The following is a 72089-nucleotide window of genomic DNA, read 5'->3' on the forward strand; positions in this document are numbered from 1 at the left end:
TTTACGTCACTTGCCTAGTGCTACAAAGCTTGGTAATAACTGTTACCAGCACTCGCCTTTTGCCTATACAATGTAGCTATTTGCCACTTGTAACAAACTACAAAATGTCCCCTAGTCACCCTGCCTCTCTAGTATAAAGTACAACTTTATGCAGTCTCTTACCAACTACACTACGGTCTCCATAACTTTACCTTATAATAACGCATTAATTGTCAAACATGACACCATAGTTCACACTGTGTATATTCTGTTCAATTGGATATTTTGCTACATTAATAATCTTCATGTGAATCTTATATATTGCTTTATAGACAAGAATCCAATTTTGAGCATGCTTTGCTATTTAAACAAAACAAATTTTTATTTAATTTTGTTTCTATATAATATTCTTTTTTGTACTTTCAATCAATCAAATAACCTGTTAATTTAATAATATACAAGGATGTCTTAATACAATTACACAAAGGGGAGTAAATCTCATTCACTTCACATATTACAATGTTGTCTGCCAAATAGATACCCAGGAGCATTGATTGATTGATTGTATGTTGTTTTACCGTCCTATTCTCATATTGAGACGTCGCCATATACCGGTGAAGGGCTTCAATTTAGACCTTTGCTCGGCACTGAGGGCCATTGAGCAGTGAGGGATCATTATCGTGCCAGTGCCTGTTGTGACACGGGACCTCGGTTTTTAAGGGCTCATTCAAAGGACCCGCAACTTTCATTTTAAAGTGCTGAGTGCTTGACAAAGGAACGGTTCCTACATATTTTCTGTCGACTTAGGTCAGTCGCCGCCGTGGATCGAACCAACAGCCTTCCGATCACGGGGAAGGAGCGCTTTACCTATGAGCTACCCAGGAGCATAGAAAAGCCATATTTCTTTATAATTATACAATTATATTTATATAACTGCATCTATAATTTGTTTGCTTAATACTCAGGGTAAGAGGAGAAGATTTTCAAAGCATTAATGTATTTCCACTATATAATCATTAGAGCCCTACCCTAACACAAGAACCCCTTACCCAGGTGCCATGAAATTTACAGTTTTAGAAGGAGTACCCTTGCTCACCAACACTGTGCATTTAGATTGTTTGCTTAATACCAAGGTGAAGATTTTCAAAGCATTAATTCATTTACAGAATATAATAAATAAGTTCCCCTCCCCCTGAAACCCCTCACCCTGGGGCCACATCTTTCACAATTTTGGAAGAGGCACTCTTGCTCATCATAACCATGCACTTTGTTCATCGGCTTTATACCCAGGAACAGAGATTTTCAAAGAATTACTTCATTTTCATTATAATCATCACAGCCCCGCTTTAACACCAGGGCCCGTTACACAGGGGCCATGAAATTCACAATTTTCGCAGCTATGGTAAGGCTTCCCGAAGCTTTAGAATGTGCTCAAAACATAATATGTCATGGCGAGGTCGGTTTTGGTTTTAATTTATAAGTAGTGAACTTTAGTACTTCCAATTTATATAGAGAGTTTCCTCGGCTATATATTAACATATTTGTTATGATATCACATGACTCTGTTGATCACGTGACGGTCATTTATAATTTTTTGAAGTGTTTCATATAAATCGCTTCGGCGCAGCTGATAAATACAATAATTTTTAACATTTTGTTATATAAATAAACTCATCGTATCCTTGTGTATCCGAAATGTGCTTGGGAAAAGTCATAGTATTACTTGGGTACAAAATATTTGGTGAGAAATTCAAATTCCCTACAAATTTGAGGGTATTTTCCACACAATATCGCAATCTGTATGAAAACAAAGCCAACACACATTTTTCCCAAGCAAGATTCAGTTAGAGAACAATCTCTTCTTACAGATTTCCACAAAAATTCTAAGATTAATCCTCATTAATCACCTGCGCCAGACACTTTAATACACACAAAATAAATTCTACCTCCAACCACGGGTATACAACAGAGTACATTTCAAAAGTATATTTTTCATAAGCATTTTGAAGATGCGGAATTTCAATTAAGGGTAGATAAGTGATGGTGTATTTTTAAAATAATCGGACATATAAGACTTAAAAAACCTTTAACGACCTGTGAATTTTGTAATAGCTATCTAGCATTTTACATGTAGTTTGAAATAAAGTGTGAAGTTCATGACACTCTCCCTGTCATAACACCTCAAGTTTGCAGTGGCTTGACGTCATTTTCCATTATGACGTCATATTTTGGTAGTTCAGAGATGTGAAGGCACAGAGTGCACCGTGATATTTGTTCGGGAAGCCTTAACCTTCCTGCGTTGGAAGAAGCACCCTTGCTCACCATAACAATGCAATTAGTTTGTTTGCTAAATATGTTGGAGCAGAGGAGAAGATTTTCAAAGAATTAATGCATTTTTACCATATATTTCTAAAGAGCCCCACCTTAGCACCAGAACTCCTCATCCTATGGCCATGAATTTCACAATTTTGGTAGAGGGCCCAATGCTTATTACATTCATGCTATGTTGGACTACCTGATGTCCAGTAGTAAAAAATATTTTTAAAGATTGCATCAATTTTGGTGGTTTAAGCCCCACCCCCTAAGGCCCCAGGGGGACAGGCACCATGAATTTCATAATTTTTGTTCTCCTTCAACCAAATTAAAGATGCCATATACCAAAATAAGTTTAATCATTGAATTCTTAATTTTGGACATGTCGTGGTCCTATAACAGCACCTGGCCGTGTCGACATATTGAATAGCGAGCTAAATAATCGTAAACGTAGTCGTGCGTTTACGATCTGCAGTTTGTTAGAAAAACGATCGCCTGCACTGAATCTATGCCCATCGTGGTGTTGCATTTAGCTGCACCCTGTCAATATAGAGTTATTGTGACGTCGAATATTTCTACGCCGTCGATGTAATGCATCATTGGGACATCGTATTTAGTTTTTTACCATGGTTAACGGCAACGGCTCAAAAAAAACCCCAGATTTAGCTCAAATTGTGTTGACCAATCATAGGTAAGGATTTGACTGAACTCGACTTGCCTCTCCCGCCTTTGCCAGAATGAACCAGGGAACAGGTTAGGCTCTTCGTATGTCTCGAGTGGTAGGCATTTCCGGAGGTCAGTAAGCATAGAGCATTTATGAAATTGACGTCACTGACGGCAAAGTATGGAAATTTACGAATAATGGTGGATTCCCTTCCGAAGTAGCAGCCATTTTGGCAATAGTAAATCCGCGTAGACTTCAATACAATATGGGTGAACTCGAGGGTTCGTTTAAATGAAGGATTACTGTAGGTCACCAACTTTTCGCGACACTTTATTTTCGCAAGATAGCCATAAGGTATTTATAAGCGGGACATAATTTTCAGGAACTCTTGTTATTGTTTTATATTACATTTTTAACAACAAATATATTCAAGAATTTTATTTTTGTGAGCAGGAAGTCTCGCGAAATTACGCGAAAATATAGTACTCGCGAATAAAAAAGTGATCTGCAGTAGTTCGAAGGCTAAGGTATCTATATGTTTCGAGATATGATGCAAAAAGTGGCGATAATACGTGGAACAATATATAGAACTTCCCTTGGTTTTATATACATGTCACGCCAGTGAAGTAGAGTATTTTCAAAAGTTAAACTACGGACAACAGATGACAAAAGGGAGGAAGCACATACAAAATGTACAATATGAATACTGAGATGATTTAAATAGACCATAAATCTTCATATTATACGGATATGGAATAGAATTGTCAAAGTTTCACCATGATAGAAAGCTTAGTTTAATAACAGGTTCAAAGGTGTGGCCTCTGATAGATAGAATTTGTTCAATAAGGTTGGTGGAATTTAGAGATTTTCGTCTGTACATCCATTGTTGGTTTAATTATAAGTTTGCATTACACATCTATAGCAATTTAGATACAAAGGGAGTGGTTAATAACGATAGAATTTTGGTTTCTGTGTAAAACTTATTTTGAGTAGAGTTTGGGGTTGGGATGTTAATTTTTGCACCATATGTTGCAATCGGTCAGGTGAGGGGCTCGGTTTGTATTTCTTTTGATTATGGGATTAATTAATGGGCTTATATTCTAGCATATGTTGATAGAACAACGTTTGGTTTCAGTATGTAATGAATTTAAATGGAGTTTGCAATTGAGTGTTCATATCTGCACAACATGAAGATTTAAAATAAGGCTACATCAGAATTTTAATCAACCCTATGTTTATTCAATTCAGATTGTGTGTGTGTGTAAATATAATGTTTAATATAAAATTCAGCATTTTATTCCTGTTTATCAGAATTATCCAGCAATGGAAAAAAAACGTGAAAACGTGAAAAATACAATAAACACCAAAATATATTTTTAAAGGTACATTATTGAAACACCTTTCTATCACAAAATATTGTTTGCATAAAAAAAATCTGAATAATTCTGACTTATAAACTGCACGAAGTTTTTTGGTTGGTTTGTTTGTTTTTTTTTTAAATAAATATGATATGCATCAACCATAAAAAAGTATTTCCCTAGAAGTAGCAGATGCTTATTAAAGGAGAAGAACAACCAATCATTGTTCGACTGCATCAAGGCTGGTATAAAGTTGGACGGGGAATTTTATATCAGTCTTTGACAGCCTAAGGCGTGTATGCAGTAGTCATAACATTGGGACGTAAGAATGTAAACTGCGAGGTATGTAATACACTTGTATCCATAATTTTTGTTCAAAATATATTTAAAATAAATTGAATAACATTTTCATTTAAGTGTTTAAAGTAGGTATCTTTATGCAAGGCATCCGTTAGTATAGAGTTAAAACAAGTAGAAAAATATATACTGATATAAAGAAAAAGAATTCATGCCGTTGGATGCATACAACTAACACATTTTTTTCTAATAAAAATGAATAATGACTTCATTCGGGTAAATTCGTAATAAGTCCATCTGTTCTATCAATGAGAAAGATAAACTTTGTAAGGAACATAAAACAAGAAAATGTACATTGACAATTATTTGACAATTGTTATTTATTGTTACTTATTATTGCATTGTATTTCGTTATATCTAGAATGAGAAAAATGTAAAAACTTGAAAAGGTTTAGACATAACAAAAGAAGTACATTATGAATACCAGCCGGCAGTGTCTCTTTATTTATATAAATGTCGAATTCTTTGGCAATAAATCGTAACTTTCTATGTCAAAAGAAGAGAAACAAGCTATAAAACTTTCGTAAGAGCAGAGCGAATGAGTTCACCTACGTTTAGCAGTTTCACGTCTAAGTGAGAAACGGCGCTTTCGAGGTTTGGCAGTGAGGCTGTTTAATAATTATTTGGGGAACTTGTTCTAACTTTCACGAATCTCCTTTGATCATTAATTAAGATGGCTTTTTTAGAGTTTGCACTATCTTTACGTCAAGTAGAATCGTCTTTTCCTAAGCTTCTCTACTAATTAAAAGAAACCTTTACATAAGCCGCCATACTTTGATATTCTTTGAAAAAAAATATGGTTAAAAAGTATAGCTATTAGAACAAGAATTGATAATGTACAGATACAAATATTACATGATAAACCTCAGAAATGCTAACGTTTAATTTTACATACTTCACATATAATCTTACATGATTTGATCTGAAAGCTGATGAAAGTGCTGTAACAGGCGCCTTTTTCTAAATTGGGTTTCGAAATTAATCATAGTCATCTCGGTGTTCTGACCTTAATATTCAGTGTACATAGAACAATAATTTTAGTGTGTGTTTTAGTTTCTATACTTGGTATAATGTATGTCGCCATTGCAATCAAAAGTGTTAATAGAGCAACCGCATATTCCGAAATTCTATCCAGTCTGTAACCTAATGATCTGGTAATCGCAACCTTCATGATTATATTTGGAAGCTAGAACCTGCTAAGATAGCAATCACATGCAGCTCATAGCCTCGGTGTGTTGTATTATTTCTTACAAATATTAATTAAATGTAAGTGAAAGTGATCGTAAACATGTATTATACGCGTCACAAACAGACCATTTATTCATTATTTTAGCTGTGCAGTGAGTCCAAGTCTGTATTTATTAGTCAAATTGCTAAACTGTCATAAAACAGAAACAAACTTAGATGTTGCACATCTCAAAGCATAATTATTTCCCAAGTTTCTATCCCTTTTTCATATCAATATAGAAGCCTAGATTCCATTAGCAAACAATTGATTGTACAAGAAAGTTATAATTCATTGACACATACCATATTGACTAGTAAGATAAATATTCTAATAGGAATGGATTTTCTTTGTTTTCAGCTTAGCGATGGATGATAAATCATATTGTAGAGATGGACCCATCTCTACGCTATCTAAACTTGATTTTTTTTCTGACGAAGTGGTTTTAAATCCTTGGCTTTTTTTTATTGCAGTGACCAGTTCTTTCAATACAAATCCTACGGAGGTGTTTGAGTATATAACAGTGAAATTCTTTGTTCTTGTTGGGATATCTTTCAAATCAGCTTCTTAATTATCAGAGGTAAGTACAATGTACTCATTTAGAATAATAAAGCTTGGAAATGAATACATGTATATGCAGTGATGTTATAGAAATAGTAAGTAAATATTTTTTCTTTGATTACTCTTGTATGTTTCTCTTGAGAAAAAAATATAGATATTGAATGTCTCGTTTTATGATGTTAAATTTTTAAAGCATCAATGGTTATACTTTTTGTGATGTTAACATCTTTTTAAGAAAATTAATTCTATAAATTACATTGTATTCAGCGATACTTTGTTCTAGTATATTTTAATTTAATGCATTTTAAAATTCTATTGCTGTTGTTATTTGGTTTTTGTTTTGTTTTTCTTATGATTTTGGGACTCTGCTTTGTGTGTGTTTTGGGAGAAGTACTTTCATTAAATGCAAATTCAAGGTGAAATAATGAAACATAGTTACTTGAATGGAAACACTGCAACGAAAGTGACTTCGATCTTTCCTACTTATACTGGATTACTAGACTTGATGAAAATCCTTACAAAGATACAATGCCGAGTTCAACAACTGATCTACCAAGACCCTATCTTTTCTCCTTGCAAAAATAATTGCTGTAAAGGAGAAACTTCAGGATGTACTGTGCTACAGCATATTCGAGAAATTGTGTAACAAAATTTGATTTTTAAAAACTCTAACGATCTATTATGAAATTTAAAATTACGATTTTTTTTTCAAAACTCATTGCCATAAATAGTAAATAGTTCGAGGGTGCCCCCTTTTTATACCTTTTTGCTTTTAAATGACTCTGAAAATTGCTATTAAAAGGCTAGATATAGTCCCTCACCGTCTTTGGAGTATGGTGGAATTCTCACAATAGTATGTAAAATAATTGTCGCAAAGTTGGAACTTAACCAAATCCACAATCGCGAAATAGGTTTTCGGGTTTCAGCAATGTTTTTGGTTTGTCAAAGTTTTCTCAGGCACCTTGTAATTTTTTTCTGGCTGGACTTCCACTTTCAAAAATGATACTACGAGCCTGAAATGTATGAGTTTTCTACACTTAATATATCCATATCCTATATAAAAAAAAAATTGCATTTTTGATGACACAGACAACTTCTTTTTCAATAAATATGGAAGTATCTTGTGTCTGTTCATCTTTAAGATTACTTTGATAACTTTGATAAAAAAAATTGTTTCTACACAAAAGTACTCGGAGGTCGATATTAAAAGGATGCTGGAGTTCCTCATTAACAATATTATACCTGCATATAATCTTTGGAGACCAGGTCTTCCAACAGTCTGTAAGAATTTCGATGGGCACTAATTGTGCTCCTTTATTAGCCGACCTCTTTTCATATTCCTATGAAGCAGGATTTATTCATTAGAAGAAAACACTTGCTGTGGCCCCTATCTCAACATATAGATGTATCGACGACGTTGTATTGTTGATAGATTTATTGAGATCAATCACCGTTTTCTTCACCTATTTCACTCTGAAGTAAATACCATATTATATGATTTATTGTAAAAAAAAAATACATTTAATATGATTTATTATAAACTATTAAGATTCCTTATAAACGTACATGTAAATTTGTTAAGTTTTGTATTGTAGACTTGGGGGGGGGGGGGGTCTCTTGTTTTGTTAGAAATAAGGGTCTACCCTAAAGCTTAAATCGTATATAAAGTTCGTAACCAAAAAATAAATGAGCAAATGTAGTGAACAGATTATACTCCAAATGGACACAGTGTGAATATAGTGGAGGATTTAATACATTTTGAAATACAAGTAATGGATGCATAAATTTGAATGTGAAGCTGTGTCTTTATGAATATTAATATAGTACTGTGGCACTTAAATTAATTTCCCTCATGGAGTGTTAAAGTAACACAAAGTGCCTAATAGAATGCTTCGTTATATTAGCAGTAATTTGAAACCAACTTGTATTTCAATTATTTCTCTTGAGCGATTGAAAGCAAATGGGTTTGTCGATAACTCACGATTAAACACAACCCATGAATAATACAGAAATTACATCCAATAGTCAAAAGGATTTGATTCAAAATGTGATGGTTCTTAGGAAAACGGATATTGTTGACGGGGGCTGAGTTATGTTGACTCTTTAATGTAAAATTAACGTTTACCGTGTATTCACGCAAAGAGAAACTTGATTTCATTTTAACTTTGATTTTTTGATCTGTGTCAGAGTCGTACTGTCTATCGACTGCCAATAGTGGCAAACACAAATTTTTATTTTATTCAAGTTATTAATTGGGACCTGACTTCCCCAAATTGGCAAATGCTCAATGTCAGGAATCAAAGAGAAAACTTCATCCATAATTTACCCAGTGTCTCATATAAATATTAGCTCGATAAAATTTGTTTTTTTTCCGGATCTGCAAGCACAAAACATGAATGAAAACGATAAATTATTACACGTACTGCACTTAAAATGCTTTTAAGGGCCTGCATCTTTTGATAAATATATACATAGGAATAAATCCCAATTTCGTGTATTCAGACAGTGCAAATGTCGTTATTTTTTCCATTACCGTTTACTTCAGAAAATTAGGTAGAAGAATTATCGCCAGTGATTTGTTTCAGTTAAGTTCATAATCACAGTACCCTGCTTCTACATCATGTCTGTTGAAATTATTTTTGGAACGAATGGTCGATAAAGGTGAATTTTTAATATCCGATAGTGTTTTCCATATGTTGTTATCTGACAAGATCATTTGTCGATTACTATTAAATAATACTGTTTAGCAGAATAAGATATACTAGTATATCAAATTATTGTTTAATGTTTTACAACACAGTTTAACTTACAAATCGACAGTTGTTTTAAAATTTGACTCCAGAGACGAAATAGAAATTATGAAAAAAAAAAGCTTTATGATAATTTAATATCATATTTATCGGGAGGGCTAGTACGTTTCCGTATGAACGTCAACTTTATTGTAATTTTTTTCATGGTGTGTTAAAATATCTCCTTAGTTCACCGCCTCTGTTGACGTCTTTCCTATACTGTGAAAGGTATTTTATTTACACTAAGAAGTCTGTGAGCCAATGCTCACTACTAATACCCCCGCTCTGATGTAAATACACAAGTTCATTTATGGACAGACACGGGGATAAACAGGAAAATTAACATCAAATTCGTACAAAAATAAATTCCACCATATAACATGCCTAAACAAAGAGTGTGCTAAACTTTCAAGCATCTGCGAAAAGTACTTGCTGAGAAAACTTCGACCAGAATTTGTTATGTATGGTACGGACAGACGCACAGATAAACAGGAATTTGACATCGGGTTCACACAAAAATGAATCCCACCATATGGCATGCCTAAGCAAAGAGTGTGCTAAAATTTCAATCATCTGTGATGAGTAGTTGCTGAGAAAACTCCGACGAAAATTTGTTACGGACAAACACACAGACAGACACATAAGGGTAAAACAGTATACCCCCTCTCCTCCGGAGCGGGGGTATAATAAATTGCAGTACATATCAAAACACGGACGAAGTTGATTATAAGAAATGAATGAAACTTAACTCTCAGAATAGGTAACTGATGTTGAACAAATGAGGGTGACGAACTCTCCTCGTTTTTTTCAGGCTGATACGCGATAGCGTGACATATGACGAGTAAACAAGATTAATAAATATTGAATTTATTTTCAAGGAGCCTCTCAAATTTCAAAATGATATATCAAAACACTTCACCAGTGATACGAATGTTATTGTCATCAAATCCAATATTAAAAAAAAAAAAAACAATCTGCGCTAGACAGATTATCCATATTTTGGTAACACATCTAAAGTCAATAACCACCAAATACTAAGAACTAACAATAATTTGAGATATTATTTATAAACAAATATTAACTCTTGAATTTTATTGAAATAATAATAAATATATACCTCTCACGTTCACCTCTCTTGGTCTTTGAAAAACATTTAATAAGTTATTTTTGTCTCATTTTTATTTATCTCTTACTTACAGGTATACCTGGTCATTGAAACTAAGAAAGTACTTTTTGTATTATACAATAAAAATTCTTGCATAATTATCTTATTCTACTTACCTTTCAAATACATTATTTACAGCGATTACAAATTAAATGTGAATGGAAAAGGGAACTAACTTCTCTCAGTAGAATAAAAATTAATACAACCCTGCCCAGGACTAGAATGACCAAATGGTCGAGATGATCAAAAATCTGGTAAAAATACCCTTGCTTATTCAAACTTTTACTCAGTTTGCCTCCGATATGCCAAGAAGCAGAGAAGAATTTCACAGGTACAATGCATTTTTACAACAGATTCAACACAGCCCTACCCAACACCAGAAGCACTGACCCAGGGTCAAGAAATTTACAAATTTGGAAGAGCTACCCTCATCATCATATCTATGCACTTCAAAGAATTAACACATTTCCACTATATTATCAATACCCCCGACCCCCGTAATGCCGAACTCCTGACCCTGGGACCACAAGTTTTAAAAATACTGTTAGAAACATTTTTGGTCATTACAACTATGCACTTTGTTTATCTGCTCAACACTAAGGAGCAGACATGATTAATTGATGGAATTAATGCATTTTCACTATATTATCAATAGAGCCCCACCCTTACACCAGAACATCTGACCCAGGGGCCATGAAACTCATAATTTTGGAAGAAACACTCTTGCTCATCATCACTATACACTTAGTTTCTTCGCTTTATAACCAGAAGCAGAAAATAATATTTTCAAAAAGATGTTATGCTTTTTCACTAACTAATCAATACAGTCCCCCCTTCCACCAGAACCCCAAAACCTGGGGCCATATATTTCACAATTTTGGAAGAGGCACCCTTGCCAGTCATAATCATGCACTAAGTTTGTTTAAATAATCTCCAGGGGCAGAGAAGATTTTCAAATATTAATACATTTTCACTATATAATCAATAGAGCCCCACCCTAACCTCGGAACCCCTGACCCAGGGGCCATGGAACTCACAATTTTGGAAGAGGCATCCTTATCATCATAACTATGTACTCAGTTATTTTATTTAATACCTAGACACAGAGAAGATTTTCATTTTAAATTATTAATGCATTTCACTATATAATAATCAATAGAGTCCCGCCCTACCCAGGGGCCATGAAATACACAATTTCGGAAGAGGCAAACTTGCTCATCATAACTATGCATTTAGTTTGTTTGCTGAATACCCAGGAGCAGAGGAGATTTTCTTAAAAAATCTATTTCCACCATATAGTCAACAGAGCCCCGCCCTAGCACCAGAACCCCTTACCCAGGGGCCATAAAATTCACAATTTTGAAAAAGGCATCCTTGTTCATCATAACTATGTACTCAGGTAGTTTAATACCCAGGTGCAGAGGAGAAGATTTTCTAAGAATTAATGCACTTTCACTATATAATGAATTGAAGTCCCGCCCCAGTTCAAGAACCCTTGACTCAGGGGCCAAGAAATTCACAATTTTGGAAGAGACACACTTGCTCATCATAACTATGCATTTAGCTTATTAAATACCCAGAAGCAGAGGAGGAGATTTTTAAGGAATAATGCATTTTTACTATATCGTCAACAGAGCCCCGCCCTAGTACCAGAACCATTGATCCTGGGGCCATGAAATTCACAATTTAGGTAGAGTGCTCAATGCTTATCACAATCATGCCAACAGTTTGACTGCTTGATGTCCCGGAGTAAAGGAGAAGATTTTTAAAGATTGCATTAAGTTTGATGGTTTTGGCCCCTCCCCTCAGGCGGGGGGGGGGGGATGGGCCACAAATTTCACAGTTTTTGTTCCGCTTCACCCATAGATGCTATATGTCGAAATTGGTTGAAATTGGTTCACTGGTTCCAGAGAAGCTGAAAATGTACTAAAGTTTACGAACGACGACGGACGAAAAGATAGCAATAGGTCACCTGAGTCACTCAGGTGTCCTAAAAAGGGGGAAATTCCTAAGTGTGCATGAACACAATATTCATGCATGTCTTTGATATAGATCAGTTTGGCCATGTTTACAGGCACGTAGTATCAGGAGGGCCTGGCTCCCACTTTTAGTGGGTACTGTATTGAAAATTTTTTCTTAAAGATTTGAAGTTAATTTTTTGTCAAATTATCTGTATAATATCATGGCTTATATGTTGCTATAGCATATCACACGGAAATATAATAAAAAAATTATTTCATCTGGAAATTATTGAAACTACGAATTTCGGGACGCGCTTGATTGACACATCCTTGCACTTTCACAAAGTAAACTTTATCCTTAATACTTAAGAAAAGTAGAAATTTTGTTGTGTATTAATGAAAAATATTAAAGTTATCATCCAGAAAAACAGAGTATAAATGTGAGAAAGCTAAACCAACTCACCATTATTGTCAGTCCGTGCTCAGTGATGTGTGCAGAGTTTAACAAATTGAACACAACCGATGTAACGTAAACAGGGCACGAACTTTGTTATAATTATTAATGTTTGCGTTTGACCGGGTGTGCTCAATTTGTAAAATTATACCTCTATGGTTTTTATTTATATAAAAATATGACAAATAAACCAAATTTTTCTAAATAGCAAATACCAATGAGTAGTTTTTGTGCTATTTGCCCATGACGAAATACTCAGTAGTCATTGAACTATTTACCGGCAGCATTTCATTACCCTCGTGTTTCATCTCGGTACTCTTCTTTTATCTGGATTATGACATGACACAAGTGCATGAAGTCCGTAAAATAAAACATTTAATGGCTATGATGAAAATATTTAGTTTTTGTCCCCCAAGACAGCAACAATTTCTCGTGGCGCAGTATACAAGTGAAGGGTCGGGCTTCAAATTTAGACCTATACGTGGGACTCAGGGCCATTGAAGAGGATTGTTTTATCGTACCAACGCCTATCTGCACCTCGATTTTTAAGTTTTTATCTGAAAGATTCGTAACTTTCACCTTTAGTGCCAGGCGCTTGGCGAAGAAACAGTCACTACCTCTGTTTTTTTTCGTCTTGGGTTCGTCTTCGCGAATGCGAATCGAACCCGGGCCTCCCGATCGCGAAGCAGAGGTCCTAGCATTATCATATCCGTTTCTAGTCAAAAATAGATGATGATGAACATTAAAAAGGCGAACTGTTTACATGATTATAATGAATTCCTCTACCAGAATTGTGAAAATCATAGCCCCCGGGCCCATGGTTCAGCCCGCAGGGTGGGACTTGGTTGGTCATACAATTTGCCTTTATTTCTTTACTCCAGAACGTCTAAGAAACAAACTGCATAAATATTATAATTGTAGAGTACTCGACAAATAGATAGACTGTTGTCACACAAGTGCAAACCACATTCACATGGTCCCATCGTGCTCAAAGCCCAAGAAACCCACACTACTCAGGTAAATATCAGTGCCATGGGCCTTTCGTTGCACAAATGGGCCAAAGAATCTTTGGACGCAACACGTTGACCATATGTTGAGAAATTTTTGATACTCACTTGCCTCGTATTTATGCAATCACAATTCGACTATTTTAGAACAAAAGTAAAGTCTTTTTAGCGCAGAAACGAAATCTTGTTCCATCGATTCATTAACACAACGCGAATCTTTAAACTCGTTCAATGCAATTGTCACATATTTATTAACAATATACCTCAACAAATGAGATTTGTTCAATTTAAGATTTTTTGTTATCATACCTTTAAAAATTTGTTCCTGTAAATAACTATACTTTAAAAAGTATAACATATCCAACGTTTTACTTAGCGTTCATAAAAAATCGATGTTTGACCACCGAGTTAGATATTGGACCTGTCGATGAGATATTGGACAACTTTCGTCACACTATGGGCGGGATCAGCTAAATCTGACAAAGACAAAATTCGACAAAGACAGAATTGACAGAGTTTTAAAGCAGTGCTGATAAAGGAAATTTACATCATGAAGCCAGTACAAGATACATATATGTCAACAAGTATAACAAAACATTTATTTACTGTGTTTTCGGGCAAAAAGCGTTTTTGTCGACCCCTCTAACCAAACTGCATGTTTGGTTCTTGGATCCGACAATAAGCATGTTGCTCTCAACCCTAGTCAGTAAGTGTATACTTCTGCACAAATTTATTCTTAAATCCTGCATTGAATTCAAAATTTTACTTTGATTTGTAGCAAAACTTCAAAACATTTCAGAAAATGTTATAATGGTCCCATTAAACAATATTTTCGACCAATGGATAATCCCTACTGATTGCATAAGTTAAGGAGTAGTATTTTTGGTATCAAACTTTTTCAATCTTTAGCCAGTGATAAAGGTCATTTGAGTTGCTTTGCAAAAAGAGAATTTTTTCCAACATTTAAAGAAATTTCAAACTTTAATTAAAAAAAATTGCGATGAATCATTATATTAAAAAACACAACCAAAACATACAGGAGCATAAAGTGATAAGTTCAATTTTTTTTAAAAAGTAATTTAAAAATATCAGCAGACTCAGAATTTTCATGCCGTGACGGTATTTGGTAAGACCGTTTTGTCCTTGCTATAGCTTCTTTCGAACACTGATCCCAGGTCAAGGGAAGGCAGGAGTGATTAATCGTAAATCAGATACCAATGCAATTTGAAATCTGATCAACTATGCTTTGCTACGGTGAAATCTTGACTCCCTCGACTTATGTCTGCCCTAAAATAAAAGGACATGTAAACTAAAATATGTTCAACAGTTTTTAAGACTTAGAGTTCTAGAGAAAAAACATATCAAATGCAAAAACACATTCAAAAGTTTTCCTATTCCCATATAATCTATTGCAAAGTTTTTGTTGTGGATTCTAAAATAAACCAAACAGGTGCAACAAGTTATCGTAATGGTATGCCTGCATTTCATGCAGCGACAGAGCACCTACAAACCTCTTAGAAAGATAATCCCTAATGAAAAACTTGACACTGCACGGCTTGGTGGAATCACAGGGAGATGATTGTAAATGTAGTGTTGAAATGTCCTTTACAAAGCAATATACAGCACAATGTGAACCAGAAATATAAAAGTACATCAAGAGAGGACGCAGCTTGAAGCTTGTGTAAAAAAACATTACAAGCACCTTGTACTTCCTCCAATTTAACGAAATTACACAAAGTATGTGAATGTATGCTTAAACACTCCATTGGCCCCAAGATATAAAAGTTTAAGTACAATCAAGAATCACAGGGCGCAGCTGTTCTTGCATTACTTAAATGAAATATGGAGATAACGAACAGTAATCAAGCAATAAAATAATATTGCAAACATTTCAAATTAAAATATAGGGTGAAGAAGGCTTCAACTGAATGTCACACTTCGCCAACATTTTGAAGTCAGTTATGGAAGCAAAGGAAATGAGAGTTTGTTTTAGAATACATGTGAATATTTAGTTATTATCGAATTGGAGATTAATATTCATTAATAACAGATTCTTTTTAAAGCTACAATACATGTACATGTATATTAATTCATATTAAGGTGTTTAACCGAGGTGTTTCTGACACTGATTAAAGACGACCAATCAATAGCGTTGGTGAAATCCAGAAACCAATCAATAGACCCAGAACAATATAGATCGAGTGTAAGAAGAGAAAAGTCGCATTGTTTTTTCGGAAGATCAGCTGCCGGTACGATATTGGATTTACATACATCGCTCATTTGTTATTCCCCGTTAAGTGCGGCGGGAGATTTCTCTCATTAAGGTATGCATTCTCCTGCGATTATAATCATAGTTTAATATGTTTATTGTATTCAAGAAACATGCATTAGATTTACAGAATACAAACAGAAGAATCGTCTTTATTCTTTTAACCAATATATATGTACCTGCTCCATAGTGTACGTTTGTAATAGAATGATAAAATTCATATCGCAAGCAATAGATGTACCAAATTAAAACTATGATCGACGAATATATAATGAGAGAGAGAAGAATTCTGCAATTAAATGCTATAGAAAACTTCTGCAATATATTTTAAAAACCCGAAGAATAGTCAATGAGGCATGATATATATAAAGTTTTCGTTATGTTCAGTAAATTAATTTCCTGAAAGTAAAATAAAAACTTTTCTGAAATATCCTTATTGATTTTTATTCCTTGTTTTCAACCCTTACATGTACTATGTATCACTAAATGACCAAAATGAAGCGTTCATTCTAACCGTGACTTTAAGTTATTTTTCAAAAGTTTCCTTTCATTAAGTTTATTCATACAATTCAGACATCATTTTCGTTCGGAAAATAAATCCTCAAATCTTGTCAATAAGTTTCAGAGAGCCCTTCTTTATAGAATTTTTTTTTTCTATTTTGCAGAAAATGTCTGCGCTATTATAACTTTGATATAAAACTCTACTTGATAGAAATAAAATATTGATTTGCAGGCAAACAAAGCCAACATCTTCTAGGATAAATAAATTTAAAAAGTTACAAATTAAAAAAAAAAATGAAAGCGATCGTGTATTTCCGTACATGTAGCTTACCTACGATATCCCCACCCCCACTTTTTTCTCTCTCTCTGTATGAAAAATGAACCTCTAAAACGTTTTAATGATATGCATATTATTGTTGAACAAAAGTGAATTTTGCAATTATATCTGGTAAGCTTGCAGATAAAAGGGGACAATAATTAAACTAAGACTTCATGATGTGGAATAAAAATGACGAAATATTCAACAACTATTTCCCTTCTAGGAGAGGGTGTGGGGGTATATAATTATTTGTTTGTTGTTATAACCTGCAACAAATTTGTTAAGAGGTAAACTGGAATTTCCGTTCGTTCATTTATCTGGCTGTCTGTAGACATAAAGATTCGCAAACACGATTCTAATCGGCACGATGACTTTCTAGTTTATCTTAAGGGTATCCAAACCAAACTTGCCAATATGGTGCATTTGTAGATAAATTATGTACTTAATGAGATGCAGGCATTTATTGTGCTCCCGCGAGGATATCGTCCCAGGTAGGATAACTAGTTTATTTTCAGTTTAGTGACCGGAAGTGCCGACGAGAACAAGAAGAGGCCTAGTCTAAAGCTTATAACATATCATTCCTGATAGTTTCACGGTCCTAGCTAAATTCGTTTATGTGGAGATTCTGAACAGGGTATCAATTAAATCAAAAGCGAAATCGACCAAAATTGTCGGCGATAAAAATTTAATACATGAAGATTGACATTTTTCAGAATTCCTGGAAATTTTATGAAAATTGTTCATTTGTGAGATATAACGTGCACAATATCACTAAGATAAATAACACGAAGAATAGAAGGCCTTCCACTGAACAATCACAAGATTCTAAATAAGAATTCCTACACACAAAATGATGTATGTATTTGGAACTTGAAGTCAAAACTTAAATGTACATACAAAAAAAAAAAAAAAGAACAGTTGTAGCTTTTATATTTGTTTCATAACGCCACAAGGGGACTGTATTGTATTTCTCTCGAATTATGTCTTCGGAATAGCTCACATTGAAAACCTCGGTATTGAGAAATATTGTTGTTATTACCGTCGACGGGGCTGTTCCCTGCTACAGTTGTTGCGTCAGTATTGTCGAGAATACCGTCGAGGGAATGTTTCCTGCTTCAGTTGTCTTTTACGACGGATCCTCATTGTGAAAATTTTCACGTGCTTGTGGTTTCAATGAAATTTTCTTAGCAGAACTTCGTGGGTCATTGATAATCGAAAATTTGTAACTAGGTAGTAATAAGGACGATATGTTGTGTCCGGTGTCGGCTGGTGAAGCGGCCTTGACTTTACTCCAAGTCGAGTCTGGACTTTCAGTTATTTGATTCAGTACAGGTCAAGAAGTTGCTGAAACGAGTTTTGTCGTTTCCTTTATTCAGTCTTTGATATAATGAATAACTCTATTGCTTAAGTAACCTTACTTCCAGCCATTTAATTAACTATCCGATTTCAATCTCGCTTCCATGCGATGTTTAGTTTCTACGGATTAAATTGTTTTGTGGCACACAGTCCTTAAATTTGAATGGTTCTCATTCAAAATGTCTTAACGTTTTTAGAGCCATAATAGCTTGCTCAGCAATATACCAAAAAATAACCTTTCATAACCAACATAACCAAACTACCAACAGATTTATCAAGTTTCATTAAAGTAGGGTTAAATTAATTATACATTAATTTATCTGGATAAAGCAGGTAAATGGACTTTAGCATGTAAAAGTTACTATGACAATTGTGTAAAAACCGAAATTGTCCCTAGAGGAGTATAGTATAGATGTCGTTTACTTTCATGGGGAAATCTTGTTCGCACCGATTCATCTAAAATGTAAAGGTCTACATATGTGTATTGAAATTTGAGTCTTGCGTAATTAATTAACTCTGTGATCCGCGGGGACCACAAAAAGGAATTCTAAGATTTGCATGGAAATATACAGGACAAATCTTTGAGAGTTTTGTTTTCTAACGACGGGGCAACAATGAGCCTAATTGATACACAAGAATCTCGATACACTGTGTGTATTGAGTTTAATCAAATCATGGTCTCTATGTCTAAGGAAATCCAATAAGGTACACCAACGTTTACATAGGAATATAGAGACTTCTAGATCAGCAAGGGTTTCATTTATAATCATATGTCAGAATTGCAAATGTGACTCGGGTGAGGGTTTTGGTCCGTGGGCCCCTCTCTCTCTCTATATATATATACGAGAAGAGTCCCAGTGTTTTCAATAAGAGCCGGCAACCGGCAAAATTAACCGCCTGTACGAGAAATTTTGCCGGCTGTGAGATTTCCGTAATTGGGATTTTGCCGGGGTTGGTACGCGAAGTCCGTAGATTTTATCGCAACTATCTACACGATATAGATTAACTTCCCTAGAGTGCGCTCTTTTTCATGGAAGTTTGATTAGATCCAATACGTACTACAACTACTGAACAAGGCTATAACTTGCGAGAGTAAAGTTTAAAAAAGAATAAATTTTTAATGAATAATTCCAACCTCATATAAGATTCACAACTCAACGATCGCGATTTAACTTTAGCTATACAGGATATGATCAAGATTATTGAGAATTTGGGGCTTCATTGACGCAAGCGTCAGGTATCTACGGCCTAAAATGTCGAACAGAAAAATAAATGTTTTTTTTAACATTCACTGTCACTCCACAAGCTAGGTCAAGATTATCACACCAGAAACTATTTATATCTAGACCGATATAATTTTAAGACCTTACAAATAAAAGTCTTAATTTTTTAATCGTGACTAAGACGCGGAACATAGGAATTAATTCTTACAGAATTTCCTCAAATTGAAAATGTAAATTTGTATTCTCGTTTATTTGTGTTAGCTCTCTTAAAATACAGGAACAGTGTAACATTTCACATTTATGAGGTTTTTATGTACTAGTAGTTTGTATTTGTATCCATTTTCTTAATTATTTCGTTCTGACAATCTGTACAAAATAGTAAATAAATTGAAAGGTTTATGATATTTTAGTCTTAGATTGCAGAATATTTCAATTTTTGGGAGTATTGTACGTCACTACGTGTTAAAAAGTTCTTAAATTTTTAAATAAATTATTTCCTTAATTTTGAATAATTTTCCTGACCACTTAATGTGAAAGGGACAAATTATGTAGCATTTTCATTATGAAATTCTAGCACAAACAATTGTCTGTGCTAGAATTTTCATACTTAAGTTGTCTTAATGTTTTTACAGACACCTAGTTTTCAGGGGGGAAAAATCAGTCCGTCAAAAGTCCATATAACAAATCAGTGAAAGGGTACAAATTGTTTTCTAAATGGCTTTATTAGGTAAAATTTGGTAATTGATAGTGACAGAAATGTGAAAAATTTATTGGCCTGATAGGTAAGAAAAATGAGTCAAAAATGCCAATTTTCGTTTTCGGCCGGGGGGCTTCGCCCCCCTGGGCACCCTACCAAGGCTCTGCTCTGGACCCGCTGGGGGCCTGAGGCGGCCCTCAGACCCCTCGCCGAGGTTGGTTTCCTGCTGTTCCTAATATATTTCCTTCTATTGAAAATCTTATTGAAAACACTGGAAGACATCTCTTCTTTCCGTTCAGCAGTGGATTGATATACATCCTCACTCTTGATAAGCTAAACATGTAGGTAAATGGTAACGGTGTTTCCTCGCAACGTTCTATGCACTTGGCACAGCGTTAGTGGAGACTAATGCTAAAATGTCTAAGAAATTACATAAATTTTAAAATTTTATTGTTGCTATTGATAAAACCAATTTAAATTTTGGTTGTCTTTATATCAATCAATTACACATATATTGATTTGCATTATATAAGTGGTCTTACAATTTTGTCATCTTTATTGCAATGTATTCCATTAACAAATTTCGTGTATTTTGCATCATATGAGTAACCTGTGTCTCATTAAGGCTTACGACAAGAACAAAACAGGTTCTTATCTTAATTCAAAATGGAGTGTATAAATTGAGAAAGTTTTAATATTAAATTAATTATTAATGTATGGATGTTTCTTATAAGTCTCGAACAAACTGAACAGAGTTTGTCTTGTCGAAAATATCACTGGGAGAGATGTCATCAAGAACATTAAGGGAGGAAACATATTAAGTGGGGAAAATAGATAAGCCTCCACGAGAGTAACAAATTCTTTCATATCAACTTTGTGCATGCACCTTTGATCTTGAATTCAAAGCAGCTGTCGAGCATAAATGTTCCTTTTCTTGTTAATTAGTTAATAATAATAAAGTGTCTGTAAGAAATATATAAATTCACATCATTGGATTGCATTGGTGTTTTCGGATGTATGCATGGAACTGCATTCGCACAATAAATGTGTCCTAAAGTGAAATCAGGGAATATTTCAGATAACCTTAAGAAAACAAGAAATGTAATTCAAATACCTTATGATAACACATTTCATACTTGATGAATTCCAAAAAAAATATTTCTAAAACCTATAAAAAGAAATACACATATAAATGAGAAATAAATATTCATATTTATTACATTTTCAACAGTGAAATATTGTGTTTATTTATTGAATAAAAGTGATATTCTGTCACAGTGTAAAAGGATACCAAAGTGCTTCGCACTTGTGAAAATATCAAAAAATCCTGTCCCACTTGTGAAATAAATTCCACATCCAACTATCCTCTATTTAAATTCAAGCACTTGTGTATATTTATTTCTTTTAAAAATAATCAAGAAATAAATGTTTATCACATAATCATTTTAGTGCGATTCTAATGCTTTTATACATTAGTTTATAATTAAGTACAACAGGAAACATATTGATGCGACAAATATCCTACACATAATATTACGCACTATTTAATTTTAACTTAGAGCTGAAATTGGAGTTAAAATTGACAACGCTACGGGTATAACTAGCATCATGCCGGCTTATTTTTTAGGGTGTCTTTTAATGGCAATAGAAAAAAGTTAGTATTACAAAATATAAGTGCAATATTAAATTTAGAACCCCACATTTAGGAAAATTGTATGATTGTCTTGTATTGTCTTGCACTTGTACATTGCTCTAGCTAAATTACACTTCAGTGTATAAATGTATAAAGTGCATAAAGAAATTATAACTGTTACCCAACATGGACATCCGTGATTGCTTCTTGTCCATTATCAATCGAAAAAGTGACAAATTTAAAATGAATAGAGTATCCGTCAATATCGAATAAATAATTGAATAACCAAATTCGGATATATATTTGATTTTAAAAAATTGAAATTTGCTTAAAGCATTAAGAGTTTTAATTTATGACATATCTAGATGTGTTCGTGTAAGTAGAAGTACTAAGGAAAAGGCAAGTTTTCATCAATTTAACTTCTCTATCCCCAAACTACAATTAAGATACTGCTAAACGTTCTTTGTACAATTTAAGAATAATCTTTAAGAAGATACATAATTCTGTATACTTGGAAATAACAAATGTTCGTGGGGGACCAACCTTTATGAATTTTATCGGTCACCCTTTGAATTTTCTTTATGTACGAGCAGGCGCGGATCCAGGAATTATTTCCAATAAAGGGGGGGGGGGGTTCAATCCCAGTCAAAAAAAATTTCCCACCCAAAAATTTCTTGACAAGAAAAAAAAACGTATTAAACCCAGAAAATTTCTTGACAAGCTAAATTAAAAAAAAAAATAAATAAATCCATTTCCCATACGTGAAATACACCTATTCCGTGAGGGTGATTGTGGGGTCCACGTTTTCTAGGGTGGGACCAAAGTCATTCTTTATTTGCTTCAGAATGTATTTTTAATTACTCTGCAAATTCCAGGGGGAAGGGGGTCCGGACCCATTGAGCAGTGTGGATTCATTTCGTGCCAGCACATACTGCGACATGGGATCTCGGTTTGTACGGTCTCATCCACAGTGCGATTCGAACCCTCGACGTAAGGATCAACTCCTTACGACTCAAGAGCAAACGCTTTAACCACTGCGCCACGCAGTCGACAGTAAAGAAGAGAAAAAAAGAAGGTAGCAGAAAGGAGAAAGAGATAGAGGCGAAAAGAGAGGAAAATAATAATAAAACCTGTTTAAGGACAAACGCAACGTAGTTTGAACTTTAGTGTCTTTTTCCCTGGAGTTGAAGAGTTCCGATACTTAAAAGAAGTGTTTTACATTTTAATGTCTTTATATGCTGTTATACACTTCTTCTAAAACAAGTTTGGATGAACAAAAGATTTAGAATATATGTTGAGTAATTTTCGTATATTTTTCTTTGAATTATACAAGAATCTTCATCAATAGGTATCTTTTCAAACTCCCTGGTAATGCATGCTGATTTTTTGTATACAAAAATCTGATGGCACTATAATCTTAAATTAAGAACATCTTGAAAAATTATCAGTAGGTAAGGTACGTTGTGTATGTCCTTAAATATTATAGGCTAACAGTATTTGTAACTGTTAAGCTTGTAAAAGCTTGTAAGCTTATAAATTGCTTATAAAATGGTCAAAGACGGTGTTTCTTTGACCTTTTGCTATCATTTTTCGTTTGTCGTCATGCGTTAACATTTGTACATTTTCAGCAACGGCTGAACCAGTTTTTGCATATAGCATCTATGGGTGAAGGAGAACAAAAATTGTGAAATTCATGTCCCCTGCCCTCCTGTGGCTTGAGGGGTGGGGCTAAAACTGTCAAAATCAATGCAATCTTTAAAAATCTTCTTCTTTACTCCTGGACATCAAGCAGTCAAACTGTTAGCATGATTGTAATAAGCATCGAGTTCTCTACCTAAATTGTGAATAAATTGCCCCAGGGTAAGGTGTTCTGGTGTTAGGGCGGGGCTCTAATGATTATATAGTGAAATGCATGGATTGTTTTGAAAATCTTCTCCTCTGCTCCTGGGTATTAAACCAATGAACTATGTACATAGTTTTGATGAAGAAGGATGCTTCTTCCAAAATTATGAAGTTTATGGCCCCTGGTTCAGGGGTTCTGGTGTTATGGCGGGGCTCTAATGATTATATAGTGAAAATGCATGAATTCTTTGAAAATTTTCTCCTCTGCTCCTTTTGCTTATAAAATGCTTATAAAATGGTCAAAGACGGTGTTTCTTTGTTAAATATGAAATAAAACAAATTAAACAAATGAACTTTGCACATAGTTGTGATAAGGAAGGGTGCCTCTTCCAAAATTGTGAATATCATGACCCTGTGTCAGGGGTTCTGGTGTTAGCTGTTAGGTCGGGGCTATTGTTTGAAAATCTTCTCTGCTCCTGGGTATTAAACAAATGAACTTTGTACATAGTTATGATGAGGAAGGATGCCTTTTCCAAAATTATGAATTTCATTGCCCCTGGGTCCCTGGTGTTAGAGTGGGGCTGAAATGTTTATATAGTAAAAATGCATGAATTCTTTGAAAATCTTCTCCTCTGCTCCTGGGTATTATGCTGATGATCTAAGTATATAGTTATGATGAACAAGGATCCTTCTTCCAGAATTGTGAATTTCAAGGCCCCTTGGTCAGTTTTACCGGGGGGGGGGGGGGGGCTCTATGAATTTTTTTTTTACATGTTTCAAGAAGATATCCATACTTGACAACGAGATTTTTGACTTCTATTGAAAGAAATTCTGTAATAAAACGTTTCACCAAAATCAGAAAAAAAAAATTAAAAACGGATTAAAATATTTGAGTATCATAATTGTCATTTGGATATTCGAAATCTACATAACAAGTGATGGTCTAATGAAATAATAAACGTTGGGTTTAATGAATCTCCTTAAAATTTGGTACACTTTTTGAGTTGTTTATGTAATATAATCGTAATTTTTCGTTATTTTACTGAACGATGTTGTCATAATAATTACAGAAAATGGAATGTGTGAAATACGTAAAATGGAATGGTCTGTAAAAGTTCTTTAACAAGAGGCGCAGGGGACTTGATATTCACCTGATTATAAAGAGGTTCTCTTATAATGACTAGCCTAACCCCATCTGGAAGTGAAACTGGAATAAATGGTTAGGAGTCTACATCACAGGTACTTGTACGATAAAACCAAAGACTTCCGAATTTTCAATTCTGAAGCCTCTAGTTTTATCGTACACTACAAATCTAACCGGGAGTTCCTCTATCTCGTAAATATTACTGTTGAAAATGTAATAAACTTCATTAGTTTATAATTCTACGGGACATAAAATCAGACCACTATTTTGTAAATTCGTTTTATCAAAGTTCATTGCTGTATAACTTAAATTTTACAAGCAATTATTGAATTGTTGAGAATTTTTCCAGGGACCCCCCCCCCCACATGTTGACTAGAGGACGTGTAATTATTTTTAGCGAGGTCATTTTGGCACGTACAAGGGTCTTGACATAAATGTACCCACAGTTCAAAACCAATCTTATCATTTTGTCAAATATGTTTTTTTTTTAAATGTTTCTCTGTAACAAAATAATGGACCATGGCCTAACACAACTTTTTTTCTGCAAGTGAACGTAAACTTGAGTAAAGTCACAATGCACTTGAGGTAAACCTTTTTCTGTTTCACACGCTTTCAATGTTCCCTTTATAAGATGAAAGAAATTTTGTTTGTTTCAGTGACGTTGAACTTAAAGAAATGACCTTGGATCAAGATAATGATTTCCTTAAGATAATGATACACTCTAATAACATAAGTAATGTTGAAAATTAATGCATTATAAATTTCCAATGTGTAGTGACGAGTAGCCCACTCTTTCGCTATTGACGTTAAACATGGCTCAAATAACATTAGGTAAAGGTCAAAAACCCATTTAAGTAAGCACGTGTTTACAATGTTTCTCTGCTTCAAGGTTATAAAAAAGACAGTTTGTTTTATTTTTATTTTTTTGACATTAACGTTAATCTCAATTGGTGACCTTAATTGGTATAACGTCACTCTACATTATTGGTACAGCTGTATGCAATCTTTTGATTTTTTTAAAAAATGAAATTCTAATGTTCATTATTACACAAAATTGTTATGACAGGAATTATATATTTTCTTCAAGTGACCTCAAACTTGTACAAATGACCCCGAGGTAAAGTCATGACAAAACATAAGTTTAAAGTGATTGTGAGTATTGTACATGTATCTATTTGAATGTTGAAGTACACTACAGCGACTCCTCCCGCGTGCCAAAGTGACTTTGGGCCAATTTTATTTCACCTTCAGGTCAAAAGAAATATATGGGTGGGACACCATTGCACGAAGAGATAAGGTAATTCCTAATCCCCACCAAAACGTCACTTGTTGGAGTATTTAAAAAGTAATGCAAATACAAAGGCCGCTTTTAATCGGGACAGTAGAGCTCAGTTTCATCAGAGATGTCTTGATACTAATATGATGCGAGCACAGAAAGAAAATATTGGGTGTTGGTCTAATTACATTCAGTACATTTAGCTAAAAACAATCAATATTTTGACCTTGCATGTCCATGATAGGGAATATAATATGCTGTTAATATACCGATTAGAAGATTACCTCAGTCCTTATAAAACTGTCCTACATTTACATAAGTAAGAGACAGTGCGATATTTTTAAAAACCAACTTAATATATGTATGACTTCTATATCAAGAAACATCTGAAACACAAGGCTCAGTGGAAATCCTCCATTTAATTGATATGTTTTCTATCTATACATATACTTCTATACATGTACTTCATAGCATCTCATTATCATCGCTGTTGCGAAAGTAAAACTTTATTGTCATTATATCGATATCGATCAGAATAGATTTAACTCTTCATTGTAAACGAAGGCAGCGCGGTTAGATATCTTCACAAGAGGAGTTAACAAAAGTAATTCATTTCTAATAATGAACGTTAATTGTGGACTTACTTTTTTTAAATAAATCACTTTTATTTATGATGAAATTTTTATTATATGTAACAAAATATATATGACTCCTGGAGCCCATTATACAGAACTGCTAGGACCAAACTTTGTTTTCTTGCAATAGTCTACAGAATACCAAGGCATAAGCTAGACATTCAAAATTACAGCCCATTCGGAGAGATGCTACGTCTAAATCATTAATTATTTTAGAAATATGTATAGTTATCTTTACTTTTCTAAGCTTAGAGTTTTTTATCGGTCTGTCCTCGGGATACGACGTTCGTAAAGTATACAAGAAGGTAAATTAGTGGTAAAGATGAACAAACCAGGCTTGTACGTATTGAATTCACTAGGTGTACGTATTTTGCATTTCACTCCACCTTTTAGATACAAAATTTACATGATGAAAACCATAAATGAATACTCAAGGCACACCAGCATGTATATTGTTTAGCTCAATTTGATAAAAAAAAAATTAACCTATTAAATTATTGGAAAATTGTAATCATTGTACGTTTAAAATTAATTTGTTATTTTTCCCCCGCTTTATTCATTTGTGTTATAATTTTAACTGTTCAACGTTACAACGGCTCTTGCGTCTATTTAAGCGCACTAGTTCTGAAAGGCGCTAAATTCATAATAAAGATTAAACAAATTAACAATAAATAATAGGGAAAATTAGAGAATGTAAATATAAGCATTGAATTCTTATTTTTGGATGTCGTCGGTTCTATAAGAGCACATGTCCGTATCGACAAATTATCAACGCGCGGTATTCAAATCGTCGGCACGACCGGTACTGTTAGAGGACCGACGACATCCAAAAATAAAGCTTCAATGCTTAAATAATTTAACTGAATAAAATAAAATGAAATATTATTGTAAATATATAGTAAGAATAAACTATTTATTATATTAGATGATCATCAAAAAACTTAAGTACAAATAAAGTATTGTTCATCGGTCTTTAAAAAGTAATTCTCTGTATTAGGCTGAGAGAGCTTAGTTAAGGATACACCAAAGGCTTTTTTCAAGATTTTCAACAATTTTGAGATTTTTGGCTAAGAAAAAGAAGTTAATCACTGCTTTATAATGCATGCAAAATTCTGGGTAATTATGAAATAGTTTTCTAATTATTTAACAATAATGAAACATAAACACTACCGCATGTGAATGTTCCGTTATTGAAGCTTCTGATTTGATCTGTGACTGCCTGCTCATGAAAGAGGCAATAAATCACTGTGACCACTTGGGGAATTCTTCACTAGCCACACAGAGATTATCAGTAATTAAACTACAGGGACTCTAGATTTAGAGAAGGAGATCTAACAGATCACTGATGACCATAAAATAGGAGGTGGAGCTTAGCTCTTGCCATTTTGCCGGGAAATCTTTCTGATTCAGAATTAAACCTATTTTACTTAATTAAAAGCATCTAAATACAGAAAAGAACCTCCCATTCTTGTGAATATGCATGGGAAATATGGCTAAGTGACAGGTATCCAAAGCTGAATCTCCAAGGTGTCATATATTCCTAGCTTTGGCAGATTTTGTTGTGTAATGGGTTTTTGCCCTCTACTGTAAAGTAAGATCAGACAGTTTGTGGTATTATTTCAAAGGATTCAGCTCTCTCATTTATTGACCAATTTCTCTGAAAATTGGATGGGTTGCTTCTCAAATGTGTGTTCACAAAACCGTATCTCAGATTTTTGATATCTAGCTTAGTTTTGGAATTACCGAGGGAAATGTTAAATTAGGCTAATAAATTGGCAATATTGAAGGGCAAATGGCTGTAACTTTTGAATTAGAAGATTTATCAAAAATCTGAGATACAGTTTTCAAGTTCGATCTTTAATCTACCTTGAGGCAAAATGACCACTTTGAGGGGTTCAATACAAAAAAGTTGATTTATAAAATATTTATGCACTAAAATTTACATTAATATTTAAATAATTTTTAAATAAGTAATTAATTAAAGTTTAAATTAGGATAATTAAATTGTAAATTTAACAAGCTTTCAAATGATATATACTTTTATTATGTTATCTTTGATAATGAAAGAATTACATGCAAATGAAATTCTGGCATTTGGAAACCTTTGGTGTATCCTTAACATCCGATGGTAAGGTATCCCTCATCTGATTGTAAACGATTTTTCAAACGGCTACTACTCTCATAGATTTTGGACATTTATTATGTTGCTATAAATAGTGCTTTGTGAAATAAAGAAAGGTAGAACATTATTTTTTAAAATTCTACCTTGATTTTCCATGTTCACACATACACATGTCGCCCGCGTGGCGCAGTGGCTGGAGGATGGTAGGGAGTTGATCCTTACGTTCCGGGTTCGAACCCACTGTGCGATGTGGAGACAGATTAGACTGTACAACCCCAGGTCCCATGTCGTAGTACAAGTAGGTGCAGGCACGAAAAAGATCCCTCACTCATCAAGGGCTGTAAGTGCCGAGTTTGGGTCTAAATTTGCAGCCCTCCACTGGCAAGGGTGGCGTTTCAGTATGTTTGAAAATCTCTCAAAGGGAATGCACACAAATATATCTGTTTATACATGTATTTTTCATGGCGTCAGAATACTTATGCATAGCGTTGGGTATGAAAAAAATCTAAATATAATTAGTGATTTTCACTGAATAAAATAGTAAACATGTTATAAAATGTTGTGTATCGCTCTTTTGATTTCGACAAAAACGTAATGTTCTTTCAGAAATATCACTATCTGTCCATGAAATATATGGAGTTAACGAACAGTACTCAAGCTCAAAAGTCCATAATCAATACAAAATAGGAGCAGAGCAAACACGGACCTCCAAACATCAGAGGTGGGATCAGGTGCCATGGAGGAGTGAGCATCCCCTGCCGACCGGTCACACCCGCCGTGTGCTCCTTGTCATGATCGGGAAATAACGGAAAAATCCGTCGACAATTCAGTGTGTAAATAATGGCCTAACAATTAGTGTGAAAAACGTCAGTCAGCGTTTGACTCAATGATAAATTGTATTTGCTGACAAGGTCATCTATGTTTCTACTTCATTTTTATCTAATCTGATCTGTAAAATGAAGAAATATCAAAATTAATCTAATGTCTTGTTTTCACTCATTAGTTTTGTGGTTCAAACCAGAAGAGACCCTATGAAATAGAGAAAAAATTGGTTTTACAATTTGAGATCTATGTTTTAACCTTTGCTTGTCAATGCATGTACTGTGTTTTTGTTTGTTGTTTAACGTCCCTCTCGAGAATTTTTCACTCATATGGAGACGCCACCACTTGCCGGTGGAGGGCTACAAATTTTGACCTGTACTCGGCACTCAGGGCCATTGAGCAGTGAGGGTTCTTTTACGTGCCAGCACCTACTGCGACATGGGACCTCGGTTTATACGGTCTCATCCGAAGGACCGGTCTCCACGTCCCGCAGTGGGATTCGAACCCGCGACGTAAGGATCAACTCCTTATTCCGCGACTCTAGAGCAGACGCTCTAATCACTGCGCCACGCGGGCGACTTATAATTAACCCTGAGAATCAATAGAAAATATCCATGTGTGTCTTTCAGTCGCAATTTTAATTAATCATAACGGCAAATTATCGTGTTTTTATATTTTTAATTGTAAACATTACAAGGAATATATGGTATAATAATGCTTTATTTACCACATCCTGTCTCATCATACATGTACATCACTCTTCTGAAAAGATTTTAACTGCTATCATGCATCACTTGAAATGCAAGGATTTCCATACCTTTTCTAAAAAGATTTAGGCTATTACCAATATTTCATTAATGATGCACTGTGTCATATTTAGAATATTTAGATACTTGTACTAAATTTTAAAAATCAAGATACGCATGTATTTGCTTTCTTCTTAACTAACTAGATATATATGAATGTTTCAGTCTTTCTCTGTGCTAATTATGAACTACCACCCAGTGGATGCCCAGGTCTTATTTATTATATGTACACAAACTTAGAAGCCTCTATTAAGATGCTATCTCGTTATATTACAGCGAAAGGGAGTTGATGTGCAGAACAGGCTTTGATTTCATCTTAACGGCTAAGGTAAGTTCAGTTTTGTGTTCTAATACAAAGATAGCGTCTCTTTATTTTTACAGTTTAGTGAAAAATTTACCAGTATTTGTTGAGTACAGAGATATAATTTTCATGTCTAAGGTAGCATGTGAATGCTGCCCATTTCTAAATGCTTAGTACTGATTTACAATATGGCATTCCAATGCCATCGCCATTCCGGAAATGGAAAATAGTAGAATTAAAAAGGGTGCTTTCGTGAAATAACATATCCTTAGAAAAACATATTTACCAGGAAAGGGTTTTTATTTCAAACAATACCGTTCTATTTGGTCGATTATTGCTTCCCATTTCAAACAAAACAGCCGACATTTGCTGGCATTGTTAAAATTATTTCGGAATGTTCCCGGTGCAGATTTGATTTTTGTTCCTTGTATTTTGGTCATTTATGACTTTACATTGTATTAAAATAAACCTTTTTGTTGAAAAACAAACTTACAATGTACAAATCACTCACAGGCTCAGCTTGATTATAAACCTTTGATTAGAATAGCTTTGGGGTAACTATTGACACTACAATGTACATGTAACTGGCACAGGTTCCTTCTACTTTGATGCAGATTATTTTGCCTTCAAGCTTTAAAAAGGCCATCTTTTTTTTTTAATTTCACGCACAGACTGTTAAAAGGAATGATATTCAAAATATGGCTTTCCTTGTTTCCTCGTTGTGTTTGGAATTGTAATTTTAACAGGAAAGTGATATGCTCCTTGTACATGGATATAAAATGTTCACCGATTGCTCCGTACATACCGACTTGTATATGGTGATAAATCGGATCTTATAAATGTATTCATCTTAGTTAATTATTTTTTCTCTACCTCATCCAAGAAAGGTATGTAGAATGCTTAATACCTGACTATTAAGGACTATGCATAGTATCCAAAATTTTACAACCTGGACCCAGACCCCTTTTCACGTTTATCATGTTTGCTAGAAAGTTAACCCAAGAAATTCTAAAAAATCACATCAAAATAATAATATGAAAATGAATATACCAAAATACATAAAACATACAAACTAAAAAGGTTTTCTTTCTTCTATAAGCGCCTGGCTCTTATTACAATAGAGCACGAGTAATATTGTTAAGATAGGTGACTAGAAATCGATGAGGTATGAAATATTTTACACATCACACACAAATATAACCTTAATTATGACTGCATTGATTAATGAACATTACATTAACAATAGGGGGATATAAAGCTTCTGCATGGAGTATATTTATCCAATAAATACCTGCTAGCTATACTTCACTGTCATATGTTTGTCATATCAATAAGCTGGTTTCAAATCATCTAGTGCTGAACAAAATCTGACACATTTCTGCAATGGTTTGGTATTGTTAAAATGTACTTAAAATACACCAAAATATCGTTTCTTAAATAATCTCGGGGGTTTGTTCCGACTGTTTATTGCGATTTGTATGGACCGAGTCCTAGAGGAATTAGTTTCTGTGCTTTGAACATTTAGATTTCCAGTAACAATACAGAAATGTCCATAAGGCCTGACACATGCTGCTTTTTTTCGTCCCACTTGTACATTAAGCCACTTGATAAGAGGCTGTGTCTACTTCGCTATGTTCCTACTTCCATCTTATAAAGTGGTACTGCAGGCCAGTCCATAGAAGGGATAGAATTGTTATCACTCAATTACGTCGTGCATCAAGGGTATAATTCACAAACGAATGAAGATTTAATGAATTAGCTTATTACACATATTAAATAGAATTCAAAGTGATTGCTGAAGGGAATGAAATAAGCATATTAATATATAGATTTCTGAAGTTGTTAATTAAGATTGATTTTCTGAAGTTTGACTTGATGTGTTAGAAACTTCAAAGAAAACAATGTAAGAACATGTAAGCGGGAAGGCGATGTTAGAATGTAAAAGAAATCATTCACATCTAAGAAAGGTAAGTATGAACGACATGTTAGGAATTTAAAGAAGTCCGCGATGAAAGATTTATATAATGCTTTGCTTGAAGTTAAAGTGAATAGCTGGTAGTCTATTGCCTAGGATGATGCTAAACTATAAAAGCAGCTCATTCCCCTGTCCCCTTTTCTGGCTACAGCCTAAATATATAGCGAACTGTTCTTGTAATGAAGATGAAAATACAGACACCCGATTATTTAACATTATCAATGCTTTTTTAAATGTAAATCATATACGGTACCAATTTTGATGCACCAGATGCGCATTTCGACAAATTATGTCTCTTCAGTGATGCTCATGCCGAAAGGATGGAAATCCGAAATATTTAATTTCAAAAAAATGAAGAGCTGGAAAAAGGGGTGCCAAAGACTAAAGCCAAATATGTCGAAGGATTAGACCTATGCATGAGGGAGGTAATCCTTCATTTTGAAATAAATTTCTAAATTAAACCGCAGCAATCAAATATATATCTGATTCAGTATTTTCAAGCTAGTACTGAAGTACTTTGCTACAGGGCAGTAGATATTAGATTCTATTTTTGCAAGCCTGGTTCGTACATACAAGCATTGATATAAATTATATCAAACTAGTACTTTGAGAAAAGTTTTACTGTGGCAATACATGGAGGTATAGAGAAACATATTTCGAAAATTTGTATCATTTTTATATGAAAATAATTTTTGCAGTGTATCAAATGCAAATTTAATAAGCACTACCACATGAAAGTTGTCTGAATTTATCGTAAATCACTTTTGAAAGAATGAGAGTATTTTTTTTATTGGCAAGTGATTTGAGTTTAATATTTTGAACCCTTATGTATACCTTTGACAAGAAAATGAACGTGGCCATCTTTATTAAATTTTTGGGGTTTCATCTATCACGTGTTTCAGCAAAGATTTCACTTTTCCCGCCTTATCAATACCGTATCTCGGTATTGGTTTGGAATGGTTATTGAATTTTAGTTATCATGGACTGCGTTTGTATTTAAGAGTCCCCCACATGCCTCGCCGGAATAAGTACAAATTGATTTGGTATCGACAGAAGAGACGATATCGCAAAACGAACGGTAATTTAGATTCAGATTAGAATGCAATTTTCACTGCTGCCTGTGAGGCGAGTGAAATGATAATTTTCTGAGGTCACGGAAAAAGATGAAGATCGCTAATTGCAATATGTTCATATTAAAAAAAAAACCGCGGTTTCTTCATTGGGATATTGAGTGAAAAAATAAAAAAAAAGGGACAAATCGTTCTAATCCGTACATTTTAGATTTGATCATCGGATTCAGAGAGACTTTTAGTAGATCAGACTCCTGCACACCGAAATTTTATATCTTGGGTTGTGACGGTTACAAACAAGTCATATATGTACTCATATACCGACAATAATTAGCAGATGGCGCCAAGAACATACGCTGTCCTTTATATGAACAACAGTCTTCAAACTTTTTTTAGAATGACAGTTATCAAAACCATACTTTTCTTCCGCATTTTGCTTGCAAGTTTCTCCTAAAATAAGTAAATTTGCCTCGTCTGGCATTGACAGTCAATAGTTCAGAAGTTATATTGATATGCAATTCCAGAATAGCAAATGTTGGCTTTTCCAGAGGAAAACGAACAACACATAACTCTATGGCATCATGAAAATTAATAAAGTGAAAACCAGTATTGACTTTCTCTCAGTTAGTATAGGAGAAAACGCGTTCGGGCATATAACTGGAGTCATTTCGGCGTAACATGTCCTTGATGTGCAATCTTCTCTTTTTCGTGTTGGTTCTTAAGAGTTATTTTGCTTTAAAAAATAAAATTTGTCTTTGTTGCATATGAAATATCACCTCAAAATGAAAATTATATTTTGATGTCGGAAAACAAGTTGCGGATATTCGTGACTATGGCTAGAAAAGTAGCAGAACAAGAGGCAAATAAGATCATTTTGTTCTAAGATATTGCTTTTATTAAACAAAAATTTAGAACTAAAGTAACTCATTAAATTGGTCAAAAACTCTTAAAACTAGGCACTCACACGGACCTGAAGGCAGCCCCTGGACTGCCGCTCCCCCCTTTAAAGAAATTATGAATCCGCCACTGAAAAATGTATTGATCATATTACAATATCAAACAAAGACTAAACATAACAATATTTAGCAAGAACTAAACATATACTTAAAATCAGATAGGAGACATCGATATAAGTTCAAATAAATCCTCGCGCTTTCCAGTATTATAAATATCGATTTTCAGACTTTATGATCTGTAAACTACTTTCCAGTTGGATGATGAACAAGAGCATTACCGCTTATTTATGTCAGAAGTGGGAAGTATTGAGGTAGGGCTATACCCAAGAAGTGTGGTTTCCTTCCAAAACCTTCCTGAATCTGAAGTCTATGTTGTGTATAAATCACTGATGTGAGTCTCATATAAACTATAGAAGATCCTGAATTCTTTCCCGTCTAAGCTCATCTTAGTTTACCATATTATTACCTGAATGTTTTTATCTTGCATAAAAGCAAGCGCGACGAATTCTCTAGTTTTCATGCTAAAATTACTTAAAGTTAGGTTTACCAAATTCAAAGTGATCCTAAAGTGGTCAACATAAGAAGTTTGGCTGTATATTTTTTTTTTAATTTATTTTGCTAAATTAAGATTTTTTTTAATTTTTGAAAATGCTCTCAAGTCCAAAGATTTCAAGAATGGAAAAAGCCTTAAGTTCAGGTATGTTTTGAGCCAACTCATGACGAGAAATCTGACGTTCGACACGTATAGACATTCATATATTCGTGTCTTTTGTCCCTCATTAAGACCGTGAACAGACAATGCACCTTCCCTTCGAATGTATCCAAGGGATTTCCCACTTTAAGTGATTACACTATATAATAAGTTGAATTATTAAAGTTCAAAATACAAACATCTTATCTCAATCTGTCTTATCAAAGTGATAATATATGCTTCACGGAATTTTAATGCCCTTTCCATTCATCCATTTGTGGATATGGAGTTTATTGTACCTCTTCATATTTTCCACTTTTGAAAACTCATTTATTAAATAGTTGGTATTGTATATGATTTGCATTGGTTTTGCCTTAAAATTCATTTGAATTAACTACTGATGTTAGATCTCTCTTGAGATTGGCCAATCAGTGACATTCTAAGAGGAACCCAGGTACAAGATAGCTGTAGATATGACAAAAATTGGATAGACGACCAGAGAGCTACATAGCTATCTATTGGAGAGAAAAAAATCTATATTAAAGTTTGCATGTTTCTCGATTTTTAAGCTGTCATCTCAAAATTTTACTAACCGTGTATTCCTTACATATTCCTTACTACTTCTATAACAAAAACATTTCTCAAATTCGATGGCCCTTATGGGCCTGAAATTGAGACCAGTTAAAAATTTTGCCTATTTACACTGCCACTTTGGGTGGCATGACAATTTGGTCCAACATGTATGACTTCAACAAACATTCTTAACTTCACCAAAAGTTCTTCAAGTCTTTAGACCGAATATTTTTTTTCCTCTCTGAAGTTGTCAGACTAGTAAATATTTTTGTACCATATCTGATTTAAAAATTATATATTTTAAAGTTTTAGATCGTTAACGTTGAGACGGAACGTTTGCTCCAATCACTTTATTAGTTCAGATTAGTTTTCCACAGAAGCAGAAAAAAATATATTTCCGATTGATTAATTGAAATAAAATTAGATTTAGCTAATAAATATGAAATGTTTTATATAAAAAAAAGTATCCTAATAATTCAAGTCTTATTCAATATCAATCAACGAAACGATAGTAGGTTGAATTATTTTGCCGAATAGCAGTATAAATAAGCGTAATTTTTGATGGTCTCGATTTCAGGCCTTCGAGGGCTATTTACAGTAGATTTTTTGGAATGTTTTGTTAATGGAAGTTGTTAAAGAAGACACGGTATAGTGATATTTTGAGATGGCAGCTTAAATATACTGAGAAATAAATCGAGAAACGCATGCGTTTTTTTGTATAGTTTTTTGTTTGTTTGTTTTGGTTTCTTTTCTTTTTTTGGGGGGGGGGGGGGGTGCGCAATATAATATACACTCTTTCTGGTCGTCCATCCTAATTTTTTTTTCAGACTTGCAAACTACTAATCTAAAGATAAATGAAGATAGATAGAACTCGGCCTTCATTTAAGTCCGAGTGAGTCAACAATTGTAAACATCGACTGTAAACATGAGCCAAAGTGAACTTTCGAATTTGAATAAATAAAACAATGACAGTATATAATCATTGTGTGAATAAGCAGAAATTTGATTTTTCTTGATTGAACCAACTTCCTGAGGCGAAGCCTCCGAAATAGATTTTAACTTTTGGGAGGCCAGAAACGTAGTACTTCATGGTTTGCTGAGGGAAATGCGTTTGATTAAGGGAATCCATAATCTTGCTCATTTCCTCAGTGATATACTTGAAGTAAGCGAGGTAATGTGGATTTGATAAACACATTTTTTTTTTAAAAATTCGTCATGATCAGTCACTATATTTAAAATATAATTTAAACGTTAATACTATCAATAATTATTATGGTTGTTATAAGTACATATACATATTGTAGACCTAAGTATACATGTATACGTAACCGATGTTTATAACTTCAGAGTAAAATACTGTAGGTTAATAGCAGGAAAAGTATTCTTCTTTGATTTATTAATCCCCTTTCATTCGAATTTGAATTATTTTGCCCGTATCGTTAACATGTTAAAGGACACTACGTGATTTTGATTCAATAAGAATGTGTCCATTTCTCAACAAGAAGTCTTATTGGAACAGAACTAAATGTTCAGATCGTTCTAGATGTTTGAAATTCAATCAAATATAATATCCGTTGACTACTTCAGTTCCGCTAGGAATTTGGAGCAATCTTCAATTCTACTAAACATCAGTTTCCGTCTGCGGTTTCAAAGAGTTAAGTAATTTGATTTAATTAGCAAAATTAGTTCTAACCTTTTTCATTTAAATCTAATTCCCGATATTCTGCATATGACATGGGAACCTGATTAAATCAATTAGAGTATTAAAACGTTTAGAATAGAAATCTAAAAGAATAGTAAGCACAGAATAGTAAGATGTATATCTGTATTTATATTGATATTTTCAACGTTGACAAGATATTCTGAGGACACTGCTATATCTATAAATTTAGAACCTGACAAATTATTTCTTGCACTGTCCTGCTCCATCCTTTTTATGATTACGGAAATGTTTGATCTGAATTCATGCCCAGTTGACTGAATACATGTCATATAGAGTATATCAATATTCTTTGTATATGTATCACCGTAAGGTGCATCCATCTTAAAGCCACACAATTAGATATCAGGGTCTGGCATCTTTGATGCGTGTACCGTATAATAATTAACACATCTGTTATTCTGTCAATCTGGTGTATTTTTAATACAATACCTCAATATTCACAAGTACACACACATTGAGGTAGCTAGATTTTGCGGTCATTCGATTCAAGATCAAAGTTATGTGACCACTTTTAAGATGTGACGAGATGAGATAAGTCAAGCACTCGTAAACCACCTGATGCTATATATTCAGGGAATAATTCAACGAGAATATCTAAATTTATATTTTTAGATCATCAAATGAAACGGCGAGGTTTGAAATGTTGAGATATATATATATATATATATATATATATATATATATATATATATATATATATATATATATATCAACATGCCTTATGACGCAATACTTTCTTTAAACCTCAATTATCATAGGTAAGGGATCACAGATAGCTTAATTTTGTATATAGATGGGTCACCTCCTCCTTTCTTTTTCCACTAGGTACATAACTCATTCTTAGACCCTGATCCCACCCCACAGCCCAATTGAACAAATTTTTCGTTTAATTATTTACCAACATCATCTTGAGATCACTTTGAGAGACATCGTTTTCTGTTGATTGTTTCGGAGATGGAGCACATTTGTTTTAGACCACACATTTATCATGATCGATGATTATTTCAACACCACAAGAAACATCAACTTCCTGTTAGAGTTTGATTGCTTGTGAGAAATAAATAGTGACTATTTTATGAAAGAATAATTTTTAAATTACTGTTACACTGAAATCAAAGTAACAATCTTCAAGTAACTCTTGGTTTTCCAAGAAGATATTGTCAATCAGAAACTCAAGCATCTTTTTAATGTCAACTTCAGAGTACTTGTGTATACAATCAGAATGTTTTTTAACAAAATAATTTTGCAAATGACCAATGACAAGGTAAGTATATTTACGAGTTCCATTTTTATTGAAAAAGCAGCTGTCAATGATATCAAAAAGCCTGGACTTTAATTTGTCGTGAGGAATGGTTGTGTATAAAGTTGAAAAGTCGTAAGTTTATAAGCTGTTGATTTTGGTAAAATCTTGTGATTTCAAATTTTCCAAAAGTTCCTTGGAATTTTTAAGTATCCACATCTGCTTTACACCACTTCTCGAATATATTGTTGTAGGAGTGAAACGGTTCACCGCGGTATCGATTCACCGCGGTATTTTTTCTCGGTTTGATACACGGTGCAAAATCTCTAATTTTCGGTTCGGTTCATTTTTCGGTCGGGATCGTTATTCAGTCGGGTTTGGTATAAGGTAAAACACGTTACTCAGTATAAATAAGTATAGAAAACGTAAATTTTTGAAGACTGATAGCTTGTAAAATAATTTTTGACAGTCAAATAATTTTAATCAATTTCTTCTAGTCAATTTGCAAATAAAATTCGTAAAATATGTGACTAGATTTAGAAAAAGAAAGCATAAAACAACGTTGAATTTGTTTCCTTCTATCAAAATGTATCGTATCGAAAATAATCGAACCGAGACAAAATTATACAATACGTATCGAACCGTGAAGGAGGTGTATCGTTTCACCCCTATATTGTTGCATAGTACTCTTGAAGTTTCTCCTTCACCACTGTTAATATCTTAGTGAGGAGTAAAGATAGAGGCTTGGTTGAACATTTACTGGAACCCGCTATGTATCTTTGTTTGCAAGGATTTTTTTGATGTTTCGGAATCCAATATAAATATGGTAATTCGAATTCATTTTGGTTGTTTGGAATATTAAAAATATTCAAAACTGACATATGATTTTGAAGAATTTCTTCCTTAGAAAGGGAACTATGAGTATAAGTTGGATTACCACTTGTAGAATTAAATCCAAGTTCCTCTAAAATACATTTAATATAATGTGCTTTACAAACAAAGACAATGTTGTTACCTGCTTTGTCAGCAGGGACCAGTACGTACTGATCATGTAATCTATCTAATTCTTTTTTCACTTTTGGATTATTGAATACAGAAGGATAGATGGTTTTCATATTGCCTCGCAATTTTTTAATGCGCGATTTTAACATACATCTGATACATTTAATCCATTCTGACAAAGTGTCAAGGTCTTCTTTTTCATGTCTGGCCCATCGCCTGGCGTAGTCCTCTACAGAATCCATGATATTTATGAAATTCTTACGCCAGTTGAAGGATCTGGGTTCCCTAAATTTAGGACCTTTTAAAATTAGTGATCTAAGGTCCTCATTATTAACTATATTTACGTCACCAGTAATAACGTGTCCAGCAGGACTATAGTTATAGGGCGACCAGTAATAACGTGTCCAGCAGGACTATAGTTATAGGGCGAAGAAGAACATGAACACGATGGAGGATTATGTTTCAGATATTCGATATCCAGGCCCTGTAAAGTTTTCTTGTAATTAAAAAGTTTGGAAGCAATAGTCGATGTATATTTGTAGGAAATACAAGGTGTAGTCTTTAACTTGAAATATGGTGGAATACAAGACTGGACCTTTTTGTGATTAAGAATATTACTTATATTAACCGCGTCAATTCCTTTGTTGGCATATTGAAGTTTAAGGAAAAAACGGATTGTTTTAGCTGCATTTTCTTCAGTAAAACGCGGGGGTTTAAAAAGCCTATGATTGGCAATATCCATAACTACAGATCCGAGCCTATATTCTGGTGTCGAGAAATCAAAAAATGGACTTTCCTTGACCTTTTCAAGAAGACTATTTAAAAGTTTCAAAGGGACAGAGTAAAGTTTAGTGCGAATATGATATAGACCTAACTGTTGATTTACGTAAGGTTGTAATGAATCAATAGAGACATCGTGTATTACAGGTTAATTGTAAGACCGATGCCCATGACTACGCTTACGTCTCTGTGTATGGTTAAAAAGTCCCATCACATTTACATTGTTACACTGTGGACTGGAAAGATTTCCAACACTATCGACATTGTCATTACATCCATAGGGAAAGGCTGTCCCTAGCTTTCTTATCCAAAGTTCTTCTCGTCTACGGAAAGGTGTACTCAGTGATGGACTGTTTGTGTGGTGGTAAATCTTTTCCAGAATTCTAACTTTCATTGACAAAATAGAATGATCAGGTAAATTAAAATGTTTGTATAAAAGTTGCTGACCCCCATTATTTATCTGAAATCTATGACCTGATGTTCTTTTATTGAGTGATCCCTTGGTTTCACCAACATAAACAAGTCCACAAAGATTACATTCTATTCCGTAGACAACATTAGAAGATTTGTAGTTCAGATTTTCCCAAGTTTTGGTACAGAAGCTCTGTCCAGTAAGATTACTGGTGAAAGAAGTGTTAGTTATCAAAATGTCACAGGTTTTACAGTTTTTCGCAGAACATTTTGAAACAGAAGACATGGTATCGGAAAAGGAGTCTTCGAATATATCTCTAATAGAAACTTTACATTCTTTCAATTTTTTGTATGAACTATTGGTTTTGTACCAAAACTGGGAATCTGAAGACTGTACATATGACATATGTTTAATATCCCTGAGGATTATCCGAGGGGCACCGAATGAACTCCTTGAGTCTGTGTCCCTTATAGACTCAAAAGAGTGACGCCTTTTTATACTGGGCGACGCGTCTGCCAGTATCATTTCGTTATTCTGTGTACTCATGAATGAATAGGTACCGAACGATAAGTATCCTCGGGGACAGACTGTCCACCAGCAGAGATACATGTTCGGTGGTTAAAATGAAATATATGGAGATAACGAACAGTATTCAAGCTCAAAAGTCCATTATACAATACAAAATAGGAGCAGAGCAAACACGGACCTCCAAACATCAGAGGTGGGATCAGGTGCCATGGAGGAGTGAGCATCCCCTGCCGACCGGTCACACCCACCGTGTGCTCCTTGTCATGATCGGGAAATAACGGAAAAATCCGTCGACAATTCAGTGTGTAAATAATGGCCTAACAATTAGTATGAAAAACGTCAGTCAGCATTTGACTCAATGATAAATTGTATTTGCTGACAAGGTCATTGTATCGACCATAGAACTTACGAAATGATGACTTTAAACGAGACAGCTGATATTCTTGTTTCATCAACTTATTTGTCAATAATTTACCTCGTTTTAGAAATTGTACATACGTAGAGCATGCTCTTGCGTAACGAATCAACTGAGAGATATATACCCCGTATGCAGGTGATGAAGGTATATTGCTGCATAAGTAAGGGAAGTTAACGATTGAACAGTTAAAGTCATCACGTTTATCATAAAGCTTGGTTGTTAGATTACCATTAACGTCTTTCTCAAGTAAAATATCCAAATATGAAACAGATGTGTCAGACTCTGTGGTATCTTTTATCTCAAGTTCACAAGGATATATCGTATCGACATAAGAATGAAAATAGCCATTGTTAATTGACAATACGTCGTCGATATAAATGTCGAGTTGAACGCCACAGCAAGTGTTTTCTTCTTTTCACGTACAAGATTTTGGACAAATTCTGCTTCATATGAATACAAAAAAAGGTCTGCTAATAACGGGGCGCAATTGGTACCCATAGCAATTCCAATAGATTGTTGGAAGACCTGGTCTCCAAAAACCACATAGATATTGTCAATCAGAAACTCAAGCATCTTTTTAATGTCAACTTCAGAGTACTTGTGTGTACAATCAGAATGTTTTTTAACAAAATAATTTTGCAAATGACCAATGACAAGGTAAGTATATTTACGAGTTCCATTTTTATTGAAAAAGCAGCTGTCAATGATATCAAAAAGCCTGGACTTTAATTTATCGAATCATTTAAGAATCATTCCGTAGTGTAGATTCAAGTTTGTTCAAATCATGATCCTTAGGGGTAGGATGTGGCTAAATCTATATAAAAAAAACGTGATACCTGAGGGTAGGGTGGAGTCACAATAGGGATCAAGGTTTTACATAGGAATATATAATAAAAAACTACATGAGGAACAGCACTGCAGGGCCATATTGACATCTGAGCGTTGTTTCCCAAGGGCCTCTTGTAACATTGACCAATTCTACTCCTTATGCAAGTAATTTTACGCGTTACTTATTTATTCATAAGCATTTGAGGTGCAATATCAGATCATTCCTCTTGAAAGGAATGTTTGTTGACGCCTGATCTTGAAGAACGAAAAACAGCCATCCCTCGAGCTCATGCAGCGATTTTTTATATCACACGATTAATTGCATGAGCTTCATTCTTTATTTAAAAAAAATGTTCCATTGTTGATATTTAACATAACTTTTTACCGTCTAATTTTTTTTTTTAAAAAGTATCTTTTGGTCTTTAATCATACATATATAATAAATGTCAGCATTTGTTTACAATAAATATTTTTTTCTAATTTAACGTATTTATTTTAATAGAACTTGTTTGACTTGATCTCCACATAAAAACAAGAGGCCCATGGGCCACATCGCTCACCTGAGTAACTTTGGCCATGCTGTTCTTTACCAGATTTCCCCCATTTTAATATACCTATTGTGGCCCCGCCCTACCCCGGGGGTCAAAATTTGAACAGTTTATAATTTACACTACCCCAGGATGCTTCCATATAAGTTTCAGCTTTTCTGGCCCAGTGGTTCTTGAGAAGAAGATTTTTTAAGATTTTTCCTATATATTTCAATGTAAAACTTGGATTCTCTATTGTGGCCCCGCCCTACCCCCGGGGGTCATGATTTGAATAATTTAGATTCTACACTACCCCAGGATGCTTCCATATAAGTTTCAGCTTTTCTGGCCCTGTGGTTCTTGAGAAGAAGATTTTTTAAGATTTTTCCTATATATTTCAATGTAAAACTTGGATTCCCTATTGTGGCCCCGCCCTGCCCCCGGGGGTCATGATTTGAATAATCTAGAATCTACACTACCCAAGGATGCTTCCATATAAGTTTCAGCTTTTCTGGCCCAGTGGTTCTTGAGAAGAAGATTTTTAAAGATTTTTCTTATGTATTTCAATGTAAAACTTGGATTCCCTATTGTGGCCCCACCCTACTCCCGGGGGTCATGATTTTAACAATTTAGAATCTACACTATCCCAGGATGCTTCCACATAAGTTTCAGCTTTTCTGGCCCAGTGGTTCTCGAGAAGAAGATTTTTTAATGACCCCACCCTATTTTTGTCTTTTCTTGATTATCTCCCCTTGTAAGGGGACTTGGCCCTTTATTTTAACAATTTACACTTCCCTTCACCCAAGGATACTTTGTACCAAGTTTGGTTAAAATTGGCCCAGTGGTTCTTGAGAAGAAGTTGAAAATGTGAAAAGTTTACAGACGGACGGACGGACGGACGACGGACAACGGGTGATCAGAAAAGCTCACTTGAGCTTTCAGCTCAGGTGAGCTAAAAACCTAAGAATGGATTAGTTTGCCCATGTCCTGAACGTCTTTTATTCATTGAGTTCTGGATCTTGATCTTTATTTTCTTTTGAGTTAAGGCAAAAGACCTGTAGAATATACATTATGATGCAATTAGTGTTGATGACCGATTTCGTAATAATGTAACGATGGCCAGTGGGAATATGGAGATAGCCAATTCTGCTAGCTGAGACACTTTTATTTATTACATGAAAAGGTATTCAGATGTTGATTTTTCTGTACTCTTTGCACAATGGTATCTTTACAGATTCTCCGTAATTAAATGTACATGGTAATGAACGTAACACAAGAACTTAGTGTATTGATAACAATGAAGAAATGTTTCTATTCCCTATTGTCCAATTTGCATAAAAAAGTGTTGCTGTATCCAGATTCGAAGTAAAAACTGTATTTTCAAAGTGGCCAATATACATTTAGGGGACTCTTACACATTTTAACCACCTTCGTTGATAAGTAGCTTACTGTAGAGAGTCTAAGCAAGAATCTGATAGACTCGTACACATAAACGCGTCACCAGCTTCTTAATGGACTTATTTCTCTAAGGTGCCATATTCTACCGCGAAATGGTCCATTTTGTAAAAAAAAAAGTTTTAACTCTTATAGCAATTGGTGAGAAAAGAACCACTGCTCTCTTATAATAAATGCATGAGAGCTTGTATTACGTAAATAAATTCAGAAATGTAAAATTTGTTAGGACGGATCTAGAAAATTTACCGCATATGGAGAAATGGTGTTCATTCTTCTCATTTACATATCGGCCATATTGGAGCTATAATGGCGACAGATTCCATAAAGGTTTATATAGAGAACGAAAAAAAAACCCCACAGATTTTATATACTAACTATTTCGGATAAAGTTCTTCCGCCGATGTTTAGATTTTCTTATTATCTTCTACCGGAAATGACAATATTGTTGATGACAAAGTGAAAGTTGCGACCGCCTTTTTGATTTGAAATTCCGAAGCGAGAGTGTAATGTTTTTATGAAGGAAAGAACACAGAATTGGTGTCTTTATCATTTTTGGTGATTAAATGTAAGTGTTTATTGCAAGTTGACAGAGTTCTTCCGCCGATTAATAGGTGCAGACGAATGCCTATTTTTATAAAATACAAATGATTTATCATTTCATGAAGAGTTACGACCGCATTTATAATTCGAAAACGGCAATTTCTTGCATCAGTGTGACCTATTTATTACCAAAAAAGATGGTTTCATGAGTTTTCAACTGTTAGTAACCCAAAATTCTACCCAAATAACTATGACGGAGGCTTAAAAAAAACAAAACAAACTGTGCTTGCAGGATTTAACATTAAAATTTAAAGACATTGAATAATTCGAGTTTATGCAGGATCTTATGAATATTAATGAGAAGTAAATCACATGGGAGCAACCTCATGAATAAACTGTACATCATTTCTCCATATGACCGGGCGTGCTGGTGGTTCATGTATTCCACACACACTGAAAACGACCCATCTCAAAAAGTGTTTGACAAAGAATAAAAAAAAGAGATCATTCACAAACACTGATACATTATTCCGTTGGGGGAGATGAATGGGTGATTGGGTGTTGACACAGTCTCCATCTCGTGGACAAAGTGTTTTCCCTCAAAGTAAAATGACCTTTCTAATCAACCTTTAATGAGTCTATATTTTCTCAGGAATCCAAATTCTTTCTTATTTCCTATAAGTTCACTATGTGCTTAAAATGGCCCTGTAGATATACCAGTTTATTAACTAACACTTAATGTTCCATTTCAAACATTAACATAAAGTACAGACTTGTACTTTCATTTCCTATTATATCCCCCCCCCCCCTGAAAGTCCAGGTATTGGAAATCAGGCTTTATGAAATTGCAATGTTCTCAAATTTTAAAGAAAACAGGTTAATTTGAGTACTTTCAGCAAAGAAAAATAATACGAGCGCACTCCTTGATCCAAAAAAATAAAACATGTTTTGTAATCCTCAAAAACAGTTTTATCATTTAATAATTGCATATTTTAGATCAGAGGTTGCGCTCTATACGAAATATTGAAAAATAACTTAAATATTGGCCGTTTTCTGTAGAGTTTTTCAGGATATGGGGAAAATGACGCAATACATGACGTCATAATGCATTGACTAGCCAAAAAATTTCGATAGATATGCTGTCACCAAGGGGCTAAATGATATTTGATGTATTTTCATCTAAAACTAAGCAGTTTAATTCACAGGGCCAAAAAAGGCCCTAAGTGAACCTTGTTCTTTTATGTGAAATTCATTAAGCCAACAAAAAAAATAAAGTTCGCCCTGAAAGATTGCTTGAAGGTACATGTCTTCTGATGGTAATTACAATATAAATGTAATGACTTTATTCAATTTATTCATTTATTTTAGCAGACCTATTTTTGTATTCATATGAAGCATAGTTTATTCAAAATCTTATACATGAGAAAAGAAATCTCTTGCTGTGGCCTTCAACTCGACATTTATATTTATCGACGAGGTATTATCAATAAACAATAGTTATTTCCATTCATATGTCGACACGATATATCCCAGTGAGCTTGAAATAAAAGATACCACAGAGTCTGACACATCTGTTTCATATTTGGATATTTAACTAGTATAAGATGTTAATGGTAACCTAACAGCAAAGCTTAATAATAAACGTGATGACTTTTAACTTTTCAATCGTCATCTTCCCTTACTTATGGAGTAATTTATCCTTATCATATGCGTATGGGGTGTATATCTCTCAGTCGATTCGATCTCTACGTATAAACAATTTTTAAGTTAAGTGAAATTTTTAAGGTAAGTTATTGACAAACAAGTTGATGAAACAAGAAAATCAACAGTCTCGTTTAAAGTCATCATTTCGAAATCTCTAGTCGATACAATGACCTTGTCAGCAAATACAATCTATCATTAAGTCATATGCTGACTGAGGTTTTTCATTATAATTGTAAGGTCATTATTTACACACTTACATGTAATTGTCACGGATTTTTCAGTTATTTCCGATCATGACAAGGATGCTCACTCTTCCATGGCACCTGATCCCACCTCTGATGTTTTTGGAGATCCATGTTTGCTCTGCTTCCGATTTGTATCATTTTAATGGAGTTTAAGCTTGATTACTGTTCGTTATCTCCATATTTCATCTACACTGGATGAGTTTCCCGCGTGGCGCAGTGGTTAGAGCGTCTGCTCTAGGGTCGCGAAGTAAGGAGTTGGTCCGTACGTCGCGGGTTCGAATCCCACTGTGGGACGTGGAGACCGGTCCTTCGGATGAGACCGGATAAACCGAGGTCCCGTGTCGCAGTAGATGCTGGCACGAAAAAGATCCCTCACTGCTCAATGGCCGTAAGTGCCGAGTATAGGACAAAATTTGCAGCTCTCCACCGGCAAGTGGTGGCGTCTCCATATGAGTGAAAAATTCTCGAGAGGGACGTTAAACAACATACAAACAAACACTGAATGAAATCCCGCACAGGTGCAGGAAGTTAAAATCTTCCCACTGGTGATCGAACATCTTAAAAGTAGTAGTTTCTAGTGACAATTGATTTCAATTTGAAAGCAAGAAGAAATATACTTCAAATGATCTTCACATGCCGCAGTTAGTCGTCATCGACCTACACCCTCCCTTTTGTTTGGTTGCCGTTACATTTTGTGTTTTACACCTTATGTATGTTGTAAAAAGTTTGTTTCACGTCTTATATCTATCTATCTATCTATATATATATATATATATATATATACATGTATATATATATATATATATTAGGGATGTCAATTTTGTCAGTAATTCATATTTGAATATTCAATAAAAGTATTCGAATATATTCGAATATTCGATAAAATAAATAAAATCTGGTTTATTCTAAATATGCATCATCCTACTCTCATTAAAGGTTTAGCGTAGGTATGCTTATATTGGAAGTAAAATTGTGTGGAGGCTTTTGTAGGTGTACAATAAGGAATTCCATTTGATATTTGTCAATGTTTGAAATAAGTAATTGATTAAAATGTAGAAAAAGTATGATTTTAACAATTTTATAAAATTTATAGTAGCTCCAACTGAGGAACCAGTCGTCTTACCAAAGGCAGGATAGTCGTATACTGTTTAGATTTCAATACGTTTAATTAATTACAATTATCAGCCTAACAAGAGATGTGATAATAATCTTTGATAAAACATTTTAACGATAAAACAAATATTTCCATAGACAATTTTCTTACGTAATTATTTAATTTACCGATAATGAATATTAAATTCAGGATTATGTATAACCTAGACAATCAAGTAATTTACACATTTATTCTGAAATTGAGCCCTTTACAATATTAATTACAGACTTATTCTATCAGACACTCATTCAATGATCAATTAAATTTATTTTGATAAGTATACTATTCACGCCTTCTAGTTTTAGGTTTGTATTTAATCAAAATTTATTAATCACAGTACTTCTTTTTATGAAATATGTAAAACACCGAATATTCGAATCTTCAATTTATATTCGAATATCAACCCATCGAATGAATATTCGAATGTTCGAATATTCGTTGACATCCCTAATATATATATATATATATATATATATATATATATATATATATATATATATATGCCTAATATCTAAGTAAATACCTACGATAAATAAAGATGTTGGTAAAATGTGAAATCTTGCAATGTAGGAATGTGCAGCACTTTCACTGCGCATATTTGAGTAATATTAATCGATATAATTTTTTTTTTTACACGTGACCAACTGTTTTTTTATGTTGCATACATATTGTACTTTGGGTTCGTTTCCATGATGCTATGTTTCCATTTCCATCAAGGATAAAAGAAGTCGATACACTAGCTCAGTCATAGTCTTTCTATTTGTAGTATCAAATGTTGAAAAAGTGGATATACAGTGTATAGAACAACAAACTCATAGTCTTTCTATATATTATTCACTTTATATAGTATCAAATGTTACACAATTTTTTCCATGCCCATTTACATTAAAACTATCTTTATCTGACTTATTTTTTCTTTTAGTTTATGAACACCGAAATCAATGTCATGAACACTCGAAATGCCCATCAATACTAAGACCGGGGACTGACAACATGGATTTGCTCATGTTGCTTTTAAATCAGTTATCAAATCTTACTTTTTTCTATATCACATAAATCAAGTTCTGATTGAATATTTTATCTATGAAGTCTTATCAAATATTAAAGGTTTGTTAGTTATCAGTTTCTTTAAAAATGGCCAGTAACTTAGATCCGTCAGCCGCGTCCACCTCTGTATTTTCAGACCTGTTTATCGAAAACGAAGGACTTTTAATTAAACTTAACGTTAATTACTATGCGAATATAGTTTACGGACATCGCCTGAATATAGTTTACGGACATTACCCTATACAAAGTATATTTTTAGAGGAGTAAGCATAAACTGTGGTACAGGCGTTTCTTTGCAAAATTCAGTCATTTATAAGTATATTATTACATTCTGGGCAACTATAATTTCAAATGCGCACCTTATAACTAACCTGCGTATAAAATAGAAGTCAACTTGTCTAATTGATAAAAATTCTTTCTAGTGGTTTTACTTACATGTATGTCTCGTCACGACTACAGATGTCTGCCAATATTTACATTGTCAATTGTAGGATTGATTGCGGCTGTGAAAATGATGGACTGTAGTACTTAAATATGACAAAACGAGATCTTATTCTTAAAGCATAGACCCCAAAAAACCAGAGCAGCATTAATCGTGGCAACGACATGATGTAATATACGATACCTCACTGAAAGAGAAAAAAACTGTAGCTGTTATTTCAAAAATGTTCACAAAAAGGTTGTAATAATTTGTAGATCTACACTTGAGTGCCACCAACTCCCGTTCAAACAAAGCCATTTTCAGCAAACCAGTGGTATTCACTAAGATAAATGAAGAAAGCTTTCCGTTTAATCCGATCTGGGGTGATTTATCACAATTTCATAATGTCATTTGGGACTTTCCTGCATCGTAAGTCTACTGTCGACATCGTTTCCATAGCGATGATATAATATTAGCAGTTAATATGGAACATCCTCTTCAAAAAGGAATAAAACCGTTCTTATAATTCTGATTAGAAGGCGTCGTTTCCGCTGATATTAAAAATAGAGGTCTTAACGTGATCAGATTATTAATGAATATTTTAATTTGATTTTTATTTGTTTATGCACTGCTAATGTTATGGGCTTTGTATTTTTTTATTGCATTTTATAGTCAATAATAATAATAAATAAAGAAATGATAAGGAATGAATTAAGCTGCTTTGTTTAAACTATGATACATGTAAGGTTACTTAAATATGAGGGGAGAAAAATGGAGACTGTGTACATTTGGGGATCGCTCAAAATAAATTTCTAGTCTTTGTTTATATCTAGGGTTGGTGATTAAATTTCAAATTTCTTTATTGATAATTCTGTCCATAATCCAGAAGTGTTGAGGCAAGCTTGGAATAAGATTTTTGGCTCTCTTTGCTTTGCTTTGAAAAGGAGTTATGCATCACAATTCTATTGACATTAAATTTGTTGACATCATACTCGACGAAGCATCCGGCATGCAAATATTGATTATGGAAATAAAGTCATTATTTTGTTTTCATGGACTACGCTCAACACCTCGCGGACCATCTTCAAATAAACTCATCGGAAGTCAGACTGTCAAATTAGCTTTTGAAAAGTTTTTTTAAATGGTAGAATATAATTAGAAGGTCAAACAATAAATCTCATACACCGCAAGAAATGAAGTTTGCGTTATGGAATTCCCAGATCGGAAAAATAAGATAAGTCAATGTTAAGTAATTCCTCTAGGGTTTGAAAATACCAATTATTACGGTTGTCTTTAATAGTGGTATTCTTGGCGTGATATTTTGCACCAGATTTGTGTTTTTAAAGATTGTTAGAAAATTGCCTCGAAACAGATACCTTCAACAATTCATTCGAACGTGAATATCACAAAAATTACCAAGCGTGCCGTACGCGTTTTAAAGATTTAAAATTCTAGAATTTTTTCTGTTTATTTCCCGGATACTGAGTAAAAGATCCTATACAAAATCAAAAGGATAATGATCGGTTGTGGACATGACAGGACTTAACAACTTTTCGATGTAAATTTTTGTAATTTTTATTATACATTTAACATATTTATTAATAAAGAGAGAACCTTTTTTTAAATACTTTTAGTCTGTGATATACATGTTACATATCGTACAATTTTTTTTTCAATCTGTTTTCCCTTAAATCGTGAGTATTCCTTATTTTTTCTTTTAATGTGTTTAAGAATGATGCAAGAAAATTATTGCGCACAAAATCTCTCTTTCCTTTATATACACTCTATATCATACCTTACAAACAGGAGAGAAAGCCTCGTTAGAATGGTTATTAAAGACCCAATTTTCTGTCCGAGGAGACGCCGTTAAATCTATTCGTTAATTTGGAGCATTTAAAGGTTTTTATTACGAAGAATTGTGCTCGACATTTCAACAAGACCACAATTAAGTTCTATTATTATTATCTTCTACAGGCAGAGCCTAATGACTTTAGAGAGGTGTGAAACAAATGAAGACTTGGAAAATTTATGTACAAATGGACAACATTGATAATTACAAAGAACGAGGGTGCTTTTGAGTAAGATTCGGCAGGAATCTGGGCTCGCTCGAAAAATGAAAATTTCACTGATGCGACACCTGATATTTTAGCATTCTATTGATAAATCGAGCTCTTGTGATAAAGGAAAGGAAAATATTTTCTTGATATTGTGTTCTGATTTGCTAAAATATGCCTTGAAATTTAGGAAAATGAGTCAGTACAAAATATTACATTTTTATAAGTTTTCTATAAAATTGCTATCTCGGGGTCAGCCCTCCACGATTTTAAACCGTTACTTGACTGTGTGCATTTTAACTCCAACAATTGAACAAACACTTGTAATAAACGGAGAGAAAACCCAGAGACCATAAAAATTAACTCTTTTTAAAAAATCATATTGGGGAAAATGCTGTGTTCCATTGTCGTTTTAAAAATATATTTATGTATTTACGGATGATACTTTTAGCACAGTGGTAAACGTTAACTGTTTATGACAGTAGGGAATCGATTTGTCTTGGTTCGATCCTCGCTTCTTGGGGGCGTTTATTCTTTTTTTTTTTCTAAAAGTCTATTCATATGTCAGTTTGATTTTATTTTCCGTTTTTCTAATAAATTTAAATTAAACTTTGATTCTCTTCGACCTAGATCAAATGCAATTATTCCGACCCATTAAAATCTTAATACATTTGCATTTAACTATATACCCTATAATTTGAAAGCTGTTTATTAATTAAGCGACACGTTATATACATGTATGTTATCGTAACTGTTATAATATTTCAATGAAATATAACAAAATTCCTATCTGCATAGCTTTCGTATAATTTCCCCAGCTGTGGTCAGTCGATGAAATCGTCTGTTTGATTTTGACTTTAAACTATGAACGATTCGTAAAGATTACTAGCCAAATACGCCCATTTTCTTTGCAGTCTGATTAGAAGTTTATTAAAATTTATACCCAAATAATGTTTTTCGCTTCTTGGGCTTTATAATAAGATGCTTCTCCGACCGACAAGTTGCAAAGAATGTTATTAGAGATGTGAAATGTATTACTGGAGTCAATTATTCTTGTATAAAGTAGGCATGATTAGCGCGCATTCTTATCCAACATAGGGACTTAAGTATTTCCTAAGTGACATCAAGATTCGTAAATTCTGTTTTCTTGATCCTTTTCACATTGATTTTCTGTGATGCCTACAGCAAAAATGAAGATGGAGTGGATCAGAGGATTACTCAAAGCATTGTTAGAGTCGTTTTGACAAAAGCGCCGAGTGCCCTGTCCATGAAATCTCTACTTCGCTCTGTTATCAAAAAATCCTTCTGTTCATGTGCCAAATATAAAAAGAATAAAGCTTCTGTGGAAAGTGTAAAATAGTTAGATTTGTACTACTTGAGAGTGTTCTTGAATAATCAAGGTGCATCTGATTTTGAGTAAAAATTTATTTGAATAATAAGGGAAACAGCAACATTACATTTATAAGTTTGCATGTTGGAGCATGATGTTTTGCGTCGATGTCGGAAAATGAAAAAGGCAAAGGCCTTATGGTATACTGATAATGTAAGTTTTTCTTTCAATTTTGAAAAATAATTGAAAATTTGCCCATTTAATTATAACACAAACAATCAACATCAATTTTACATTTATCGTGAAGTGGATTGCATATAGCAACAATTGAGATACTTGAATTAATGTTTGCGATACATTTGCGTTTTGTGATCTACTATTGGCCGTGATCCTGTCTCGTATATTTAAGAATTTACACATTTCCACACGATATCTCCGAAAGAACTTTGTCAGGAATTATCGAGACACTGTTAGTCTAATAATACGTTAAAGCACGAATCTCTGTTTCATGCAATTCAAACCAAAGTGAAGAATATGGTAAACGTTATATTACTCCTAATGCTTGATTATATCCAGCTGTAATTCACAATTTTCGCCCCCTGATGGTTGATTGATATTGTCATATTGAAACTCTTTTTACTTATGATTATGTGTTCTGGTCATGACTATTATTACATTTTCTGTCATGGTTCGTCTCAAAATTCATTATTTCTCTGTTTGTTATTTCATTTCAGTGTCCACTAACGAGATAACAGACACTTGGATGGAGGATGTCACCTCATTCTTGGATGCCGTTTGCACCCGATTTTCCCCTGACGTCTATTTGTTATAACCTGCGCAATTCCTTACAATAGTTGTGCAACATCATTGAAAGGCTAACTTAATTAAGACTTTGCCTGAAAAATCGTCTGTGTTTATTGTCATATAGAATCATCTCGATTTTGCGCACAGTCATAATGAACTATTCTGATGTCTCGCCGTTTTCCGATACGACAGTTAATTTTTCTGTCCCTTTGTCCACTCGGAACGACACCACAACAGTATCAGACATGGGAGTTGTGAGAGGCATCAGTGCCGTCCCAGAACTGTTAGCGTTCCAGAGCCGATACCAGATAATTCATGGCTACCTTGCCCCAATCATCTGTATTTTTGGTGTGGTTGCAAATATTCTGAATATAGTAGTATTGACGAGGAAAAATATGCAGACTTCTACGAATGTTATTTTAACAGGTTTGGCTATATCAGACGGTCTAACTATGGCGGCCTACATTCCATACGCTTTGTTGCTGTATGTGATTCACGGAACTAGGAGCACCCCAATCCGAGATTCTTACAGGGTAGCTCAATTCAGTATCGGGTACGCATTAGTTAGTGTTGTTGTTCACTCTATATCAATATGGCTGACGGTTACTTTAGCTTTGTTTCGGTATATTTTCATCCGTTTTCCTCGCCTTGGTGCGCAGTACTGTAACATACACAAGGCCAAAATCGCCGTCGTGGCAGTGGTTATAGTAGTCTCACTAGTATGTGTTCCGTACTCTGTAAATTTTACAATAGGAGTACACAATTTTACGGATCCTAATGGACTGATACCAAACGGGACAGTCTACTTCATACAAATGAAACAAAACAGTGACTTTGAAAAGATATTGTACAATATAAATTTCTGGATACAAGCGATCCTTATAAAACTCCTACCAAGTTTCTTATTGACCATTTTTAGTATTCTTTTAGTGAATACCATGAGAAATGCTGAAAAGCGAAGGAAGAAACTGTTAAATAATGTCCCCATGTCGGATGAGAATGGGGCTACTAGTACTAGCAGCACGACGACTGCATCGAGGAAGCAGAAAAAAAGTCGCAGTAACCGGACAACCAAGATGCTTTTGGCCGTGGTTATTCTATTTTTATTTACAGAAACACCTCAAGGAGTTCTGAGCGTCATGGGTGGTCTAGATGATAGTTTTTTTACGCATATTTATATCCCTTTAGGGGATTTACTGGATATAATAACATTGATAAACAATGGAATCAATTTCGTTTTGTACTGCACCATGAGCAAACAGTTTAGAGACACGTTCTTGAAATTATTTCTTAAAAACGTTCTTCATCAGGAATACCGGCGGACCAAAAACACTTACACAGCGGCCCAAGCTACGCAAGCGACCAAAGACTCCGATGTGTAATTTTTTTTTTAGTAAATGCGGAACTCTAACTACGATTATTTGAATATTTTAGTCATTAATTGCGGTGAGTTTTTTGGTTCATATATGGTGTACAGACTTTACCCTAAGCATATGTTTACATGTATTCCTTATTATAAGCTTTATCTGTATTAGAAATATTGAATGCTCAAGCTCTTACATACATGTATGTATTCGTTATTCATTTTTATATCCACTATCTTCATATTAATAATGGAAAAGCTAAAACATCCATTTTTTATTTTTTTTCATTTATTTTTCATTTATCCATGCTTCTATGGAAAGATTCAGAATTGAGAAAATGATCTGATATTTTTATTTAATTTTTGGTGTAAATGAATTATGTTTTTTTCTGCGTTGGATTACATCCAAAAACGTTTGAAGGTATTTTTAATAGTTCGGAGAACAAATCATCTTTAATACAACCAAGTCGAAACCCATAAAACCAAATACACTGAATAATTAATTTCATTTTAACTTTACAGTATTTAACTGATCGTTAACAGAGATCAATCGTGTCCAAGATATCTCATTTCCTTTACCTTAGGTTTTTTATGTAATCGACAAAACTTAATTATCTTTTTGTCTAGACATGATTGAAAAGATTTTTGACTTTTTCTGCAGAATCGTCTGACGCATTTCTGTTTATCTACTTGCAGACTATTTTCTCATTTTTTAATCCAACTTCTCAACGTCACATTGTCACCTACGTATATCACGCAAACAGGCCACTCACCGCTTCTGTTAAAGATTTAAATTTGTTTAAATGTTTCTGTTTTTGTGTTTAAAAAATCTAAATGAATGTTTAAAAATAAATAAATGTACGTTGACAGTGTTGAATTTTTATCATACTCAGTTACCACTTGACCCTGTGTGTTTCCCACCGTCATCAACTTGGGTGAATATACATAATTTAATTATTTTTATAAAGTGAATCAATATCAACTTGAATAAACATTTTTTTTACTACACATTATAGTCAAACCATTTTGCTTTCTATAAAGTAATGAACGTATCTATGAAATTGCATCTACTTTTCAACATTTTTTTTTAAATTATAACCTTTATTTAAAAAAAACAAACTGAGATCAACAAGGATAAAAAGGAAATACTGTGACGTACTTTGTCCCGCGTGGGGTTAACGCTATTTACGCGGTCAACCCCCCCCCCCCCCCCACCCAAAAAAATAAAATCTGGCACAGCGTACCTAAAATTCATTAAAGAGATAAAGTGCCTATCAAATAGATCCACGTTTAGTCGCAGATTGAACAGAAATCGTGATTCAGCGAAATTATGACCCTGTGGAAAAAATTCGTTTTCAGTATTGTTATTAAAGACAGAATATTCGTGTACCCGTAAAATTGTTCATAAAGCTAAAATAAAATGACGGTTTCCAAATAAAAGTTGTTTTTAATTAAAAGCGATAAAACATAAATGAATCCTAAAATTCACTTTATAGGAAGTCATTTTTTTAAATATCACTCTTTTAATATTATTAATTGTAACTAAAGGTAATTTTTCTTTCGTTTATTCTCCGTATTGGAGAAAGTGACATAATTGAGTAATGATGTCCGGTACGATTTTAATATCATAAAAAGCAAAGCAAAAAAGAGAAAGGCTATTTGAAAACAAAAGACTTTACTACATACAGGTGTATGTTGATTTATTACATAAAAGACAGATGCTAATTGATTTGGACATTGTTTTTCTTTTTTTTTTTTTTTCTTTTTTTTTTTTTGATGAGCGTAATTCCATGCTGCAAAAATTAATTTTTTCCTACATATTTTACCTTTTTACTTTTGACTGGCAATAAAAAAAAAATAAAAAAAAAAAAAATAAAAAAAACCCCATCCCTTTGACCATAGTCGTTAAAACAATCAGGATCTCTGCATATACATGTATAGTTTCGTGGAAAGAACCTGTGGCGGTAAATCTTAATTCTAAAAGTAATTTTACGGCATTTAACCATTTCCCATTTGTTGGGGCATCATGAACCTTGTTTCAAGATGGCTAAATATTTCCTTGAGGTTTCTCATTGGTTTGCGCTTTATCTGATTGAAAACACCAACTACAGGTGTATTCAACAGATGTCCATTTAGGACCTACCAAAAATATATTTGAATTCGAAATAATGAATTGTCGAGTTATTTCAACGAATTATATTCTTTTTAATATTATTTAAAGAAAAATAAATTTGTTTTAACAAATTTGATCTACTATAACAACTTTTAAAAATTATTTTAACAAATTCTGAAACAAATTCGGCAATTTGTCAAATCGAATAAGCAAGTTTCGAGATTATCTCCCTTAGTGCGCTCTTTCGTTACAGAGGGGAGTATGGTTTCCGCATAAACCGGCAGGTGGGACAGTTATTTTTATCAAAATGTTTGTCAGGATGACCTCATCAACTCGAAAGTTACCGAATTTAAGTAAAGAAGTCTTTTTTCCTACCAAAAGAATCGGAACAAAAGAAAATATCAGCGGATAAGACTGATCAGACGAGGAAGAAGCATGGGTCTCTAGTAAATACACATGCAACTGATCATTGCACATCGGTATTCTGAATAACACACTGACCCTTTCCCCTTATAATAATTTCAAAGAGTCCACTAACTTTTTAGAAGAGGTTTGTACAATCAAGGATTTCCGAAGCATCTTTTAACAAATTTATCTTTTAGAAACTATGACGGTTCTTTTGTTTTCTAGTATCGGCCGGACTATCCTAATTTAAAGAAGATTTAGTAAATCTTGTATAGTGGGGCTCAAAAAAATCATCAAGATCATCACTGCTTGACATTATAATCTTTCTCTACATTTATAAATGAATTTTAAAAGCCCTAATGATCGTTCATTTATACTATTTGCGCCTCTATCGTGCGAGAGCTACAATCTCGAAACTTGCGTATTCAAAAATATTTTCAGTAGGTCTTGAATGGGCTTTCGTAACATACAGCCAGCATTCAACAATTTCTATGGTATGATTTTTCACATAAATGTAATAGAAGGTATAATAGAAATAAGAACAATTATTTTCAAATGAAAATATGGAATATCAGTTTGTTTATCCGATAACTTAATTACAGAACTGCATAAATCTAAGACACTTTATATTCGCATGGCAAATGTTTAAATGCTAGGATTTATGTTCAGTCACAGTAACAGGTGCAGATTCAGGATATCTTTGGGCGCAATTTTTAGACAGCTTTCCGATAACAGAAACTAAAAATACTTGTAGATAATATGACATAAGTAGCATAATATGTAAAGATAATGAACATTGATCAAGCTCAAAAGTGCATTTTAACAATAAGTATTAAATGTGAGCAGAGCCAACAGGTATAAATCCCCTGTCGCCCGGTCACACCCGCCGTGTGCCCCTTGTGATCGGCTGAAGTAAATTATTAGTCTAACAATTTGTATGAAAGACGTCAGTCGTCAGTCAGTATTCGACCTTACGACTGTTTATATCTGCAAACAAGGTTATTGTATCGAAAAATAGAATTTGTGAATGTTGAAGTTATACAAAATTGTTTATTTCCTTGCATCATCAACTTATTTGTTAATAGCCTGGCTCGTTTAAAAACTGTTCGTAGGCAGAATATGCTCTTCGAATCAACTGGGAGACATACGCTTTATATGCAGGTGATAATGGTATATTGCTATATAAAAAGGGAAGTTGATAGAACGATAGAAAACTGTTATTGTTTAATGTCATGAAGTTTGGTCGTTAGTTTCCACCCATATTTTTCTCAAGTAAGATAATCAGACATAGAAAAAGATGTGTCAGACTGTGTGGTGTCTACTGTATATCGTATTTTTTATTTCGAAATAAATGGGATATATCGAACCAACATAAGAATGAAAATGAGTATTATTGATTGACAAAACGTTGTTGACATATCTAAATGTCGAATTGAAGGCCAAAGCAAGAGACTTCTTTTCATACAGTAGTTATTTAAGAAGGGATTCTTCTCGTGTTTATCATACTTAAAAATTAATGAAATTTTCACAGATTCAAGAAGACAATATCACAAAGTGATGACATCAATTACATTATACTTGACCATTTATTAAAATGTCAAGGTCATCTTTTCTTTGTCAATAAGAATTAAAAAATATTGTTGCCAATCATGTAATGCTTATTTTTATTTTAAAAGATTAAGTCTATTTCTTTTTACATAAAAAGTTGACACAACAAAAGGTCTACCAGACGATAATATCAAATATTGAGATAAACAGTTAATCTAAATAGATATTGGGTAACCCTAAATTCCTCTATTTTTCTTAATTTTTTTTTAGGGAATATTAGTTATTTTAAAATGCTTTGTATATTTAAAATTTTATTGTTTTTATATATGGTAAAGAAGTCATGTAAAGGTACGAAATGATACAAAAACCTAGAGTTTTGACCGTTTAATAAAAGAGAAAAACATTTCTTACTGAATTTTTACTCGAATCTGTTCTTAGAATCCTTAGCTTTCAAAGGCTATAAGATAGCAATTTGTCTAGAAAATCATATTTATTAATTATTATTAATTTCAGTTACTACAAATATTTCCTTAAGCCTTTGATTGTTTAAATATGCCTTTTAAATTAACTGTTCTGTAGTAATTTTGAGAAGCATAAAAGGAGATATTTTCATACGCCGCCATTCCGCCAAAAATATAGTCCCTGCTAGATTTCAAAATCAATTTATCATTACATTTTAAATTGTACAATTATGGAAAACAAAGAAAATTATGATGTTTAAAAATCTTAACATCTAAATATAAATAACATGTCAGGAAATATACCTTGAGTATTTCATTTAGAAATAAAAACCAAACAAGAATCCCTCCTTAAGGAGACTGGATCCTGCTTTCAGTTTAAAGAATTTTTTTATCAAGTATATTTTTAATATCTACACACTACATGTAGTTTAATTAAAAATCAAAACAATATGCTTCTTTTTGGTGCTACGTTACATTTAATATGACCTTTTTGCACTGAAATTTTGTCTCAAACATAAATAATCTCTTCCAAGTATTCCTCCAATAATTTTTCTAAATAAATTATTGGGACCAAATATACCTTAATCTATCTTCTTTCTCAGCATCGAGGTATGCCCATCCCTTCGTATTCGTTACACCTAATTGCTTTTACCTGGTCACTACTGCATTTGGTACAGGTATATCTGAATCTTTTTATTGTCCCCCGCTTTCACTGAAAGTGGGGATATATATTTGGGTCTGTTTGTCTGTATTTTTGTCTGTGCGTAAAACTTTTGTTTCTGGGCAATTTCTCGAATAGCCTTTGAGCTTTTGCAATGAAATGTTATACCACAACTCCGTATGGCCTAAAAAAGACCCCTTTTCATTTTGAGACCAAAAGGTCAAGGTCATAAATTCATAATTCTGTCTGTGTGTAGCACTTTCGTTTCCGGGCGCCATCTCAAGAAACCTTTGAGCTTTTGCAATGGAATTTTATATCACAACTCCCAGTGGCCCCACCCGCCCCTCTCATATTGTCCCGCCCTTTTTTTTTTTTTTTTTTTGTCAATTTAAAAGTCAGTCGGAAATTTGTTGGTATCGATCACGGTCAAAGTTTTAGATTTGCTCTGTTAGAACTAATTAGTAAAGGCTAAATTAGACACCACGTGTTGTGCAAAATTTTGACAATATCGAACGTGTCAAAAACGATAAATTGGACGTTATAAGGACAGTGGAAATCTGTGATATTTTCACACAAAGCACAAGTAATTTTTGGTCAAAGAAAAATATATTTAGAAAAAGGCTAACGATAAGTGATTAATAACACTTATGTATGCAACTAATTTCTACTAAACACTCACTTGTCACTTTCCAGTTGCTTATGTGAACTAAAAAAAGGTGAGGTTTTATCAGACGTATTTCTATCCATTAACATAATTCTGTAATTAAATACTGTAAGTTTACGATATTTTTTGCTATATGCAATGTTTACATATATATTGCAATGCTCAGGTCTGAGTTTGCAGATGTCTCGACATTTTCATTCAGAGAGGAAAGATTTCTCCGGTTTCAGAGAACAAGTTATCTAAATTTTAAATTAGCGTCGAAATTAGCTGCAGAGAAATTGGATCACTAAATAAATCACTTACAAGAAGTTTTTGTGCAATGAACACATTTATTAAAAGATGTAAGATTATCCACAGAGAGCAAAGTTGATAAAAATCAAAATCTGATTTTTAGCAAAAATGTCTTTAGGTAAGGCGATTCAAGTTCATTCAAACAAATGACCAAGCCCATTACAGAGATTAAAAATATTTTGTTTATTTAAATGTATGATCGATTGATTGACATTAAATCACTTAGGTTGACTTGTCCATCTTAAATTTGAACAGTTTTTAAAGCTTTGTGCTTTAAACTAAATATTCAGTTTTATTTTGTTTTTATATATATAACATTTTTCTTGCATTCTCATTCAATCAAATAACCTGTTAATGAGTTATATATACAAGGATTTCTTGATTAACTCAATTTAGCAAAAGGGAGTAACTCTCATTTGCTTCACTTATTAGAATTTTGTACTCTGTTTGTCACCTAGATACAAAGGAGCAAGGGAAAGGCACATTTACGTTTGCGTAATACCAAATAGCAGGGAAGATTTTCATTTTCATTATACAATGTATAAAATAATTCCCCCAACGGACCACCTGACCTAGGCCATATCTTTCACAATTTTGGAAGAGACACTCTTGCTCATAATAACCATGCACATAGTTAATTGACTTAATACCCTGGGGCAGAGAAGATTTTTAAAGAATTAATGCATTTTCACTATACAATCATAAGAGCCCTGCCCTTACACCAGAACCACTAGCTCAGGGACCATAAAATTAACAATTTTTGAAGAGACATCTTTCCTCATCACAACTTCGTATTTATTTTGTTTCCTAAGTACCCAGGAACAGAGATTTTTTAAGAAATAATGCATTTTCACCATATATTCAACAGAGTCCCGCCCGAGTGCCAGAACTACCAACCCATGTCCAGGGACCATGAAATTCACGATTTTGGAAGACGCACTCTTCTTCGTCATAACTATGCATTTAGTTTGTTTCCTTTATACCCAGAAGCAGAGAAGATTTTTAAAGAAATAATGCATTTTCTCTATATATTCAACACATCTCCGCCCTAGCGCCAGAACCCCTAACCCTGGGCCATGAAATTCACAATTTTGGATGAGGCAGCCTTCCTCATCATAACTAATAGATGAATTTTTTTTTGCTTAGTAACCAGGAGCAGAGAAGATATTAAAAGAAATAAGGCATTTTTCACTATATATTCAACAGAGCCTCTTTCTATCGCCAGAACCCCTGACCCAGGGGCCACGAAATTCACAATTATGGGAGAGACACCCTTCCTTATCATAATTATGCATTTAGTTTGTCTGCTTAATACCTAGGAGCGGCGGCGAAGATTTTAAAAGAACCAAGAGATGTTAGTAAAACACTTATGCCCCCCCCCCCCAATAATTGAAATTTTTGTGAGTCCAAGGGGCATAACTCTGTCAAAAATTGCTCGATCGTACCGAAACCAGAACTTGACCTAGATATTCTCATGATAAATCTGTACACCAAATTTCATTTCAGTATGTGCAACTTCTGCGAATAAAATGAACGGAAACTGTTGGTGGACCGTCAGACAGATAGCAGCAAAGCAATATGCCCTCTCTTCTTCCAAAGGGGGGTATAATAATGCATTTTCACTATATATTTAACAGAGCCCCGCCCTAGCGCCAGAACCCCTGACCATGAAATCTGCCTATTACAATTACAATTATGCCAACAGTTTTGACTGCTTGATGTCCAGGAGTGATATATGTAGAAAGTTTTTAATTGCATTAATTTTGATGATTTTAGCCCCACTCATCAAGCCTCAGTGGGGCAGGGGCCATGAACTTCACAATTCAGAGAAGAAGCTGAAAATTTTCAAATGTTAATGCACATCGCGCGACGACGGACGAAAACAGCAATAGCTCACCTGAGTGACTCATGTGACCTTAAAAGGTAATAGTTGTGTATTACTTAAAAGTTTGCATAACTTTAAAAAATATGTAAGTACTTTTGTTTTCTTCTGCAAATACCCTATTAATTACATATCTTACAGAGATTAAATATCTTACAAAAATTAATCTCAAAGTAGCACGAAAATTTCTCTGTCCATTCCCTGACCCAGTGGGGGATAAAAGGTTTACATAAGAGTCTATGAGGGAAAATACTTTGAATTCCCCTAGTACAATAGGGCTATGATTAGTCATATAGTACGTATCTCAAGGTAGTGCAGGTTCGGGTTTGTGTGTGTGTTGTCATTGTTTTGTTTTTAAGATCATTTCTATAATTCTGCATAGGATCAAGTCAAATTGATATTGAAGTGTTGATTTAAATTCTATTCAGTCATGGCCCATTTGGATTAAGATGGGCCAACTATATGGATTCAAGAGGGAACATCTAAAGCACAGTAGGGCCAAGGTCACCCAGGTAAGCGTTGTTGCTTACTGGACTCTGTAAACCAATTATTATTAGCGACATATTTTATTCGCGATTCTTCAGTTTGGAATCCATCCGCGACCGAGGCAACATTGTACATGAATACCTAGGTGAATAATTGGTTCGCGGTGAGAAATATTCGCGAGTAAAAGAAGGTTGCGAAACTCGCAGATATTTCTCGCTCGCGAATTAAATTTGGGTTGATTTACAGTAAACCATGGAAAAACCGGTTCTTTTAATTCATTATGTAATTATGTGTGTAAGCGTACTAATACGATTTTTAAGGGTTCATTGATAATTAATTCGGGGCTTACGACGAGGCGGAAGTATTTTACCCATTTTTGGCAATAAAAACAGTTCTACTCTGAACGGTTGTAAAGGGTTTTGGTTTCAATGACGGCCTCCAGGGAACTTACTCTTTATCGAAAAACCAAAGAAATTATGTTTTCAGTGCCAAGGGGGTTATAACCCCTGACACAGGCACCATTTAAAGTCCCACCCGAGGGACTTCAAAATAACAGATATGTTAGCATGTCTTTATATATTTATTAACAGAAGTAGTTTTAGTGATATCGGAGTAAACTGTACGAAAAAAAGAACTATTCTGAGAGAATTTCACAGATTTATTTATTTTAATATACTATAGCAACACTATATATTTATTTAAAAATACACAGAATTAAGTATCTCTGTATACTCTACATGTACCTGTTGTACCTGTACTTTGATTTAAATTTTATTTACATCAAATTAAAACTGTAGAAGTAATTAATACTGTATATTTTTTTTTCAATATCCTATAAAATATTAAAATATATATATATATATATAATATTTTATTTTCCTTAGCCATAAAAACACTCTTAAAAGAAATATCAAACTGTTCAAAGGAAATTATAGATCTTGGTGTACTCATCTTGTATATTATTATTTTTTCTTTAAACAAGTCCAAAGTATTAGGAGTAGCTAAAGCGCTTTGAACAGATTTCACAGCATATTCTGACTCAAATAACCTTACTATTAAATCCGAAACACAGGATGTTACTTGATCATATAGTCCACTTGTGAACAAAGTTTTTATTTAAAACGGACAGGAGAAGGGAAAGCGTTTGAAAAAAAAATCTGTGAAGGACTTCGGGCACCTTATAAGTATAAAAATACTTGATAAAAAAATGAAAAAGTCAAAAGTAACAAAATATCACTTCAGCGTTTTGGACAATTATGATCGATGCATTCTGTTTTCGAAAACAATTTAACTACATATTGTTTCATTTGCAGTTATTTTACATCATCCTTTATGCCAACAGTTTTTACTTCAACTGGACGGACGAGGAAAAACTACAGGAAAAGAGTTACTCGTAATGGGTGCCAATTTAAAAGGAAGAAAAGGGAATGGAAGAAGACCGCAGATGATCTCCCACGGGTACAAGTGAATTGATTTGGTATAAAGTACAGGAAGCATTTTCTGTACATGGCAAATGCAAAAGACATTTTTATTATATGCCTACTTTAAAAAACAACTCGTAACGCTCGCAGTTTTTTACAGTATGATTAATTCTGTTTCGCCTAAAAAGTAAGAGTGACACTTTGAGATAATTTTGCTCAGCGTATGTCTGTTTGTCCTTTGAACTATAAAAACTAGGGTGAAATATTTTGATACCACAATGGAGTTGTGAAATTATGGGGTTACTAGTACTGGCCTCTTGACATTGAACTTTATCTCTGACGTATTTTGTTTAAGCTCTACTGGTCAGGTCAGAGACCATAAGACCTTATACATTAGTATGGTGTCCGTCGTCTGTCTGTCTGTAAACGCTACTCCTCCTACAGGTTTAGTCTGATTTAAAGTCCAGGCTTTTTGACTTCATTGACAGCTGCTTTTTCAATAAAAATGGAACTCGTAAATTTACATACCTTGTCATTGGTCATTTGCAAAATTATTTTGTTAAAAAACATTCTGATTATACACACAAGAACTCTGAAGTTGATATTTAAAAAATGCTTTAGTTTTTGATTGACAATATCTATGTGGTTTTTGGAGACCAGATCTTCCAACAATCTGTTGGAATATCCATGGGTACCAATTGCGCCCCGTTGTTAGCAGACCTATTTTTGTATTCATATGAAGCAGAATTTATTCAAAATTTTATACATGAGAAAAATAAATCCTTTGCTGTAGCCTTCAACTCGACATTTAGATATATCGACGAAGTGTTATCAATTAAAAATAGTTATTTCCATTCATATGTCGGCACGATACATCCCAGTGAGCTTGAAATAATAGATAAGTTCGACACATCTGTTTCATATATATGTTGGATATTTTACTAGAAAAAGACGTAAATGGTAAACTAACGTTAACAACAAAAAGTTGTGATAAACGTGATGACTTTAACTTTTCAATCGTCAACTTCCCTTACTTATGCAGCAATATACCTTTATCACCTGCATATGGGGTGTATATCTCTCAGTTGATTCGATACGCAAGAGCATGCTGTACGTATGAACAATTTCTAAAAAGAGGCAAGTTATTGACAAACAAGTTGATGAAACAAAAATATCAATAGTCTCGTTTAAAGTCATCATTTCGTAAGTTCTATGGTCGATACAATGACCTTGTCAGCAAATACAATCTATCATTAAGTCCTACGCTCACTGACCTTTTCCATACTAATTGTTAGGCCATTATTCACACACTGAGGTCCGTGTTTGCTCTGCTCCCGATTTACATTGTTTTAATGGAGTTTGAGCTTGAATACTGTTCGTTATCTCCATATTTCAATTGAAGACTTGGTACACAAGTAGACTATACTAAAATACATAATTGTAAGCATCGGTTTTTGATTTTAGAAACGGTGTTGCGATGCTTACTACAGAAATTTCTTTGAAAACGCTTCTTCTTCTACAGTTTTGGTCTGATTGAATAAGACTTGGTACAAAAGTAAGCCACTTGAGTAGATGCATAATTCTAAATTTCGATTTTGCAAACAGTGTTGCTAAAATATGATTACTAAAAACATCCATTTGAAATTCACTCAAAGCGTGTACACCGACGACAATTTTGGTCCGATTTGAATGAAACTTGCTAAACAAGTAGACTATACTAAGATACATAATTCTAAGTATCGTACATGTAAGTATCGGTTTTTGATTTCGGCACAGGGTGTTTTCATTGTTACTAGAATAGAATTTTCTGTATTTTTTTTTTTCAAAACTCTTTTCCTTAATATGTGATCTAAATTTTAATACGACTTCGTACACAAGTGGAGTTTTCTAAGATTCATGATTCTGTTTATCGGTATTTAGATTTTTGACAGGAAATGTTGCCATTGTTATTGAAAATAGAAACTTCTGTGAATTTCTTTCAAAATGCTACTTCTCTTATTACAAAAGTATTTGCTGGATTTTAATAAGATATGATACAAAAGTAAACTAGACTAAGATACATAATTTTATTTATTATTTTTTGATTATGACCAAAGGTATTGCTATAGTTACTAAAAATAGAAATATGTTCTAACTTCTCCTCCCACAGTTTAAATCCAATTTAAGTAAGACTTGGAAAACAAGTACACTATACTTAGATAAATAATTATATTAACTGGTATTTGATTTAAACAATTGAAGTTGCAATGTGTAAGTATAAAAAGATTTTTTTGTGAAATTCTTTTAAAACGCATTACTATCCTAAAGTTTTAGTCAGATTTCTATAAAAATTAGTACACAAGTAGACTAAAACATACATAGAGGACATTCAATGTTATGTAGTTGGATATGGAATTTATTTCTCTCATGGGACAGGATTTTTGATATTTTCACGAGTGCGTGAATTTTGCTTATTACATTTTCTTTGATTTTCTCTTTGCCTCTGCTCTTTGCCTCTGTCTTTTCTTAACACTGTGTCATAAGCTGTGTCGGCATAGTTGAGCAGTTGAGACGTCATAGCTTAGCAGTTGTGAGATGGAAAACATCGTAACATGAATTTTAGCAACAAATTTGGAAGAAATTGGCAGGTTAAGTCTCTATCAAGATGGATTAGTTACTGTCTCCTTTTAATACAGGCCAAAAATTATTTTGTTCTTTCTTTGATATCCTTTCACACTGTGACAGATATCACTTTGGTATCCTTTCACCCTGTGGGAGAATATCACTTTTATTCAATAAATAAATCACAGTATTTCACTGTTGAAAATGTAATAAATCTTTCTTTTTCATTAACCTTTAACCTTAACCTTTCATTGACTTTTAAGTATCTTTTCTAGTATATTCACAAACAGCGAAACTTTTATGAGGTGCATGTAGAACATGCGCGGATCGAGGATTTTTTTTTTCAACGGGGGAGGGGGGTTTTCATACCCACTAAGAATATTTTAACAAGCAAAAAAAAATGTCTAAACCACATTTACCTATTTCGTGTGTGGGTGGGAGGAGTCGCTTCCTATCTAACTGCAGATCTGTACGCAGCACATTTAAAGCTACAAAAAGGAGGCGGGGCCTAATTTGTACGGGAAATATTAACTATGACATCATACAAAAGTTACAATTCTTAAAAATACCACAAAATGAAATGATTTGCTATTTTAAACTGTAGGAAACCATCAAACTACATCAAAACTTACAATAACATGTTGTTATGTCATTGGTTAAATCCTATATAACAAGGTATAAACAAGAGGCCCAGGGGCCACATCGCTCACCTGAGCACTATGGCTAGGAAAAAGCAGAAATCAGTTCAGTCTTGAAAGGTTGAAAAGTTTAAATAAAAAAGTGGTTCGGGGGGGGGGGGGTCATGAATTGAACAAATTTGAATCTACATTATCTGAGGATGCTTCCATTTAAATATGACCAATCATGGCTTTGCTGTTCTTGAGTAGAAGATTTTTAAAGATTTAACCTATGTATTCCTATGTAAAACTTTGATCGCCCATTGTGGCCCCACCCGACCCCTGGGGGTCATGATTTGAACAAACTTGCATCTACACTACCTGAAGATGCTTCCATGTAAATATGACCAATCATGGCTTTGCTGTTCTTGAGAAGAAGATTTTTAAAGATTTTTCCTATATATTCCTATGTAAAACTTTGATCACCTATTGTGGCCCCACCCGACCCCCAGGGGTCATGATTTGAACAAACTTGAATCTACACTATCTGAGGATGCTTCCACGTAAATATGACCAATCATGGCTTTGCTGTTCTTGAGAAGAAGATTTTTAAAGATTTTTCCTATATATTCCTATGTAAAACTTTGATCGCCCATTGTGGCCCCACCCGACCCCCGGGGGTCATGATTTGAACAAACTTGAATCTACACTATCTGAGGATGCTACCATATAAATATGACCAATCATGGCTTTGCTGTTCTTGAGAAGAAGATTTTTTAAAGATTTTAAAGATTTTTCCTTTGTATTCCTTTTTTAAATTTTGATCGCCCATTGTGGCCCCACCCGACCCCCGGGGGTCATGATTTGAACAAACCTGAATCAACACTATCTGAGGATGCTTCCATGTAAATATGACCAATCATGGTTTTGCTGTTCTTGAGAAGAAGATTTTTAAAGATTATTCCTATATATTCCTATGTAAAACTTTGATCGCCCATGGTGGCCCCACCCGACCCCTGGGGGTCATGATTTGAACAAACTTGAATCTACACTATCTGAGGATGCTTCCATATAAATATGACCAATCATGGCTTTGCTGTTCTTGAGAAGAAGATTTTTAAAGATTATTCCTATATATTCCTATGTAAAACTTTGATCGCCCATTGTGGCCCCACCCGACCCCCAGGGGTCATGATTTGAAAAAACTTGAATCTACACTACCTGAGGATGCTTCCACATAAGTTTCATATTTTCAAGCACAGTGGTTCTTGAGAAGAAGATTTTTTAATGATGCCATTAATTTTTCACGAATTCTTAATTATCTCCCCTTGGAAGAAGGCGTGGCCCTTCATTTGAACAAACTTGAATCCCCTTTACCCAAGGATACTTTGTGGCAAGTTTGGTTGAAATTGGCCCAGTGGTTCTTGAGAAGAAGATGAAAATGTGAAAAGTTTACAACAACAACGACAACGACTACAACGACAACAACGACGACAGACAACGGACAAATTTTGATCAGAAAAGCCTTTGGCTCAGGTGAGCTAACAAGTCGCTGATTGCAATGCACTTGACGTCATTTCGTAAAACTTGACGCAATTTGTATGCAGTGAGAGGCGGATCAAGTAATATTTTCACAAAGAAAAATGTATTTTATAATTAAATATTAAAAAATAATAAAAATATTATTTGCAGATATTTAAGGGGCCATTACCTTGAATTCAATGTCTTCTTTATGATTTTATTCATATATTTATTCATATATTTTCCGTACATTTCCTATTTAAGTGATACCGCTGTATATTTGTATGCAATGAAATATATGGAGATAACGAACAGTATTCAAGCTCAATAGTCCTTTAAACAATACAAAATGGGAGCAGAGCAAACACGGACCTCCAAACATCAGAGTTGGGATCAGGTGCCATGGAGGAGTGAGCATCCCCTGCCGACCGGTCACACCCGCCGTGTGCTCCTTGTCATGATCGGGAAATAACGGAAAATCCGTCGACAATTCAGTGTGTAAATAATGGCCTAACAATTAGTATGAAAAACGTCAGTCAGCATTTGACTCAATGATAAATTGTATTTGCTGACAAGGTCATTGTATCGACCATAGAACTTACGAAATGATGACTTTAAACGAGACAGCTGATATTATTGTTTCATCAACTTGTTTGTCAATAATTTACCTCGTTTTAGAAATTGTTCATAGAGCATGCTCTTGAGTATCGAATCAACTGAGAGATATATACCCCGTATGCAGGTGATGAAGGTATATATAAGGGAAGTTGACGATTGAAAAGTTAAAGTCATCACGTTTATCATAAAGCTTGGTTGTTAGATTACCATTAACGTCTTTTTCAAGTAAAATATCCAAATATGAAACAGATGTGTCAGACTCTGTGGTATCTTTTATCTCAAGCTCACCAGGATATATCGTATCGACATAAGAATGAAAATAGCCATTGTTAATTGACAATACATCGTCGATATATCTAAATGTCGAGTTGAAGGCCACAGCAAGTGTTTTCTTCTTTTCACGTACAAGATTTTGGACAAATTCTGCTTCATATGAATACAAAAAAAGGTCTGCTAATAGCGGGGCGCAATTAGTACCCATGGGAATTCCAATAGATTGTTGGAAGACCTGGTCTCCAAAAACCACATAGATATTGTCAATCAGAAACTCAAGCATCTTTTTAATGTCAACTTCAGAGTACTTGTGTGTACAATCAGAATGTTTTTTAACAAAATAATTTTGCAAATGACCAATGACAAGGTAAGTATATTTACGAGTTCCATTTTTATTGAAAAAGCAGCTGTCAATTATACCAAAAAGCCTGGACTTTAATTTATCGTGGGGAATGGTTGTGTATAAAGTAGAAAAATCATAAGTTTTTAAGCTGTTGATTTTGGTAAAATCTTGCGATTTCAAATTTTCCAAAAGTTCCTTGGAATTTTTAAGTATCCACATCTGATTTACACCACTTCTCGAATATATTGTTGCACAGTACTCTTGAAGTTTCTCCTTCACCACTGTTAATATCTTAGTGAGGAGTAAAGAAAGAGGCTTGGTTAAACATTTACTGGAACCCGCTATGTATCTTTGTTTGTAAGGATTTTTATGAAGTTTCGGAATCCAATATAAATATGGTAGTTCAAATTCATTTTGGTTGTTTGGAATATTAAAAATATTCAAAACTGACATATGATTTTGAAGAATTTCTTCCTTAGAAAGGGAACTACGAGTATAAGTTGGATTACCACTTGTAGAATTAAATCCAAGTTCCTCTAAAATACGTTTAATATAATGAGCCTTAC

General features: G+C 33.8%; 1 protein-coding gene across 2 annotated transcripts; it reads left to right on the forward strand.

The window, feature by feature from the left end:
* Positions 1-4590: 4590 nt before the first annotated feature.
* LOC133197613 (G-protein coupled receptor dmsr-1-like) lies at positions 4591-55882 on the forward strand. 2 transcript variants are annotated; one of them, XM_061333721.1, is made up of 4 exons: positions 4591-4656; positions 6370-6476; positions 30755-30806; positions 54186-55882. In XM_061333721.1, exon 4 carries the CDS (start codon positions 54408-54410, stop codon positions 55635-55637), a length of 1230 nt encoding a protein of 409 aa, XP_061189705.1. In that variant the 5' UTR covers positions 4591-4656; positions 6370-6476; positions 30755-30806; positions 54186-54407; the 3' UTR covers positions 55638-55882. The 2 variants fall into 2 exon arrangements, with proteins under 2 accessions (XP_061189705.1, XP_061189706.1); XM_061333722.1 differs by lacking the exons at positions 4591-4656; positions 6370-6476 and adding an exon at positions 16075-16157.
* Positions 55883-72089: the final 16207 nt, after the last annotated feature.

This window comes from Saccostrea echinata, unplaced genomic scaffold (genome assembly GCF_033153115.1).
Source record: "Saccostrea echinata isolate AGI-Se365-2 ecotype Australia unplaced genomic scaffold, CSIRO_AGI_Sech_v1 ptg000030l, whole genome shotgun sequence".
Taxonomy (NCBI): Eukaryota; Metazoa; Mollusca; class Bivalvia; order Ostreida; family Ostreidae; genus Saccostrea; species Saccostrea echinata.

Excerpts from the sequence above, each read along its gene's own strand:
- LOC133197613 (XM_061333721.1), top strand. The coding sequence starts at position 54,408 with ATGAACTATTCTGATGTCTCGCCGTTTTCCGATACGACAGTTAATTTT.